The 72089-nt window shown below is 35.0% G+C and overlaps 1 protein-coding gene and 1 pseudogene across 1 annotated transcript; both read right to left on the bottom strand.

The window, feature by feature from the left end:
- Positions 1-17955: 17955 nt before the first annotated feature.
- On the bottom strand, positions 17956-44329 carry LOC126976614 (G-protein coupled receptor dmsr-1-like). Its single transcript, XM_050825086.1, has 3 exons — positions 43515-44329; positions 40081-40264; positions 17956-18363 (listed from the first exon to the last, which is right to left on the bottom strand). The coding sequence occupies exons 1-3, from the start codon at positions 44298-44300 to the stop codon at positions 18191-18193; spliced, it is 1143 nt and encodes a 380-aa protein (XP_050681043.1). The 5' UTR covers positions 44301-44329; the 3' UTR covers positions 17956-18190.
- An 8042-nt stretch (positions 44330-52371) lies between these two features.
- Positions 52372-53776, bottom strand: LOC126976560 (cytochrome c oxidase subunit 1-like; annotated as a pseudogene).
- Between the last annotated feature and the right edge of the window lie 18313 nt (positions 53777-72089).

Raw genomic sequence — 72089 nt, 5'->3', positions numbered from 1 at the left:
TTTGAACGTTTTGGGGACCCTCTCTGCTAAAATACACTTCGACAGTATTGTACAGTACGAATTAATTATGAACTTTGTCCACAATTCTATGTGATAAATACAAATTTTTTATGTATAGAAGCTAAATATAAAAATATAATATACATATCGTATAATAAAGCTAAAATATTCCGATCCAACGTGAAGACCAACGTGTATGTGTGCTGTATATCCACTTCAGGTTATCGTTAACCTTGCCTGATGCCTTCGAAATGTCCTCGGTAATCACTGGCCCCACAAAATTTCGACATATTTGGCAACATCGTTGCCATTATGAAGTCCCAATCGACCAACAGAGAAAACGCCGCAAATGGAGCTGGATAGGGCGCCACACACATCGGAGGGATCCCAACCATATACCGAGGCAAGCCCTGGACTGAAACCCTTAAGGAAAACGCAAACGTGGTCGTCCAAATCAAATGGACCTGGAGTGAAATTAAGAGAGATACTCAGTACCGATCGTGATGGAGATGCACTGTGGATGCCCTCTGCCCCAGCTGGGGGATACAGGAACTTAAATGATAAATGATATCGTATAAAAAATTTAAATCATTTCTTTTCAAGTTCAAGCATACGTGTTTAATGCAATAATATTATCACCTTTTAATTAAATAAAATACTTATCTTATTAAGAAACATACAACACGAACTGTCGAAACATTTAAAAATCGCGTCAAATTATTATACCACATATTTCTGTTTGTGTTTATTAAATAATGATTTATTCACTATAATGATAATGAAAATAATTTTATTAGGGAACAGCCACTGTGGATGTTTTAGATCATTTATACGTCTAGATTGACTGTGACAGCGGGCAGTTAACGTCAATTTTGAGCAATGCATGCACACTAACATAAAGTGTCATACAAATCGCGAGTGTAAGGCTAGGGTTACTATTGATGCGAGTTCTGGCGAAAATTTGTTCTGAAGAGTTCTGACGGATTCGTCAGAAGAAACAAACGCCTGGTATCCAATGACAGTGCTTACACTGGCAACGACGAACGCGTCAGAACATGCACGACGTCGTCAGAACCACTCGAGCGTTCAAACGAGTTTGATGTTTTCGCACGACCTGCGTCTGCGAATTTCGAGTGATTTGGTTTCCACCATGGATAACGATTAATTGATCAGTCTCGTGTACGAGAACAGGTCTTTGTGGGATATGAGAGAAAAAAATTATCACAACAGAGATATTTCTCGGCAAAAGTGGGAGAATGTTGGTACAGTACCTTTGTCATCTCTTCTAGAAAATAACTCGTTGACATGCTCTGTCTTTCCACCATTTAACAAAAATAATTTAAATAATGGACTTTCAAGAAAATCAAATTCATCAAATTCGTAAATCTTTGCTGGACGGCAGAAACGAACTGACTATCAGAATAACAGAAAACGCGCACAGTGTAAACGGACGTACTCGTCAGAACAAATTTTTGTCAGAACTCGGATCCATAGTAACCCTAGCCTAAGACGTAGCTTGTCACGCACACAAACACAAAGTGTCATACAAATCGCGAATGTAAGACATAGCTTGTCACCCACACTAAAACTAAGTGTCATACAAATTGCGAGTGTAAGACGTAGCTTGTTACGCACACAAAAGTAATAAACCTGACCTGTTTTCATCGGTTGTCTAGACAAAACAGGCCAACCGGCCTTGCTGCTAGCAGCAAGAGGCTCTATCTAGAAGTAAAAATTATCTTATAATAATACTTTTTTGTATTATTTCTTTTAATAACCTTTATAATAATTATATATATACAATAACAACCTCTGCTTTGTGAATATAAACATAAGTACTACATTTTATTAAATTATATTGCTACGCTTCGTCATGGCGATTTTAAAATAAGCAATTCGAAAATGGAACAAATGGAAAACAGAACATTAAGATCTCAAGATTAGATTCACAGGTGTGTAATGAACTTGTTGAGGACTTGTTGCTCCGCGATGCTTAAGAGAGCTCGTAAAATTTTATTACCGTACGCAGTGGTCGCTTCCCTTTTTTGCCGAGAATGTTGATTTTTTGAATATTGACCTGATCAAAAAATATTTTTATTGAACTATTTAATTATTTGTAGCTGAACTACAGTGAAAACTTTTTAAATAGTTTAATGGCATTGGCTTTAAAAATTCAGTGTACGACCAATGATATTTAAAAGTATAGATAGGTTACCTAGACAACATTCGGTGTTTATAAATGATACACTAACGCACACATGAATAATTTTACATTGCAATAGCACACTACATTACGATTACACGTCAAAGAAGGATAGTAAATGCAATTATCGCAAGCGAAAAAGAGATAACTCTAAATTGCTAATTGCTGCGTATTTGTATAGAGAAAATACAGTTAATTCATCAGATATGATTTATGCCTAAAATACGATTTATTCATGAGTTCATGTAGTAAAAGTTTTAAGTAGTAAAACTGCATTGAAATTAGGTAAATAAAGTGTCATTGATTTTATAAAAAAATAATTTAATGTAAATTGTAGTACTTATATAGCCACACTGATGATATCAATTATTTGTACATAAATTAATGAGAAACATACAAACATAACAAAACAAAACCGAAATTTATTTTCAGTAAGGACCCTTTTTACAATTTTACTAACGACGGCTCCCAAAAAGTTTTAAGTTTACAATTATTATTTTTTGTACCTTATATTATTGATGAATGTCTTTTTGTTGAGGATTTATTACAATAAGATAATAGAAGAAGAATAAAATGATCCATTGAATCTTCTGCAGCTAGCAAGGGATATACCGAAAGGGACAGTGTTAACTGAAAAAAACTCCTACGTCAGTAAATAGCACTCACTACGTCCGCTACCTACCCTAAACTATGTTTTTGTAGTTTGATAGTTCAGCTACCTATATACGCACTTGTTTGTTATTTCATTTCGTATTACATTCACTGGAACTATGCTTTTTTTACATCACTTCCTAAAATATACCACCTCGATCATCCCGAAACAGGCAGCATCAATATTTCGCCATTTCTGTACGTTAATCTATGACCGCACTCGAGACTCGAGTCACGTTGCAGCATTCGGCTTGACTCGGCTTGGCGGCGATCGGTGATGTCATGTCTTCATATTTATTTTGTTAGAGAATTAATGAAATCAAATAAAATGTCATAATTCATGATTTCTTAACTGTGGTATGTAAATCTATGATTTCTTTTTACTTTTGTAATTACTGCATCTTCCTATAACACAAGACGGCATTTTAATGGTCTACCTATATCAAATTGTAAGTAATTCTGTCAACAACAAACGCGTGCGTACCGTTTTTGTATCGAGAGAGCGACTACGACCAAAGGAACCAATTGACTCAATTTGGGTGATTGATTTTCGGCGCGCTAGTGACATATCTACCTCTTTTAATACTATAATATCATTGTGTACGACTAGATTTTATTCTATTTTGTGGAAGATGCTAAGTTTCATTAATATATAAAAAAATATGAGATGGTTACAACGCTGCCGAACGAACTTGCCTTATTAACCATTAGCACTTTTACTGAGAAGATACTATTTAATAATAATTTCTGCATAGAAAATAGAAATAAATATAAGTATCGTTTTTCAGTCCATGATGCATGTTGAGTTAGTTTATAGTGAGGTATACAATTTCTATCATAAATGATTAAAAATGTGCTTCAGAATAAGGATTTATATTGACTTCCTATAAAATAGAAAAATAGAACGTTGACTTCCTATAAAATAATAAAACATAAAATATAATTTTGTAATATTATCTCTTCTTTGTTCTCTATAATCTTTTGACATTAATGAAAAAGACACTTATTGACATGAAATTAAAAGGAGCATGTAAACGAAAAAAATATAACTAATGTGAATATATATAATCACGGAGTGATTTGTCATTCACATTTTAATAAAAATGTTTAATCTTTTATGAGGATGTCGCGGTACGTATGGGGAATTGCTCAACTTGTTTGCGAGCCATCTTCAGATTTGATAAGTGTTCTCAAAGCTCATATTTTCAATAAGTCCACCTCCACTGAATCAACTTTAACAAATTCTTGTGATCAGAACATAAACCGTCAGAACAAAAGCGTCCAGAACATTCTTTTAACTGACCCCATATATAATAAAGATATCAATCGCACTCCTAAAATTATTCAAACTAAATCGAGAGGAATACAAGTAAGCGAATCGCGCCAGTATCACAAAGTCTCAATTAAATGTGGCTCTGGTGTTATTAATCCTGAAGTAAGCAAAGCCACCAGTGCCTTAGAAATACCTCATCTAGATCACGCCATCAGTTCTATATCACCAGTTATCAAAGAGGATGCCAAAACAGAAACAAAACAATACAAGATATGCGACCAACACCGCCACGTATTCGTTGTGTTAGAGAATTGGTCCAATTTGAAATATTGTGATAAAAAAGAGGAAAAGTCGGCTTGTTCTATATGGACTCTTTTTACAAAAGTGAAAAATAAAATGAGTTGGTTGGGAATGGAGAAAATACAGAATATACCGGATTACAATTACACTGATGAACAGTTGTCAGTATTGTACAAACGTGTTAGATTATGATGATAAACTTCCCCAAGGTATTTAAAGATATTGTCAATGCTGAAAATATATTGCAAGGCCCAGGTAATACAAATAAAGCATCATTCCATAAATGGCCATTACCAAAACTATGGAAAAGATTTCCAAATCTTAAAACAACAATAAGCGTTGGATTGCTATTTGTGTATATAAATATCTTTAAAAGGGAAATATCGGTGATAAAATGACATATTATATACACATACCCCAATAACATCGGCATTTAAATGCGGATTCTAATTCGTCACGATGTTTTATATACATCTATAGAGTCGATTTTATAAGTTTTATTTTATTTTTGTTAGTCTGTATATATGTTTATGAATATAATTGTTTTGTATGTATTCGTAAATACAAAATAGCTTATTGTAATATTGTTTTTTTTTTAGTAAATATAATATGTTTAGTAGCTCGCATTTATATATAATAATAGGTAATTTTTTTAATCTTTTAAGAATATTTAAAACTTGTGAGTCATTACTGTACACCCATATGAAAATTTCACTTATTGTCTTTGTACCTACGATCCTGATTCTGAACATCAATTTGGGTCTTACAAGACAATCCAAATCTTCTCTTTAACCTCTCTAGCTTGATCCTGCTCACTCTCGAAGCACTACCAAAAAGATGGTGGACAGTAATGTTGCAAAACTGCACTTGAAGATAGTAGAACGGCTTAGGCAGTCTGGTATATTTTCTACAAGTCATCATTCATCATCGCTGACTTTGAAAATCACAACACAGCGCTCTTCAAACTATTACGTATTTGAAACCACAGAACAGGTTTTACCAATGGGAGGCTCCTTTGCACAGGATGCCGGCTAGCTTTTGGGTAAAACAACGGCGCCTATTTCTGCCGTGAAGCAGTAATGTGTAAACATTTCTGTGTTTCGGTCTGAAGAGCGCCGTAGCTAGTGAAATTACCCGGAAAATGAAACTTAACATCTTATGTCTCATGGTAACGGGTGCAATTGTAGTGCTACTCAGAATTTTTCAGGAATCCGGAGTGACACTGCATTGTAATGGGCATGGCGTATCGATTACCATCAGCTGAACGTCCTGCTCGTCTCATCCCTTATTTTCATAAAAAAAAGATAATTTAAGATTGTTTCTTAAGTCTTTCTATAACTTTTAAATTATCCTGTATTGAGAGTAACGTAGCAAAATATTATTAAAAACAGATTTGGGGAGACTCAAGACGTTAATTAATATTAATGTTTCTGTAAGCAACATTCTATAGCTTCGTAAAAGGTCCTCGGCCGTCTCTAATATTGCCTAATTCAATAAAAGAGAAATAAAGCAAATCATTTGGCAAGCTTGGCAATTTTGTACAGCTTATTTATATCTAATGAATAAAATAAAAAGTATTTCAGGAGTTGTTTAATGTTAGGTAAATGAATAAAATGAAGTCGTTCAGCGCTGTTATTATGGAGTTGAGATAGAATAAAGGATTTCTGCAGAAGAGGACAATTCGCGCTATTTATAACCTAGGTCTTAAAGAATCATTGATCGAACAAATTTAGCAAAGAGAGATTGAGCAAAATTTAAAGAAATAAACATCTTCACTATTGCTTCTCAATATTTTCTTGATAATGTTAATTTGCTAGAAACTGTCATAACCATCATGTTGACTCAAGGAACAGATATAAAGTTAAAATGCCTACTACTCGGCTAAGTCGAGTTAGTAAGTCTTTTATGGGGCGATGTATATGCTTTTACAACAAGATCCCAGAAAATGTTCAAAACAAATGTATTACGAAATTCAAAACAACTGTTTATTAAACGGTGTGTGGTAAAGGTAGGTTACTATAACATAAAGGATACCACTACATTTATGTGAGGAATGGAGCGACTGCTCACATATTTAAAAAAAAAGAAGCCTGCTTAGATTCTTATGCCTGTTCTTCTCAGGTCTGAGGCATACTTTTTCGAATGGGTGGTAGTTTTTGAAATTCAATAAGTAATATTATTTTCTTTATTGAACAAAAATATTTCAATTTGAATTTCTCTGCGCAACGTTACTCCTAAAATTTTATTGCTATGTCTTGACAAACAATGAGTTATTAACAAACTTTTATAATATTGCCCCAATACCAATAAGATTACTACTTACATTGGCCTACGTGGCTACTGAATCGAATATTGATTTCAAACCATTCTAGTAAGTTTAAGTATTGAAATAAACACTTAATGAGCAATAAAATATAATCGAATCAAACGCAATTGAACGATCCCGTAGGATTTTATGGAGATGACTTGTGACTTGTGTGCTAAGATTGATTGTGTATCCCACAGAGTATCCTATCTTTAATATAGTGACAGTTGATGAAACCTTTGTTTCTTAAAGTAAAAGACAAAGTTATAAGTAGGTATATTTGATTATATGTTCAGTTTAGTAATGCGTGCAGAATGTTATTGGGGCTGCCACGATACTGCAGCGCATTGAGGATGTTTGCTGAGGCACGCGTAGATTGTTTTTACGCGACTATGCGTAAGCGGTGTACGTCCCTGTTGCGTAGGGTCCGGGCTAGCCCCAATGGTATTCTGAGGGCAATTTCTTACAGGTTTGATTGTCAGTACCTGAACCACTGCTGTTTGATACATGTGCTGACAAGTCGGTCCTGTCCTAGATTAGGAAGGTTTAGATTTTAAGATATCTTGTACTAACACTAGGTTTTAAGGTATTTTGTTACTAACACATTATGATCCTTTGTTGGTCGAAATAAAGAATTTATTATATTATATTATATTATTAATGAGCCCTGAATCAGTGTAGAATGCGTTTTCTAATAAAACCATCGAATTCCTGAACTTCTAGCATAAAATATTGGTACTTTTCACTCAGAGCCTTGGTAAAGTTTTTAACATAAGGCGCAGATACTTTAAATAACGATAAAAAACCAAAGATATACTGAAAAAAATAAGTTAAATTTTCATCATTCGCTATTCGTAAGATGTAGTCTGTTTTCTTTTCTATTCTAGGAAATTAGTTACGATAAATGTTAAAATATTTTTACAAAGCGATGAGTATTTAATACGTCTCTACATGACGACTTCAATTCAAAGAACAATTCCCTATATATCAACACTGCGTATGTTCGGATGCTCCACCATGAATATATAATAGCGCACCCCACGGTCAGTCACAACCAAATTTTTTTTATTTTCAAAAGAATTATCGAACACAATGTTTCTTTTTTTATTTCTTTTAATTGCAGAACGGGGTGTCACAATGTTAATTAGAATTAAATGAAATAATAAATTTACAAACAACAAAGTATGTATCATTTATTCATTTTAGGTTACATTATTATGTACATATAACATATTTTTAGTTTTAGTATTCGTTATATTTTAAGAAATCATAAAGTAACACACTTACCCCCTTATTCATAATAATCCGCTAACTTTAAACAGCCGCTTGGGAGTGTTTTTTCTCATTCTGACTTAGGTCAATAGAAGAAGACAGAGTGAGAATTAGCAATGCTTTAAGTTAGCAGACTATTATGAATAAGGGGGTTAGTATTTATGTAATCTCGACCTTGACATGGATTTACTACTTAAATAAATTTCTAAATGTAAATTCTTATACAATGCGTACCTATAGCTATATGGCGTAATGCGTACACATCTTAATACATACATACATACTGTAAGACGAATGTCTTACAATAAATAACATTATAACACAAATATGTATACAATTAAATTACGAGTACGTACATAAAAAACATATAAATAGACGTATTTACACATATAAAGTAAGCTTACAACTAACTTTTAGGTATTTTTTCTATATAATTATAATATAACAATAGATATTCTATAATTCTAATTGACCCATAGTAAAATTGGTCGATTTTATCGTACACTTATTGAATTTTATCGACCTAACATGGATTGCGGAATATTTAAAGTGGGCACTTATCCAACTGCCTCCACGGACTCTTGACCTCGTTTTCAAAAATACAGAGGGCGGTCGCATTTAAGCGTGGGTGTACATTGTTCTCGCTTGTAACTACATCTAAGTAGGTAAAATCAATAAGTAGAACATCTTAGCGATAATTCAGCGACAAAAGTGGGAAGCGGCGGTGAGGCGGAGGCAGAAGACACTTGCCGGCGAACTCTGCTGGAGTGACGGCAAAACAGTTATAGGCGTTAGCGATTGTATAACATTTGAAAAAGTTAAGTAGTATATGTAATGTTCCACGTTTGGTCACGAGTGAAACAAGAAATCTTTACTATGTAGCACACCCGGGGACGTCCGCTCGTAACCGATAGCCTATTGGAACTGGCCTTCCGCTGTACTGTGGTTTTCTTATATAGAACTCAACGTCACACGGTTATAATTGTTAACACATACTCAGTTCAGACTAGATGTTAATACACAGCTTGGAGATGTATTTTCAGGGTTGAATTAATAATAATACAGATCCAGTTTTACTGGAAATTTTCTTCTCTTTTAGGATCTTCTCCAAAAATTTCCTAAATATTTATATATTTCATAATAAGTTAGGATATTATTCAAAACAAAATAATGCTTATTTATATTTATATATTATTTGTTGACACCAGAAACTTATAATGCCAACTACTCGGCTCAGTCGAGTCAGTAAGTCTTTTAGGTGAAGATAAGCTTTTACAAAAAGATCAAAGAAAATATTCAAAACAAATGTATTACGAAATTCAAAGGAATTTTTAAAATAAATATTTGTTGGGTAGAAGTTGAAGTAGAGGTTGAATATATAATATTTATATATTATTTATATAATATTTACAATATTTAATGTGATTACATGAAGTAAAAATTGTCACTGCGAGGAAGTGTACCAAGAATACTGCACTATTGCGTTGGATAGCTGATCCGTTGACCGAAATAGCTGCCAGCGCTTGAGTTTCCAGTAGCCTTATCGAGCCTCTTTTTTTTAATTCAAATAAATATTATTATTATTTATCTTAAGTTGTTAAAATACCTTATAATATTTTTTAGACGTTATTCCAAGTCCGATTATCAGGATCTTTAACATCTTTATGGTAGTGTGTGTGCGGTTACGGGGAATACCAGATACACAATTTTTCTCCCTTAAATAATCATATATCCACAAATATTTTTATAGTATTGATTTTAGACTAATTATTAACAACACACGACGGCTCTTTTAAAATATTTTATTTGACGCAAACTGATCTGTCACAGACGATGGCAAATCTCATAATGGCGGCCGATCGGCTTTTATTAGTGTAAGTGTGTGCGTGGGGCTATGTATTTACACGTTTACCGGCTTGTTTTGGTGCCTCACTGTTATGAAAGGTGACCCGGAGTCCCTCTTATTTTACTCGCCCGTGAGTACCTACATAATATTTTCTTTTATCCGTATACCTAGTGTTAATATTTTTAATTGAAAATTTCATAAACGTTTCCCTCTTGTATTTATCTAATCAGGACTCTAATATAACACGTATGGCGTTGCGTATCTCTGAGATTAACAAAAATTTGTTTTCGCTGTTATACCAATACATATTGTGACTTTTTATAAAAAAATGCTAATATTACTTATAGCAATTATCCTGGGTAAACACCTACACAGAGATATGAGAAGAGTATTTTTTTTGGTTAGAGGAAGTGACCCACTTGAGTTGTTATGGCAAAGGGAACTCTGCTGTCCTTATTCTCCTGCAAAACGAGAGCAATGAATTGAATGTTTCTCGCCCTTGTGGTGGGAGGATAAGCTTTTTTTCAGAGGCTGGAACCACTACACAAGATAGCTCATTCCTATGTATTTGTGCATAGAAGAAAGTTCTTTGGAAACCAGCATGTGGTGGTTTTGTTTATGAACAACGGAGTTGGGCAACAGGGATCAGTCTAAACAACTCAGTTTTTATGATGGATTGACATTATCTATCTATATATATAAAAATGAATTGCTGTTCGTTAGTCTCGCTAAAACTCGAGAACAGTTGGACCGATTTGGCTAATTTTGGTCTTGAATTATTTGTGGAAGTCCAGGGAAGGTTTAAAAGGTGAATAAATAGGAAAATGCTCAGAATTAAATAAAAACAACAAATTTGTTTTTCCTTTGATGTGTCCATACATAATTTCTATGAGAGAATTTATTGACGCATGATTTGACAGTTCTGCTGTGAAACAATTTCATTACGACAGCAGGGTGCATATTTTACGTAGTAATTCTTGATGTTATGATATATTATTGACAAATTCATGAAAAGCATTATTTTATTTATTATATACAGAACAACGTCTGTCGGGTCAGCTAGTATTTTATATAATTTACTGTGAAATATATGGAACCTTAATTATAAGAATTATACATTTCGTATAGCCATAATTGAGAAGCATTTGCTATATCACATAACTGGGCTTTCACTCCGAATATACTTTACTTAATATATACAAAAATACAAACCTTTCGTCTTTAAAATGTTCCTAAATTTTTCGACAGAATTTTGTGAATTCGATAGATAGCCAGCGTTAGGAAATATCGAGCTTATATTTCGAAAACTAAAAGTATTACCTGCTGTTATTTCAATAACTTTAACACACTTGTTATTGTTAATGAATTCCCACACTGTCCAACATCATTCGAAAATAATCCTTAGCTGAGTTACTGTTATGTGGGAGGCTCCTTTGCACAGAAAGCCGGCTAGATTATGCATAACGGCGCCTATGTTTGCCGTGAAGCAGTAATGTGTAAACATTACTGTGTATCAGTCTGAAGGGCGCCGTAGCTAGTGTAGTGTAATTACTGGGCAAATGAAACTTAACATCTTATGTCTCAAGGTGACGAGCGCAATTGTAGTGCCGCTCAGAATTTTTGGGTTTTTCAAGAATCCTGAACACTGCATTGTAATGGGTAAAGCGTATCAATTAACATCAGCTAAACGTCCTGCTCGTCTCGTCCCTTATTTTCATAAAAAAAACATCTTATTAGTTAAGTTACTCCAAGTTTAAAACATTTTTTCTTTGTCTGTACTTTATCACTACAGAACTACAGATAGCTTAAAATTACTTCTCCCTGTCATGTCGGTGAGAAGTAATTTTAAACTTGGAGTAACATAACAATTACTTATTAATAAGACAGCCAAGGATTATTCTTGAATGATGTCGGAAAATGTAGTTAGTAAGTAGTAATAAAATAAGAAGCGAGGTCTTTAATTCATTGACTGATCAATCTTGGAATAAGTTAATCGGGTGTTATATGTATGCCATTATCTTAATGAGGAACATTTGCGTCCTATTTTTTCATTCACTCAAATATTCATTAATTATAATCAGCCATAATGTCAGCTTAACGACACAATAATAGAAAGCATGTGCTTTTAAAACAACAATAATCACAATTTCATAAATATTTTACAATACAAATCATATCAACAACAGAGGTTATGATAATTAGCCAACTCTAAAAGTAATGATGAACCTACCTTTAAAAGGCTCAAATAAATTCGTTGTATAAGCGGAAATAAAAACCTAAACAAAAAAGGAATAACCTTCTTGTAATGACATGTTTCAATATCATTTCATGACGTTGCTGAAAACAGGAAATATTTCTAGAAACGAAACGAAAATACGATTACATATTAATTACTTCAGTTTTAGTTACTTCAGTGGTTATTTCCTCTTTTATACAATCTGTTAATACTACTACTCACGTTACCTATTGCTAAATTCAATTTCAAAAGATTGTTTCGATTTCACTAAAAACAGAAAGAAACCATCTAACATAAACAGTAATTATCTCCAATCATAGACTATGACTTTAATAATAATAATAATAAATCTTTATTTGTTGCAACAAGAAAATACAATTTTGCTTAAAATTACCCTCGACCCCTAGACTAGGACAGGCCGTGACAAGGGGGTCAGTCGCTTCCCGGGTGTGTGTTGTTTGTTTGTGCATATACACATGTGAACGAATAAGATTCTCAGTAGCTTCGTAATTTAGGTTTCTTAACATGTTCTTGAGTTTATATCTAAGTTCATATATATTACAATGCAAAATTTTAAGTTTAAAATGAATCTGTACTTCTATGGTACTTTAATAAATAAATAGCAACCTAACCTTTAAAACAGTGTCGCGCGTTTGACCAAGTAAGCAAGCTTCCCTTGTTTGTTTCCAGATCCCTTCCTTAATCCTTTCATTTTCTACTTCAGTTCTGTTAAGATGTTTCGTTCCCTGGTCCATCTTTTTAAATTGTTCATCAATTTGTTGTACCTATATAAGCCGTAGGTAATTTTGTAGTAATTATAGTCTGAATCAAGTTCTTGAATATTTTCAAAAAATAAAAAGTCGTAGGTAATGTTTTGTTTGAAACTGCTAGATTAATCTTTATAAGTTAGTTTCAAAGGATTATGTCATCACTATATATTATAAAAAAAAGTCCTCCGTCACGTCCGTCTTTAGTCTAAGTTATAATATGATTTAAAAGATGGGCTGGGAGTTGCTTATGAGTTTTTTTCCACATGTCAAAGCCCAAAGTGTTGTTGGAATATGTTATGTTATTGTCTCCCTTCCTCTCACTCCCTATGATAAATAAATATATATTTCTACTATTTAAGTGTGATGAATATCTTTTTTTTTAATGAAAATAAGGGACAAGACAAGCATAATGTTCAGCTAATGATAATTGATACGCCCTGCCCATTACAATGCAGTGCCGCTCAGGATTCTTGAAAAACCCCAAAAATTCTGAATGGCACTACAACTGCGCTCGTCACCTTGAGCCATTTGCTCAGTAATTTCACTAGATACGGCGCCCTTCAGACTGAAACACAGTAATGCTTACACATTGCTGCTTCACGGCAGAAATAGGCGCCGTTATGGTACCCATAATCTAGCCGGCACCCGGTGCAAAGGAGCCTCCCACTGGTATGTCTTTCTGTTTGCGATAACCTCAAAAACTACTACACCGATTTTCATGTTGTTTTCACCAATTAAAAAAATTGGAAAATATATAGAGATATTGTAAAACCTGTTTACACAAATACGATATTAATCCTTATCAATTTAATAATAAGGTATTAAGTCAATCAGATATAGGTTATTACACGTTAGCGATGGCTTTAGATTACAACAGGTCAGCTCGTATGGTATATTATTATGGGGTAATTAATGATGCCGATAATATTTATTCTCTTTGTGTGATGCAGAAGAGAGCTATTCGGAAAATTTATAGTACGGGACCAAGAGATAGATAAATTTAAACTGCCTTATTCATAATAAAACGCTTTTCGAAGGTATAAAGCTGATTAGTTACAACGTGTTTTAAGCCTATCGAACGTTCGATAAAATTCCATATTCATATTCGTTAGATAAATCTCCCATAACTAATTCGTCTCTATAGTACGCAATGTTGCCATTTCGTACAAAAAACATTATTGTAACTAATTTAATGAGGAAGTGTCAATGGAAACCAACATCTTTTCAATGTCAATGGTTTGTCAGTTGTCAAAATAATTTCAAACTTCAAGAATCAAATTTTTGAAGTCTGTCGGTTGTCAATCTACGACGGATATCCAACAATTTTGAGCGGGAAGCTATTTATCACATTATTTAACGAACAGCTGATCGATGTCGGACATGTTTTTTTTGCGTTCGAGTGCTTAAAATAGGTTTATAGAAGGGTCCTATAGTAGTATAGTAGCTACTATAAGTCACGCCAGCTTTATCGAAGAAATAATGAGCGTTTTAGCTCTAACATGCGATTATGAATACCATTTTTTAACAAGCGTATATAAGCTATGTTTTAAATCTCCGCTAAGTAATTATGAATAAAACAGAAAGTCTTTAAAGTATGACTGATATATTAATTAAATTATTATTAATACCAGAAACAAAAAAACTGTTAATGTCCACTTTTAGGCTAAGTACACTCGGCAAAGCTAAACGTCATCGGTTAATTGGGAATCATGACCGGCCGTTTTCAATAACCTATCTATCCTTATTTTAACTAACTAGATGTAGACAAATCTATCCTTTTACGCTTACTTACATTTCAATAACGCATTGACTATCTACAGATAGAGATAAATTACTATCTTCTACTGTCAATAATCTGAAGCTGTCCCAATATACCCGATAAGTCATTCTTATCGCCTTATATTGGGACGCGTGAATTGAAATTTCCATACAAACCTCTATCGCTGGTAAGCTATGCATCGCCCCATTGACAGCGTGTACGGATAAGGCGAGTTACCGTCGATAAGTTTATTGGGACAGAAAAGTCAACGATACTTACGATTTTTACCTCAAGTAAGAGATAGACTGAATATTGGGAACGGCTGTAACTGTAGTGGACATAACTATGGATAGATAAGATCTTGTCATTAGACGGTGACAACAATGTATCCGTAAGTTAAAATAAGGGTAGATAGGTTCTTGAAAACGACCGTAAATTGGCAATTGCACTTGTCTCTCAACAAGTTCAAAGTACAATAAATGATTACATATTTAAGTAATAAGAAAGCTTGGATATGAATTGCCAGGATTTATGCTTTTAAATACTTTTAATGAAAATATAATAGTAATTATGAATGATATTATGCAAATTCAAACAAAATGGTGAAATTGTAAGTAGAGATATGAAGTGAGAATTGGTTAATATCTATATGAACATTATTTTTTGTTATTTTGAAGAGTTCTCGTGACAGGTTTCGTCAAGCTCGCTTAATGCAACAACTTGCGGCGGAATCGTGGGGCGAGTCGTTCCATCCTCTAAAATATGATCAAGGAAGGCGATAGCTGGTCCATTCTTCATACTCGTAAATATATTTATATTAATTACTTATAAAATGCTCGCATTATATTTTTGTTTATTTGCAGTGTGTGTGGATTTTTGCATCTAGTACTTAGTTACTCAATAACTTTTATTTTTATACTTATTAATTTACAGTTCTTTTTTTGACTTACTCGTGTAATACATTGAGTATTTAACGCTTGAGTATTTTGTTACATCGCTTTACATATAACGTTAATTGAATTTTTGATTTTTTGACTAAAGTTCTTCTCATTACAGCTCAACTTTGTGGTAAATGTAAGACATGAAAACTTTTGACATTCATAAGTGTCATTTCTATTCTATTCTATTCTTCTTATAGTGCCTTCTGTGTAAGAGGCACCACAAATCAGCCAATGTCACGTTTAAAAGTGGACCACAGAATAGCATAAAAATATTTTGATTTTAATTTATCTGTCAAAGTCGCAGTTGTCGAGTTCAGCAGGGAACGCGCAGCGGAACGCCCCAACTAGATGCAGCAAGTGTAGTCGCAAAATGGGGCAACTAAGTGGGTGTACTCGAGCCAGTCTCGAACTATGTGTGACGTTGACGTGCCATGTGACGTGTTCTGTTAAATATTGCTAGTAATTGAAACTAAAACGGCGGGTTGCGTTGCAGTTGGTTACTACAAGATAAATAAGAAAGACAATGGGATCACAAATCATCAGAAAGTATTTCGTATTTTTATTAATTTCAATGTAAAATAACACGAAGCGAATGTTACGAATATTTTGAAAGATGCCATTGAGTGTCAAGATGCCACGCACACAAGCATCTAATAGTTGCCGCAATAAAAAAGTTATTTCTCTTAGGTAGTGCGGTATCTAGTTGGAGCGTAGCGGAGACCAATCCTTAATCTAAGGTATTGTGATATACAAACGGTATACTTATCACTAATATAAGCACTGTTTGTGAATTTCATTAAGTGCTTGTTATTATTATTTCAAACTTTAAATAAAGTTGCAAGTGATAATAAAAACAATCTTAGTTATGCAAATCTCCTGAATTTACTGAGGTTTTCAGCCAGAGATCTTAATTACTAAAATTTTCAATATATCATTAAGCAATATAACATACCAGAGGAAATATGTAATGAAATATTCCATGTAAAATGTTTTATACAAAGCCGTAACTAATAGTGGTATAAAAAATACTCACATAATCATATAAGTATAAACAAAAATGGCACGCCTGCAATCAAATTATGTCACAACAAAAATATAACTTTATTATAAGAATTACCTACTGACCTGATACGAGACACACCCAAAAATATTATTAAATCTCAGGACTAAGTGCTATTCCATAATGTATTAAGTATAGTGCGTATAATTTTATTGGTAAATTATAAGATGAGGATTAATTTTCATACAAATGGGTGAGCACACAAAATTAATGCCATCGAGGAAACTTGACCCAGACTGTCTTACACTTAGCTAGATGTTTATATGCAAATGAAATTCATCAGTAGACATGATACAGTTTGATGTGTTGTGATAATATTATAGATTGGGTATTTAGATTGAATATGTCTCTGAGATTCTGTATTTTAGCAGTCAAAAAGGTTAATCTGAATGACAAAATAAGATCCGAAGACGAAGTCTTGGTCTCATGGACTCTGAGTCTTAGTAAATTGACCCGAATATGGAGAACAGGAAAAATTTAATAAAACCAAGAAACGGCTCGTGCAGACTTTGGTATTATCCATCTTTCTCTACGACTCGGAAGCATAGGTATTTCACTCTCTGGATAGGAAGCTTGGATATATCTATCTGTATTTAGTACTTTGTATATTCTCAAGTTTCTCGACGCCAAACGGCTCAAATACGATTCACTCACTGAGACCGACGCAAGTTGCGTCCCAACGCCCTTCCCCGTACCCGAGACACTAGGGTCATGCCATCAGGACGCTTGCCATTTCGACCAGTATTACTATTTGGTTTAGAAATAGCTGGAATATTATGTACGGGTGTGTATGTATGTATTGTGTAGTAAACATAACCTTGCTGTACACGATGAGTTATATTCATAAAATACTTATTTCATGACAACTAACATATACATTTGACATGATTTGACAAAATAAATTTTGTTCGGGCACGTATTCCAAAAGTCATCCCAATTCGGAAGCCTTTATCAAGAGAGTTTGTCTATTTTATGCACAATTATTATGAATACAGCGACATGAATGTGAGGAAGTGTAACCTCACATTTATGTATTTAGAACTGATTGAGACTCTTTCTGAAATATGTACCAAAATCTTGAAAATCACTTTTCACTCATCGTCTTGAAAATAAATCACCTACATCCTACATAAACATACATTTTACATTCCTATAAATGTCTCCTGCTAATTCATCTTCGATTTTTGTCCATATAAATCATTATAAAGTTTCATTATCTTAATTATATACGTTGTCATGATTTTTATACTATTTCAACTAATAATTTTTAAGCCTTGTTTTCCTATTTCATAGAGTATTCTTTTTAAACATGAGGCATACATTTATTAAGATACTCTGGACCTCTATTCGCGTTGTAGTTCTGAATTATTAAATATTTCCTTAATACATTGAAGGTCGGCAACGCAACTCTTGATCCCTGGTCTTCTGGATGTCCATAGGCGGTTGCCTCATTGTGTTCCATCACGTGTGACTCTTGCCCGTTTTCTCCCTCTTATATAAAATAAATAAAAATGTTTTCCATCTTTTTTTTCGTTTTAAACGATTGCAGCTGACGTCACTGCTCCACGGTGTTGCTACGTTTTGACCGTTGATGTGGTAGTGAATGGTTCCCTCTCGTTACGAGTTGGCATCGGAAGCACCTTACGAGCCAGTCTTGTGAACGTCGATCGGAACTGCCGGCTCATGCTGCAGTACAGGACAAAGTTCACAGCGGAGCCCACCAAAGCCATTAAGTCCATCACTTCACCTACAAAAAAATACAATTTTATAACTCTACAATAATTCATGCTAAAGCTTTTCTGCAAAGGAAATTGTCCCGTGGAATCAGGATACATAAGAGACTTAGGAAGTATCGACATAAGCTGTTAAGTCTCATTATCCCAGTAATTTCACTTGCTACGGCGCCCTTCAAACATATAGTGCTTGCAAATTACTACTAGTTATCAGCAAAAAAAGGCACCGCTGTTGTCCTACCCGTAATTCTGTGTAAAGAACCACTACTGTGTTACAGTAAGGTAAAATCGGAAGCGGTTTCCTGGATCAGTCATGAAAATTGTGGTTCCACAGGGTACAATTTTAGGATATAAACCAATGATATCATTTAACTTACAAAAGATTACTATCGCATTGTGACGATGTGAACAATGCTCTTATTAGAGTTGTGCAGTAATTTCTTATTCTCTTTCATTAAAGCTGAAAATTTCCTAAGCGGATGTAAATGATATTCATTAGTGTAATTTTTGATCTACATGAATGAATAATTTTTGAGTTTGAGTTTTTTCTTCTACATAAGCCACCATAGACATTTTATGACAAAAATGGTGAAATACGCGGCTGAACCCGCCGTGCATAGCGAGCCGGTGAGTTGGAATACGAAAAAAAATACATTTTTTAAAGGATTAAATCGCGTGTTATTGTAACTGTGTTTTACCATTAGATAATATTTGCGTAAAGGTTACTATGGGTTTTTATTATTATTCTAGTTAACTTGACTTTTTTTTAATCCTCTAAACAGTGTTTTATTTAAATGTGTAATACTCGCGTTAGTCAAAGAAAAAGAAAATACTATGGAATACGAATGTTCGTAGCCACAAAGTCCATAATGAAACGTTTGTTATTAATAAGTGTAATTAACAAAGCTTAAGTGAAAAACTCTATTTGGTTTAATTGTACGCAAAATATTTTACCGTACCTGTTTTATAGTTGATTAAAATAGCTAATTATTACCCATATTCTGTTATGAAACTTTGTTTCGTTGAAATTAATGCTCTATCAATATCACGCGAAGTTGAATAACAGATTTGAATTCTAAATTATGATTTTATATGTTTTAAATAGATGGCTACAATCGAGCATACAATGTCATACAACTGATGGCATTTGATCAACGCGGTATACCCTATTATGATACCAGAGAGCGTTGAATTATAAGGTGTCAAAAAAACATCCGTGAATTCGAAAATCGAAAACACATTGGAACGTTACGGGCGGTGGGCTCCGTGGTAAGAGTCGATGCCTCTATACGGTTGTATGTGATGGAATCTTACAACGTACGTCAATTCCACTGTATTAAGACGGCCTTCTTGGCAATTTGCACACGTTCAAGCATCGATGCCAATCCAATATTTTGATAACTTTCAGTAGGTATCAAGTGTCGAAAAATGTCTTCATGATATTTTAACTTATACTAACCTAGAGGACATAATGTTGCTATAAAAATACTCGCCATATTTAGAAATTTATTTTTAGTTTTTGTTCTGTAAATTTTACTTGTAGCGGCATCAGGGGGCTTTTACTTCCGACCTATGTTAAAATATGGTCGAGAGAAGCAACGTCTTGTCCATGCGGCATAGTCGCAAACGGGCGTTAATCGTGGTACCTGAATGATCCTGGCAACGCTGCTTTTATTCACAAATAATATTTGAAAACAAAATTTTATGAACGATGCTGGACTCGAACCCACGACCTCTCGCGTTCCGTGCGAGTACTCTTGCAACTGAGCTAACCGTTCGAGTAACGTATCGTCATAAAATCTTGTATGTTTTGTTCAACTTTCAGGTTGTGGCTTCATCTACAGGATTTACTTTACATTTGCTAACCTGCTCAACCCCAGTATTTGCATTTTAGGAAATTGACCTGAAATGTCGCTCTTGCAAATCTAAACAATTTGTTATGTTTTTAATGTGATAACCCTCACTTCTAGGATTTATATATAAATAAAATTTGAAAAAGATATTTATGAACGATGCGGGACTCGAACTGAAGACATGCTGTTCTTGTATCCGAGTGACGTATAGTCATAAAATTGGAAGTTGTTCGAACACTTATAACTGGAGAACGGCTGGACTGATTTTTAATTTGTTGGATTTGTTTCCGTACCGAATAGCAAAATTATTTAAAATTATATTGACAAAAGAAAATATTTTCTAACATTGATAATCTCTGGATCTACTAAACCCAATTTAAAATTTCTGTTATCAATAGAAAGCCACATTTTTTGGGAGTTATATTATATTAACAAATGAAAAATGAAAAGCCTTTCTCAAAAAGGTGGTAAAAAATCGCAGAAGAAACGGTCGGACACTAAAAATAATTTAAATGGCAATACAACGTTTGCCGGGTCAGCTAGTTTTAAATTATTCAACAAATAAAACCACAAGAAATGTAATTATTTAGCAAAATGATTAAAATCCTTAAGTAAATACCATAATTTTGTTAATTTTAAGTGGCACGTATCTGGACGACACTCCATCCTTTTTAAATTTGGATATGCTGTTATTTGGATAGTTTTTCAATGAACTCTACTTTGTCATTGCGTGGCGTTGTATTCAAAGCACAGTAGAAACAGAACTGAACGAAAGCTCTACCCAATAGATGCGTAAACAGAGTTTTGCTTCAGACAATTTTTGAGCGTGATGGTGAGTCTAGTTGTATATTTGTAGTTATTTGAGATAAAAGAAATAAACATTCTTAATATTATCTGAACAGAAAAGATAAAAATGTCTCGAATATTTCAATTCCGATATTAGACAATAAGTAAAAATAATCTTCGTAAAGTAATGGATTCGTCAGTAAAAGTAAATAGAGAAACTTTGGTAAATATTCGTTTGCCTTGAGCGGAGTACTCTTTAAGATATATCAGATCCAATTTGATGGGAAAATGTCTTAAACAGTTATCCATCAAATATCCAATAGGTGTGCGACGAAAAAATTCCAGACATTATTAATGTTTCGTTTGGTGTATTTTCAATTTAATGAAATGTCAACATCACATTGATAACTTCCCTCGGGATATGCGGAAAGAGTCAGCTAGAATATTGGATATAAACAAGTAAACATTTTTATTAATTCTTTTAAGATTGTAAGATGATATTTTAGCTAATTTTGCTAATCGAAATCCAATTTTGATAAAATTTATTTCTCGGGTATTTTTGGAGTAAAATCCTGTTAGCGAAAATATTGTTTTCTATTGTGTAGTATATAGGTGTACATGTTACATGTATTATTCGCCCTGGAACAAAGTGCATCGGAAAATAATTATGTTGTATATTTGTCATCACATGATGTTATTTTTAAAGCGGAGTAGCTGCAGAAAAAAAATATTAAAAAAAAGTATTTTTTGAGGTTATAATCGAACCACAAATATTATGGTTTTACTTAACTCCGTGCCTGCGAGTGATTTTTAAGAAATTTAACAACAATTAATGCATTAAGCTATTTATAGTATCTACCAAAGTAATTAGGTATGTAGTTTCATCCCAGTAATTTCACTAGCTACCGTTCTTAAGTAATATTCTCGAATATTGTATAGTCGTTTAATTGGTACGGATCCCTGTCCCGAGTAGGCAATTGCTCGAAAAGGCATAACATGCACATGTGATCGACTTGACAGATATAGATTACATCAAATTTGGACAGCGATCTATTATACAAAAGCGAAAATTGTCTGTCATCTCGGATCTACACGACCCAAGGCATTGAATTCTGACAGTGTCGTGACAAATTACGCACATATTATCCTGATCCTTCTCAAGTTTATGCTAATATTATAAAGCAATAAGGCTGAAAAGTTTATTGTTTGTTTGAAAGTACTAACCTCTGAATCTTTCTATCGGATTTGAATATTTTTTTTCGTTTCTATTCTAGCATTGGAGTTTACCTGTCAACTAGCCTTAGGCTGTCGTAGTGGTAGTTTGTACGTATATTCAGCGCTCTGAAACGATAAAGATCCATACTACATCTAAAAAATGTCAGCTACCACGCAATTCTTCTAGATCAATCGTTAAAATTGAAGTTCCACAGGGGTCCATTTTAGGACCATTTCTATTCCTTATTTTTATTAATGATCTCCCTTATCTAGCTGTATGTGTTGCTCGCTGATGAAACATTACTCCAGTTTAAAGTACACTGTTGTTGAACAAATATTGACAATGTTTATCATGTTCTTACTAGTGTTGTGCAGTGTTTTCTTATTCTCTTTCATCTCAAAGCTCAACTTTTCTTGAGTGATGATTAACCCAAGGCCTGCCATATGATATAACTATGTCATTAGTGCAATTTTTTGAATTGAGTTTGATCTTTTTTGAATCAAAGAACAGATTGGCCCATGAATCACCTGAAGCTAAAATATTTATATCATCATCAACTGTGATTGCTGGCTAGTTCTGTTTTGAAAGTACTTATGTCATATCAACACCGAGAATGAAAGTATGTATGTAAAATATTTATAAATATTTATTTATTATTTTAAAAAAAGTTTCTTGAGAACAAACGAATGATCGGTAACAAATTAAAATAACACCTGTCTAAAATATCTGGATATTCGTAATTGAATAACAAAATTTAAGCGCATAGGGTCAAATGGATCATAAAAATTTATCAAAAGTCTGCCCTTTAGATATACTCATAAAAAATATTAAGAACTCTGATTGATGAAACTGATGATTTCAGATCCTCCGACTTTTTTTTAAGTCTGTTATAATTTTGATAAGTTGCATACAAGGTTTAGCCCACGTCAATTCAAACAGTAATTATTGCCAAATATTGGAGCATAAAAAGCACAGAATCTTACGACAATCTGTATTGTCGTTTTACAAATTCTGTGTCACAGCTCATCTGTATGAGCTGTTATAAATGACGCTAATAATTTATCCGCTTTATAAATGTGAATAAATTTCTCAACGACATAAATATTCGAATCCCTTTACATTACAAAATGGAAACCTAGGCAGAGGACCGCCACAAAATGCTCGCAAATATGACACCCGCTTTATGGTTAGGTCAGAGTCATAAATATGCGCTTTTAATATTATATCGTCGAGTATAAATTTTCCGATTTGTAATATCAGTTAATTTGATGTTTTATGCATTGTATCAGATCATATATCGTTTATTACACGATAATATGAAAGTTGTTTAATTCTTAATAGCAGGTTATACTTAGTAACTACCACATGCACCGATATATTGGCCGATAAGTTTACTGTAGGTACTACAGATTTACTAAAGTCTGTCAATGCTAGAATGATATGAAATTCCTTTAATAATTTAGGTACAATTTGTACGCTTATGAGAGTCAAGTTCTAGGGACTATTGAGAAAATTGTATGAAAAATTATTAACTGTTTAATACTATTTAACATGACATAGTTTTGTTATTTTTGTAAAGATAATTGTATTATTTTTGTAATAAATGAAAATGCTTCTAATTCTGAATGAAAATCTAGTGCGAGAGATGTATTATTATTTTATCCTCTCATTCAAAACTCTCAAGTATTTAAAAGTCCTATCCAGCACAGGAATTTTAAATATAATTTCATTAAGTTTAGCAAAAATCCGTTTGTTTTTTCCTAAAGTTTTGTAAGTTTTTTTTTATTGTCCTCTTATTTGACTTCACACATAATATGTATATTAGTACATCTTTTATATATTTTTGTCAATGTTTTAAATATCTGTTTACCAAAAATAAATAAAGTCAAGAAGATTAAAAAAACCAACCAACTAATTTGTAATTAGGTATTTGTAAGACGTCACAACAATCGATATTCATTAACTCTGCAACAAAACCGCGCCCTAACTCGAACTAATTTGTTCAACTGTCGTGCATAGATCACAGAAGTTTATAAATCGGAGCACCATAATGTTGAATTACAATGGACGCAGCAACTTAGCAAATGTTTTGACACTTTTTATGTGTTAATTTGCAATTTAACGATTGAAAAGTATCTATTATTTTAAAGTACTGTGTGTAACATTTCGTTCAGCTGTTTCAAACCACTTATGGAGTTACGTATTGGCTTTTTACGAGAGAAAGTGACGAGAGATGCAAGACCCACCTGATGGTAAGTATCTCTGCCCATTGCAGCAGTGCTCAGGATTCTTGAATGAATTGAAAATTTCAGGCGGTTTCGCAATTGCGCTGGTCAGTTTGAGACATTGACTAACGGCCGTTCCCAATATTCAGTCTATCTCCCACTTGAGATAAAAAATGTGAGCCGTCACGGGACGCCTGGCAGATGTGAAACATCGACATTATTTTGTAAAAGTAATATGCAGAAAAGAACATATTGTGATAGGAACTAAATATGTCATAATGATAAAATAAAATATTACGATTTTTTTCCAGATAACGATGACTATTTATTGAATAAACATTTATTTTCAGAATTTGGACAAAATGTGCAAATAATGCATACAAATATAAATTATGGATATTGTAATATAATAATATAAAAATATATATTCGCGAGCTTCTTTCACCTCATATGTCGTATCTCCTGTGGAAGGCTAGAACGAGCTTAAAGGACACGGAAATTTTTAAGTTTGTATGGTTTACTAACGGCAAGATATTAGCAAGACGGTCAGAAAACGAAAAAGTTGAAAATATTCGATGCGAAAATGATATAAAAAATCTTGTACTTCAAACGGAAAACACGAAGAATGCGCCTTGATTTAATCTACCTACCTACGTAGCACCGTGATTAGTGTAACCATCCTCATAACAGATAAGTGGATACGTTAATTTTAGAGAACACATATGATGACTGGAATGCATTTTCTGATAAAATTCAACTAAAAAACTTTAACCATCTATGTATATTACATGTTAACATACGCTCAATGATAAAAAACTTTGCCAGCCTTGAGTGTACTATGTATAGTGTCTACCTGCCAGCACACAATACATGTTATCATACTTACGGAGGTTAACATTAAGGATGAATGTAAAAATCTTTTTCAACTAGATAACTACGATATGCATACAGAACTTCGAGCGCATAGGCGAGGTGGCGGCGTAATAGCGTACATTCATAACAGCCTGAGCTTCACGAGACACACCATACCTACATGCTACTTCGAGTGCATCATAGGTGAAATCGAGACATCCTATAAAACAAGACTGGGCCTTTGTGCAGTGTATAGGCCCTCTAACCTTAATAAAACGTTATTTATTCAAGAGATTAAGCGTATAGTCGAACTGTACCCAAGTGAGAAATCTTATTTACTTATAGGTGATATGAACATTAATTTATGCGACCATAACCCGATACGCAACCAGTACTTGGACTCCATGAGTGAGGTAGGATTAGACTGTGGTATTACGCAATACAATCGTGTTGAAAATAAAGGTGACTTATTAAGGAAATCGTGTATAGACCATATATTTTTGCGTGCGACTTCACATCAAGAGGTGCATACGGCTGTGATAAACAATGCGATCGCCGACCACTACATAACCGGTTCTATTATAGTGCGTAGCTCAAAGATAAAGAACTCAGCGAATAGGTTTGTAAATAAGTTAAATAATAATTTATTAGAATGTGAATTGCGAGAAATAGACTGGAGCCCTGCCTTAGATCTTGTTTACCCGCGCGATATTCTAAAATTTATAACAGATAAATATTGTGAAGTATATATAATAAGTGCATGAAGAAATGTAAAATAAAAGAAGGGAAACGACAAAAATGTAAATGGGTTAATAATCGTGTTATTAGCATGAGTAAAAAAAGGTTAGAGCTGTTAAAAATCTGCAAATTGGACGAAAAAAATAAAGAAAACAGGCTATTATATAATAAATATAGAAACCAAACTAAAAAGTACATGGAAAAAACTAGAAATAATTATTATTTTAAAAATAAAATCCTAAATAATTTCACTAACCAGAAGAGAGTGTGGGAAATAATAAACAACATCTGCGGCAGGGTTTGCAAGACAATAGATGACGTAATTTCTAAGCAATTTAACATTGCAACAGGAGCAATCTGTAATACTTTTGCCTACGGTTTTGAAGATAATTTAAAAAATATCTGTTCTACTTGTAACACTCAACTATTACACGGTGGGTCGTACTGCCAAGAACCGACTGTGTCCATGAGGCTAAAAAAGGCAACTAAGGATGTTATTTTTAAAATTTTACACCAATTGAATAAAAAAAAGCCCTGGTATTGACAACATACAGGTAAGAGATTTGTTATGTATGAGCTCAGAAATAGCGCCGGTAATTACACACCTTATTAATGCGTGTATTTCCACGTCCTCGTACCCAGATCAGTTAAAAATACCTATAATTAGGCCAATTCACAAAAAAGGCGCATACAATGGCATAAATAACTATAGACCGATTACTATATTGCCGTGTATTGATAAGATAGTTGAGAGGTATATCGGAAATGAAATAACGAGTTTCCTTGCTAATAATCACATAATAAATGATAAACAATATGGTTTCCAAAAAGGTCGAAATACCTCTCAGCTGTTATCAACCTTTGTCAATGAGGTTAACCAGCAACTGAACAACCGTTACCAGGTGCTGGTTGTTTTTGTTGACTTCATTAAAGCATTTGATACACTACGATATCACACGCTATTTTCAAAGCTCAGCCAGGCAGGTATACAGGGGCCCTTGCTGGAGTGGTTCTACTATCACAGCAACCGAAACACCGTCGTGCGCATTAATGGCCAAGACAGTGATCAAATACCTACGCTGAGAGGCACCGCACAGGGCTCAATATTGGGCCCTACCGAATATTTAACTTACGTCAACGAAATGTGTAACATATTCACGAGAGGCTCTGTATACCAATTTGCCGATGACACATGCTTAGTGACGCACGGTAGAAACATCCGGATGCCGGCTAGATTATGGATACCACAATGGCGCTCATTTCTGCCGTGAAGGAGTACTATGTAAACATACAGTAATGTTTCGGTCTGAAGAGTGTCGTAGTTAGTGAAATTACTGGGCAAATGAGACTTAACATTAACTTATGTCTCGAAGTGACAAGCGCAACTGTAGTGTCGCTCAGAATTTTTGGATTTTCAAAAATCCTGAGGGACACTGCATTGTAATGCGGGTATGGCGTATCAATTACCATCAGCTGAAGGTCCTGTTCGTCTCATCCTTTATTTTCGTAAATGAAAAATATGTATATATATATATATAATTTAAATTAAAACAACTCTTACACTCATCTCGAAGGCGACACACTTCTATGATTCAATGAATATAATAGAAAGAAAAATCATTTATACACTTAGGTCAAAATGACACTCAAAAATGTCAAATATTTTACCAACGCTTCAGAAAAGTTGAACTGTAAGAGAAGAATTGGAAAGAAACTCATTGCCACTCTTTTAAATATATATACGTGCAGTTTCAGCAATTTACATTATATTTTATACAATGTATGTAATAGCCATCCCATATAACTCACCAAAATAACTCAAACCTTTCGACCTGTATAAGTAAAAGAAACTGACGATGATATATTATCATTAAAACAAGCATACGAATTCCATTATAAATATTAAAGATTAGTGAAAATACTAGGCCAATAATATTTCAAGAATTCGATTCATGAGTCAGAGAGATATATAAAATTTATTATTTTGCCACCGGCCACGTAATACCCTTATAAGCCCATGAAAAATTCATAAAAACGTCCATTGACATTATCTTCCTGACTACACGAGTTCGTAGGTAACATAATTTCGATCACGTACATCTATATCGCTGTATTGTACAAGTTTATGTTGGTTTGGAGAATCGTGTCTACGACTTAGGTCGTAATGTTTATCGAATTCAATCAAAAGTTTGAGGATGTCACTTTTATGGAATATAGACTTTTGATTATTATCAATAAAGTGAAGTTTCTTAACGTTTTCATTACTATCAACGTTAACTGCGGCAACGAATACTACGCCCAAGTGGGCGTACTCGAGCCAGTCTCGAACAATGTGTGACGTTGTCATGTTACATGTTCTGTTAAACTTTGCTAATAATTGAAACTAAAATACCGGGTTGCGTAGTAAAACCTTGTAAAAATAATGCTACAAGAATGACACTGGGATCACATATCGTTAGTAAGTATTTTGGATTCTATTAATTTTAATGTAAAATAATATGAAGCGTATGTTTAAAAATTTTAAAGAAGCCACGCACACAAGCATCTAATAGTTGCCGTAATAAAAAAGCTACTGTTCCTAAGAACACTACCTAAGTAGTGCTGTGTCTAGTTGGAGAGCAGCGGAGACCAATCCTTAATCTAAGCTATCATATAGTGTTTACAATTAAACATAATCATAATAATTATATATACGTAGTTAGATTACGGAAGCGAACAATTGGTTTTTTAAGAATTGAAATAAAAATGAATATATTTTAGGAATCCAAAAAAGGTTTTGTTATTAACGATCCAAACTTACAGAATTTAATGCAAGACTGATTAATTTAACATTTAATACAAATGCAAAATGAAACTTAAAACTATGTTACCAATTACTATGGTTACATTAATATGTCGACCGGGAGGGTCGACTGATAAGAAAAGTGCTGCGTTAGGCTCTACCGCTACGTGAGAGATCAAGACCGTTACGCTATTGGGATTATAGTTAGGTTAGGATATAACCACGTTCCTAATAATTTACCAAATCATATCAACAAGTAGTTTAATTTGAAAATGCAAAAAAAAATAAAATACCTGCGAAAGAGATGAGATTTTGTAATTAAAACATTATTATAAGCACAGAACTGGTAATTACAATCCAGTGGAGTTTATATTTTAAAAGAATCTTTTACTTTTAAAGCGTATTTTTAGCTATCATTTTGTTTTCTATATCATTTTAATAAAGACCGCTAAGACTTGTTCTGTATCACGTTAACGTATTTATAACTTACATGTATTTATATTTCTCATTTCTCTACTCAAACCGAGTTCAGAGAACCTAAATAAACAAACTGGGATTCAATTTGATACCACTTTTAAATCTTTGAGTTCCTCGGAACTTTCATGGCGAGACGCTTTTAGAAACTTTTCAGTAGGCACTTTTTACTTTAATTAAGCATTTGAAACTTAATTTTATGTTACATTAATTAAAAAGTATATAATTACAAACAAGCTTAATAGATGACATTCTACGACCATTTTTTCTTTGCACAGCCAATAGTAGAATTTTGTAGAATCCATTACCGGCTGTAGTGTTCCCGAACCAATATGAATTAGACAACAACCAAGTAAATATTAATTAGATAAAATATCATAGTGGCCAGAAGGAGATGGTAGCAATATGACCAGATACAATTGTCCCCCCCCCTCCTAGATGACCTATATCAGTCATACGACAACATACCAAGGAACTACGTAATAAAAACTGGACTGAAGTTAGTCGGTGCAGAAAAGTCAAAAGAGGCTCAAACAGACTTCAAGCTCTCTTGCAAGCTGGTAAAACTCCCACGTTTACGTAAAATAACTCATGTAATAATGGGTCATTACCCCTTATAACAAGTATCGGTTTAGTATAGTTGTCGCCGACAATCCACTGTGCAGGGCATGGAGGTAGAAGAGACGATCGCAAACATCTTTCTGGAGTACAAGAGTGTGGCTTAATACCGGACCAAATACCTGGCGTTACCGAGGACTTTCTCCGAGGTCATAGGTGACATCAGAGGTCTGATAAACTACCTTGAGGAAATGGGATGGCAGGGTTAGCCGCCCACTCGACCACCCAAAATAGGCGCACTGTAGATGTCGAGTTGCTGATAGTGGCCCATGATTACCTTAAACCGTTTGTACCTTAGCATAATTTTAAATGTAATATTGTAATATTGTAAATAGCCACTGGTAAATCTAAATAAATAAATAAACCTATAACCTACGGACCTTCAAGCTTACAGCGATCTACGAGACCATGGACATCTGGTGCTTCTTCAAGAAGACAATGTGTGTCCGCTAAACTGGTGACTTGGTCGTGTGACGACGCTGTTCTCTGGCAAAGATGGAATACACCGTGTAGCACAAATCAAAACTGAACGAGGCACCGTTCGCCGTCTACTCGTCGGACTGTGTCCCTTGCCAACACCATCTAAACTACAGTCTGGAAAGTCCTAGTCTTTCAAGGACGGGAGGATTATGTTCGCGCCTATTAATTATTAATAACATTCAATTCTTTTTCCTGATTGTATAAAGTAGCAATGTTTCATCGCCTTTTTATTTTGTATGTAATAGAGGTTGTTTATGCATATTGTTTTTCTTTTGCTAAATACATCAAGCTGCATTTTAATTGCAATAAAATCCAAAATCTACGAAAATACATAAAACTACAAGTGTAACTGATGTTCATGGGCGATTCCATCATCACTTCCCATCATTTGAACCTTATATCCGTTTGGCCCTTCTCATAGAAAAAAAATCAATTATGTTATATTGAATCCAGAGACACGACCTGACATCGCAAAATACTCGTTCTTACAATCCAGACTTAGTATTCAAGTATTTCTTAAACGAAAACTTACTTCAAGAAAAATTTATACCCGATGAAATGCTATTTAGGAAATTGAGAAATAAACCCACGTTTATATTTCAACTTAATAGACAGAGATCATTTTAGTCATGGGAAATTGGATTTTTCGGAAATATTGAAATTGTGTAAAACAAATTGGACAATGCAGACAATCTATACATTGCAAATATTTTGAAATAATATGTCCGGCTTATAACTGAAAAAATAAGAATATACAAATGTGTTTTATGTTAATAAGAATAATTAATAACGTGTTAACTATACTTATAAAAATAAAAATAGTAAAATAATATAATAATAATAGTTATAAAATAAAAATAGTATAAAAAAACTAAAAAATACGCTTTGGTTGAAATTTAAAATGAATATCAATTCCTTATTGACGATAGTTGAAAAAATTTCCTAAATTTACAAAAATCTTATTTTGCAAATTGAAAAATGGAATAATTTTATCAAATTAATGTATAATTGACAATACATGACATCGATAAATCTTTTGTTAGTTTGAATGAAATCCGGCCCGTTCAAAGTGAGTCAAGTGGTGCCCAAATGAGTCGTTTTCAAACAACATATAATATACAGGTGAAGCTAATAAAAAGCGTGTAAAAATAATACATATATACATAACATAAATATATTTTTTTAATTCAATTTTTTTGCATTTGAAAGTAAATCCGAAACAATTTTGACATAAACAAAAATGGATAATCATGATTCGCGATGAATGTTGAGATGAGATAACAAATATATTTTTTACGTAAAGCTAGGTACCAACCCTAACACAGACATTACGCGTTTTCACGATATGAATCTATTGTTTGATGTTTGTAGATATGATAGGGATGCCAATCTCATCTTTAAAAGGTTAATCTATAATCTGGCACATGTTAACTACGGTGCCATTTTCAGAGGCCTTTCAGCTAGTGATTGAGATTGCGAACCATGGTCTACTGTAGTGCGTATGAGCCTGGGAAAGACTCGTAATAAAACAATTTTTAAATAACAGACAACTAGATCAAAAAACTATTGTTCTATTTTAGGTAGGTTCCGACGCAAATATGGTAAAGTTCCATTTGCCATACGAAAATAAAATTAGGTACCTATCGATTGCACCGCGTAAACCAAAGATTGTCCAATTGTGTAGTGTGATGGAAATTAAATTTAAATATCAGTTATCGGTAATGAATGAAAAGAAAAGTATTTAACCAAAGGGTTTTTCGCATAGTAAACATACATTGATAATTCGCATTGCATCATAATTCGTTCGGTTTTTTTGGACGCCTGTGTGCTATTCAATATGAGTCATAATCTATTGTAGCATCCTTTTGGTTACCACTTTGGAAAAGTTGACCTTTACCAAATTTATTTTTATTTATACTCCGTTCCTCCGGGAAACCTACGTTGGATTTAATATTTCATTTTTCATCATATTTCTCAACTGTTTCTCTTCGCTGTACATCATGGTTTTCCTTTACCAGTATTTACATGCACAGTATAGTAAATAATAATAATATAATATATTAGAGGGAATTAAATTATTAATTAATTTTTATAATAAGCAGCTTCCATCATATTTGCTCAGCGAGTTATTTGACATTTACATTATCTTTATAAACATTTGTAAATAAATAATATGTTGAAGACTTTCTTGCGCCGCTTCTTCTCTCTCAAAGTGCCATTTGTTTCCGAAGCGGTAGTAGTATCTAGTATATTAGAAATGACATCAAAAAGAATTCTAAAGGAATCAATTTTGAGAAAATAAATGCTAAATCTAAGTGTTAATTTAGAGAAAAAAAATTAAAGAGTTAATTTTTAAATTTTAATTGTGCAACTTAAGAACTAAGATAAACAGTGGGAGGCTCATTTGCACCGGATGCCGACTAGGTTATGGGTACATATTTGTGGATGTGTAAGCATTACCGTGTTTCGATCTGAAGGGCGCCGTAGCTAGTGAAATTACTGGGCAAATGAGACTTAACATCTTATGTCTCAAGGTGACGAGCGCAGTTGTAGTGCCGCTCAGAGTTTTTGGGTTTTTCAATAATTTTGAGCGGCACTGCATTGTAATCGGCAGGGCGTATCAATTACCATCAGCTGAACGTCCTACTTATCTCGTCCCTATTTTCATAAAAAAAAAAAATTACAGTATAATTAGTATCTATAAAGTAAAGTAGAAATTAATTAAAACGAACAATACATATTTTACTTACGCTGAACTATTTTGAAATAAGTATTATATAAATTTTTTCTAACGATGATATATAAAAAGAAAGAAAAAATAATTGACATCCCTAGAATGTAGTGACGTATTTGCCGAAAAACATGTGATGTCAAGAGCACAATAGATATCTTATTCTTCCGGAATCTCTCACATCCTAATCAGGTTGTTATTTGACGTACTTGTATGTGAACGCCAATCATTTCCAGGATGTTGTGATGGCTTTGGTAGAATAAAGCTTGTTTTCCACTTATGTAACATGTCAGTGACAACCTACTACATAGTATCGTTAGTATAGCATAGATCCTTCGTAACCAATATTCTTATTGAATAAGAAGTACTTGTACCTGATTTTTATTTATTTATTTACAATTAGGTACAGTTACAGATAACACTATCATCTAATAACAAGTACAGCATCATTTTTGTGATCCTGAGATCTAATTAAAATTGTACACATCATTCACCAAATACAGTAAAAATATAATAAGTGGACACAACAGAAATTATATTTTAATGAAATTTAAGTTAAACATTATATTATTTTACGTAAACTAGCAAGTTTTATAATGAGTATTTTTAAACAAGTGTATATTTGTAAGGAATATATCAAAATCAGCAATTAAAATCTCTACATATTCTCATAATCGGGTTGTTATGCGATACATTATTATTTGAGGAATTGATCGAAAATAGACATTGAATACGCACAGATCGCTTAACCATCTTCGCTTACTAAGACTATGCAAGTTAAATTTACGTAAGCGCTAAGAGTATTCGGGAATTTTACGTCTAACACCCAACCTGCTACATAGAACTCTTTCAAACCGCCGCTGAATTGACTCTATTCTATCACGGTGAACATTATAAGTTGGAGACCAAATCACTGAGCAATACTCCAGGATACTTCTCACTAAGTGAGAAGAATAATTAATAATGTTAAGTGATCACCGTCACTCATGAGCTTAAGGCGCGGACTGACTAGGATTGTAGACGCTACACCCAATCCTACAGTATTTATGTTGATCATATGGCTAAGCTGCAAATGGGAATTTATTTTACTGATTTTCTTTTGTTTATTTAAAATTTAAGTATTAAATTGAAGAATTGTTCGGTTTAAGTTTTAGAAAAGTACTAATTCTATTAAATTCTTTAAAAAAAAAGAATATTGTTATAGCTGAAAATTCGGAGATTTTTAACTCCAAAGTTTATTTTTGGGAAGCAACTTCCAAAGTTTTTATTGGATATTTCAAATTATATATAAATATTCTATTCGGTTCAAAATTCTTTGTACACATCGACTCTCTAAGAAACCATTTTTTGTGGATATTGAGGTATTTCCGCGCGTTAAACAACTTTACGAAGCCATGATACAGGTGCTAATAAATATATACTCTTTTAAGTATACAAGGAAATGTGCAAATACCACCAACAAACTAAAAATATAATATAATCTATAACGTAATGGATCAGATGGTTTGCCTCAATTTAAACCGACAAAATCTGCTATGAGCCATGTCGCATCAAAAAACGATAAAATTTGGCGTGACGTGAAACGAGATTAAAACATTTCACTCTCAATGGGGCATCCGTCAATGAACAAACCGTGTATCCGCAATAATTTCAATTTACTTTTATATAATTATCAATTAAATTGTTTGTATGTATATGTGTTCACCTGTAACTGCAGAAACACGATTTTTGGACTTTGTGTTATAACTTTATGAATTGATACGTGTATTATGTGTTTGTGGACCTTGAAAAAAAAATGGAATGCAAAAGCCTTCACACATCAGGCACACATGCTGTCATACCACTGAAGCCTGTGAGGAGCTTAAGATACTTAACATACATTTTTTGCCCCTGCTGTGACATTGTGGTCCAAATCGTATCTAACTGTGACACAATATTGAAACTTTTCGCTTTCAAATAGGGCATCCCCATATGATACATTCCCTTGATATATACAAACACGTTTGGCAACTCTCTATATTCCGAGGAAGCATGTGAGGAGTCCAAGGGGTTGAATAAACATCGCATCATAAAACTATTCGCCATAAAATAGGCCACCCCATAGTATTCTTACATACAAAAATTCTTGGCTACTCCATACCATAAGTTTGGATTTTTACTCTTAATAAGCAAACCTAATCATCATAGCGTAACAATTACTTAATAAATTCACTATAAAAGTGGAAAGAGCGCTCACTGAGTCAACTTTTAAGTTTACATTTGAAAACGTGAAAGAACTGTGGCATCATCCAGACGTTTCTTAAGAACCCGAGGGCTCAAAGCGTGTGCTGTGCCTATTATGTTCTTCAATTCTTTTATGTATTTGTTACTATTATTTCTCTAATAAATTTAGTAAACATCATTATTTCTTTGTCTATATATTTCACACATTCAATTAACATCAGTACATATAATATACCTATATATCTAAATTATAAGCAAACTAAAAAATGTTGAGAAATAAAAACTGACTTCAAATATATTTAGAAAAGGGTAAAACTACTTAAATCCGTTCACGATTTGCGGAGAAATCACGTATCATATATGCAAAAAAGAAAGTAAGTAATAGTTTTAATAAATTCGCTTTTATAAGGAGATAGTAATTTTTTGAAATATTGAGCGTTCGTATAATCAATATTGTATATTTTTATTGAAAAGAACGCAAAAAAAGAATGCTGGGAGAGTTTCTTGCGCCGCTTCTTCTTTCTCAGAGCGCCATTTGTTTCCAAAGTGGTAGTAGTATTTAGTAGTTATTAGAAATGGCATCAAAAATTATTCTAAAGGAATCAATTTTGAGAAAATAAATGCCTTATATGCCTTTTTATAGCGATGATAAAGTCTACTCAGAAACAGCGCCATAAGTAATGGTGTATGGCTCGATATTCTCTTATGTCGTGTGTCGATATGGTTTTTTTTTAAATGGAATAGGAGGACAAACGAGCGTACGGGTCACCTGTTTTAATTATCCCGGTGTGCAAACTTATTGCTTTAGCAATCAAATCATTGTATTATTATTGTTCCTTGATGCTTGTGCAAATTTTTAAGTACACAGAACGTACATAAATTAGATTTGTAAACAAAATTTATGAATGATGTGGGACTCGAATTCGTGACCTCTTGCGTTCCGTGCGAGTGAAGATGAATAATAGATAAAGCCACAACCTGTGAGTTGAAGAAAACATAAGAGATTTATCAACGATGCGTCACTCAAACAGTTGGCTATGTCGAAGACATACGGCTCGCGTACACGGAACGCAAGAGGTCGCGAGTTTGAGTCCTGCATCGTTCATAAATTCTCTTTTCACATTTTATTTGTGTAATCAATCCCAGAAGTGAGGGCATCTATCACTTTAAAATATAACAAATTGTCTATGTAAAAGATATAGAACGTCTTAAGATGGGTAAAGATCATATGTATTCATTACATAGCTACGGACAAAACTTTTATAAAATATTTTAAAATGCAAAAGAACTGAAAACCTGTGCCTTTTTAGTAGAAATAATAACAAAACATATTTATAAGAATAAATAGACTAGATGTATTGTCTAAAAACATTGAGAAACTATTCTATTTGGTTCATATTTTCTTGACGTTGATTCTATAGAATTTGAGTAGGAAACAGTTAAACTATCTTGAGAAACAGTTATGCAACTATTTACAAGTTTGTTGAAATTTATGGTTGCTCGGGGATCAAACTGTATTTAGCGTTAGCAACCCTTTTATGGTTATATAATCTTAAAGCTGAGTTACGAAAGAACTTGTTTTAATAACTAAGCCTTAAGATAACTTCAAAGAAAAGCTTAAACAGTTCGAAGTAGATTTATAATTTTGAAAACAAATCATGATTCATTTACGTATTTAACCATACCATTTATATTCATGTAACATGAAGTTTATTTGAATTATATTTAAAATTTCTTTCATGTTATCATGTAACATAACTTATGTACACTCTCCGACCGATGCTACTATTTTAGTAGTCAAAGAACAAGATGCGTCGCAAGCCGAGCGCTTAGGCCGATTGATAGATTTTGCCACTCTATCGCTTGTTCCGCGCTCTCGCTTGCACGCTTAGCTCAACGTGAACGTGACACTTTTTCGTGCGTGCAGCTGGCATTTATCGATATAAAAGACGTTATCACCTCAAAATAATAAAAACAATATATCGCAAGTTCTACAGACTGCATGGTCACGGGTAGGTGGTTGTTAGTCTTTCCAAAAATTCATATAATTACATTTGGTTAAATCTTTTAAAAATATATTTTATTAAAATCTTTACGCGTCTTAATGACGGTAAACACTAAGCTATATTTATTTTTAATCTCTTGACTTAAGAACGTTATTTAGGCACTTGTTCCACCGCCAGCGATGAACGGAAAGTAGGTTGAGCTATAAACTAGAAACTAGTAAGCGAGCAGCTAGAAGTGAGTATAGTTCCGATCGTTTTGTAGCTGGGCTTGCTTTTGCGGGCGTATTTCTAAACTTGCCCTCTTAGCGTACATCGCAAATATTATCTTGGTCGCACGACAAACTAGTAGACTTAATGGAAGTGTGAAGCTTAGACTTAGAAAATACTAGCGCTAAGACGACATGATAGACCGATGAAGAGACCAATTTTGATTTGATAATGTATGCTGTATTACCGTTTGACATGCTCTTCTCTTTCACACCCTTTGTTGGTATATACGCTAGTATATTGTAAGTCTATGGTGTGAAAACTCAGTGATCAACTATTAAATAATAATAATAAATATGTTGTACGTTTCTGGAGCGATAAAAGTCGCCGGCAGTGGGATAAATGCCTAAAGCGAAAAAGTTTCAGTATGTTCCAAATTTGAAAAGAATAAATTTGTTGAGCAATCACAATTACTACTCAGTTACATTGTCTCTGGACCTGACGTCGATGACGTCACATCGTCGCTTTACTACGGTGTCCAAAACAAGCCTCAGTAGGATATTATTATTTATAAACTAGCTGACTCAGCAAACGTTGTATTGCTATATAAAGTAATAAAAAAAATTTTGAGGTGTAAAAAGTAGATGCAACCGATTCTCAGACCTACCAAATTTATCATACTACAATAATTATTGTAAGTATTGATCCATTGTTATTTTAAAACTCTATAGCGGATTTGTGGATGGAACAACATAATATAAAAATCGCGATACAAAAATAGGGGTTGATCGTAGAGGGTTGAAAATTTAGGGTTGTATGTATTTTTTAATGTTGTATCATAAAAAAATAAAAACAATAAAATTACGTCCAATAAAATAAAAATAAAATTTAGGGGTTAACATTTTAACAACCACCCTTAACATTTAGGGGGATGATAAATAGATATTAGCCGACTCAGACCTACTGAATATGCATATAACATTTGGTAAAAATCAGTAAAGCTGTTTCGGAGGAGTAAGGTAACTAACATAACACGACATAACATAACACGAGAATTTTATATCTATACTAATATTATAAAGAGGAAAGATTTGATTGTTTGTTTGTTTGCATTGAATAGGCTCCGCAACTTCTGAATCGATTTGAATAATTCTTTCACTGTTGGGTTTGGTTGTATAACACTCAGGCTATATTCACCGCGCCAAATGTCAAAAATGTAGATGCGAATATTTTAATGGAGAGGTGGTAAAACCAGTGGAATCTGCTATATTTCTTGGCATTACTCTTGGAGGATTGGCGAATAGGCTTAGTTCTGCAGCATATGCGGTTAAGAAAATCAGAAGGTTAACTGACATAGATACGGCGAGATTAGTATACTTTAGTTATTTTCATAGTATTATGTCCTATGGTATATTGTTATGGGGCAGTGCGGCCGATATTAATACTGTCTTTGTGCTGCAGAAGAGGGCTATTCGCGCGATTTATAACCTAGGTCCTAAAGAATCATAAAGAGAAAAATTTAAAGAAATAAACATTTTGACTGTTGCTTCTCAATACATTTTTGATAATGTTTTGTATGTTCATAAGCACATTGAGGAATTTTCTAGAAACTGTGACATTCATAATGTTAACACGAGGAACAAACATAAACTTGTTATGCCTACTACTCGGTTGGGTCGAGTTAGTAAGTCTTTTGTTGGGGGATGTATATGCTTCTACAATATGATCCCAGAAAATGTACAAAACAAATGTGTTACGAAATTTAAAAGAATTGTTAAAAAACGTTTGTGTGGGAAAGGTTATTATAGCATAAAGCGAACACCCTCAGGCTCTTTAATTATTAATGTTTATTGTACGATATTACATTGTAATCCATATTATATATAAAAAAAAAAGCCCGCTGAGTTTCTTGCGCCCATTCTTCTCAGGTCTGAGGCAGTCTCTTTTGAATGGGTGGTAGATTTTGACGTTCAATAAGTGATTATAAATCCTATTTTGAATAAAAATATTTGAATTTGAATTTGAATTACATTTTCAAAAAATTAGGAACCCTACTAAAAGTCCAGTAATGTAATCCAAGATGTAAAAATACGTACGCGAACGACGTCGCGGGGTATCAGCTAGTATAAGATAAACAACGATTTATATATTCAGTTTTATAAACTGATATCAAGGTGTTGTGTTGTCACGCTGATTATTATTATTATAATGATGAAAAATCAATGAAAGAATTTGGGTTATGTAAGAAACGTATTTATCTTTCTGACAGTACTATTATAGCGACACAGAACAACAGAAACTATTAGAACTATTTACAATAAAAATCAAAACGTAACAATGAAAACTTCATAAACAAAGCAGTTGATAGCGCGGAAATATCACGACATGTTCCCAACGGTAATGAAACTGCAAACCGTACTAGCGCAACAAGAAGACAAGCGCGAAGGGGTGAAAGGGGAACGGGAGAGGGATAGGCCGTGTAGTACAACTCTAATGGAATTTGTAAATTATATTATGAACCGATGAATCTTAATACTTACCAAACGCATAATAACATATTTGGAATAAATGTGGAGCGATTGCCGTTAAAAGTCCAAATAGAGCTTGTGGTAGTTCTGTAGCGAGGAACAATCCGAGGAGAGCTAGCAACATCCTCGTAGTTCGGTCCGTACGCCCGCCTGCCGACACACGCTTGCCATCCTCGTTCAGACGAACCTTTTCACCCTGTTTAATTAAAACATTCATTAAAGTTGATACTCGTGCGGCTCGTGAATGTGACATGGATTTTAGAGATTGATTGAAGTGCTAATTAATGTGAATTTGATTTGTGATATTGTTCCGAATATAACAAGAGCGAACTGGATATTTGATTTTAACCTAATTTTATTCATTTACAACGAATTGAGATATTTCGAAACGAGTAAATTGTGTATTTTAAATGAAAATTAGTTCATTCTGATAATTTTTTTAAATTGTTCCAAAATAGCACTTTTAAGAATAGCCAAAATTACTTATTTAGTCACACCACAACATCAATCACGCTCGTGCAATTGATTTTAATTATGATTATTGCTATTTTAACTGATTTCAAAAAAGGAGAAGTCGGTGTCAGCCAAGGTAGGTTTGTAACTACATTCATAGTTATAGGTGAAATGTGCCTTTTTTTTAGTCATGCTGCCACAAATTATAAAACAAGCATCCAATGGCTCACAGCTCAATGCATCACTATTACTATGATTATTTAATTCTAGTAATTTTTTTTAAATAAGAGTGGCCAACGGGCAAAAGGCTCAAGTGATGGAAAGTGAAAACACTTTTAAAGGATTAAAACGCGTTAGATTTGCGTAAAATTTACATGTTTTTTAATTAACCCAAGTTAAGCCAATTTAACTATATTAAAAATGTAACTTTTACGCAAAAATCGAATGTAAAAACAGTTACAATTACACTAGTTTTAATCCTTTAAAAGTGTTTTATTTAAATGTGGAACACTCGCGTTAATCAAAGAAAATACTATCCATAATAGTTACCATTATTTTATAATTAACGATCATACTCCATTTTATCATTATTTAGGTTTTTTTATAATATCTGTGATGATTTAAAGGTCTCGTAATATCCCTATTGCGGGATACAATGTTTATGAGCTGGGCCAGTTTTACGACAGCTATAACAATAATTTGCTTTAGGGAACTATCAACATATAAATACATTATTGTCACCCGATATCACTCAATATACTTTTAAAAAATCTTTATAATATACGTAACAATATGCTGTAGGTATATATGCTGGAGGATAGGCATCAATTTAATTATTACAACATTTCTATCTGAATGAGATTCAAACTAATATTGTGAAAGTATTTTATGTTGTGTTACTAGCTTTTATTTGGACATAAAAACAGAATTGAATAGAATAGAATAATATTATTTAGCATCATCATCAGACGGAAAACGTCCACTGCTGGACAAAGGCCTCCCAACATGGACCGATGATCTGGTCAAGGTTACCGGAACAGGATGGATGAGGGCAGCTTAAGACCGATCGTCTTGAAAATCTTTGGGGACGCTTTTGTCTAGAAGCTTCTCACTGATATAGAAATGGTTCGAATATTTTCTAGCTGTACCGCATAGGCGATGTGATCAGAAAAGGGCACTTGCTTCGTGTTGCGTCCGGTAAAAGCTGACAATATTCTGCCAAACAGTTATAAAAATAGCCTTTTCAACAATTCGAATTCCTATTCGAAAGGCGTATAGAATAGTCGCATACTTTTCAAGTGTACAAATGGGCGCTAAGCGATAGAAATGGATGTTAAAAGCTCTGTTATATTGTGTGCGATATTTGTCAGCATTTTACGTGTGAATTGAGAGCGATTACGTGTTTAATGTACCGTTGTACACTCGCTACCTTTACAATATTATTTCAATGGAAGCTGTCTTTAAATGTTTTCCAATTTTGTTATCACGTAATATACTTTTTTATTCGGTGGGTTGTACGTTTTGACGTTGGAAAATGTTAGTTTGAACAATAATGTTTGAATTTGTGTTATCCAAAGTACATTCACACATTAATAACTATTATTATGTAATACATATTTTAATATTAATATAGTACAACTTACAATTATCGCTTTAATTACTTTATTATTAACGACATTCCAAAATTTTTTTTTTTGAGATTCAGACTTATATTTTATTTCCTGCGCCATTTGACATATTGTTAGGAAGACGGGTAAAGGCAACATTTTCTCGACTTTTCTAGAACTTAGAGGCGGATACATGACAAAACCGCCATGATGTCTGGAAAGAGATGGAAGATGAGAAACTTTCTAGAAGCTAAGTCGAGCGAACGTTCTAAAATTATGTGACAAAGACGGAATGATGTCTTTTGATTTTCTGGACTGTTTGTCTTTCGGGGTAGAACATTGACTGGGCTTGCCTAGAAACTTTACCAGTGCGAGGCTCCTTTGCAAAACGATGCCGGCTAGATTACGAGTACCACAACGGCACCTATTTCTGCCGTGAAGCAGTAATGCGTAAGCATTACTACTGTGTTTCGGTCTGAATGGCGCCGTAGCTAGTGTAATTGGGCAAATGAGACTTAACATCTTATGTCACAAGGTGACGAGCGCAGTTGTAGTGCCACTCAGAATTTTTGGGTCTTTCAAGAATCTTGAGCCGCACTGCAATTGGCAGGGCGTATCAATTACCATCAGCTGAAAGTCCTGCTCGTCTCGTCCCTTATTTTCATAAAAAATTTCACGGATCATGATCAATTATTTAAATCATCAGATATAATAATTATAGAAAGAAATTGCCTTACCCGCCGACTGCGATATTAATGATATTTACTTCTTGTAATTAATTAATTTAAGTAAATAGTTTTACAAGATAAATATTTTATGTAATTTATTATAGAGAGTACCATTTATGAAGTCTTAGATTAAGGATTGGTATCCGCTGCGCTAAAATTCGATACCGCAGCTGTAGTCGCAAGTGCGGCAAGTAATACTACGCCCAAGTGGGCGTACTCGAGCCAGTCTCGAACAATGTGTGACGTTGACGTGCCCTGCATGTCTGTTAAACTTTGCTAATAATTGAAACTAAAATACCGAGTTGCGTAGTAAAAATTTATAAAAAGAATAAGAACAAGAAATAAGAAAGACACGGGGCTCACATATCATCAGTAAGTATTTTGTATTTTATTAATTTCTATGTAAAATAACACGAAGCCTATATAAGTTACAAAATTTGAAATATGCTATTGAGTGTCAAGATGCCGCGCACACAAGCATCTAATCGTTGCTGTAATAAAAAAGCTAATGTTCTTACGTAGTGCGGTATCAAGCTGGAACGCAACGGAGACCAATCCTTAATCAACGTTTAAATAGTTTTAATTGATAGATATTTTATTTAAGTTTTCATAAAGAATTTATTAATATGTGTATATAGAAAATGAATGAAACATTTACCTCATTCGATACAATCGCAGACTTGTTTAACAACTTCTGTCGCCTTCTGTCACTGGACTTCATTTTCGATATCAAACATATACTCAATATGGAAAGCATCAAGCACGGTATCAGTTTTAAAAACACACTGTAGATCCAAAATATTGCAGTCAACAAGGCTTTATTATTTGTCATAGTCAAAGCGTACACCGGCTCTCTCGCTTCGGTAATATTCCAACTGCTATTATTCCCTGTATTGTTGAAATTTGTTCCAGCCCCAGTCACCTCTTGAATGTTCATCGCGAAATAAATTGGAAGACATGCTATCGGACACACTGCATATGCCAAAGCAATCGCAATTCTAGTGTTCTGTTTATTGCAGAGAGTTCGGTTTTTCTGTGGAAACTTTATTGCGATGTATCTCCAGACTGCCAGTGTGATGGTTAGCCAGATAGAAACAGTATGAAACGTTTGACTGAATATTGAGTGGAAATACACGAAGACAGCCCACGCGTAGGAGTTTCGATTAAGCTCAGTGCCTATTTTGATATATGTGTGTAATGAGAACGGTATGTAGTCAAGCATTACTAATAGGTCGGCTACGGCTAGGGCAGTAAGTATTGAGTTGGTTGTAGATGTCATTTCTTTTCGACTTAGCACAGCTATGTTCACGGAATTAGCAATAGAGCCAAGAACACAAATGATTAGCGCGATATAGCCGTGGATTCTCGCGTAAGCTCTCTGAAACTCCAGTCCAGCAGGCATGCAGTAAGCCTCGACTTGACCATCATTTTCTGAACCCGACATTATCTTCTTGTGGGCGGTTACGTTGGAAATCTCCGTTGCTCCGTCATACTCTGAAAATAATAACATTAATCAATACTTTAGTAATTTCAAGCACTACTAATATCATAATATATGTTTTTATGGAAGAGCAGGACAATCGAGCGTCCAGGTCACGTGATGTTAGGTGATCACCGCCGCTGAGATTCTCCTGACAACACTAGAGGAATCACAGGAATGTGGCCGGCCTTTAAGAAAGGTGTACGTACTTTTTGAAGGTACCCATATCGTATCGTCCTGGAAAAATTACACGAAGATGTTCATGTACACAGCTTCGATGTAAGTGGAAAAATGTTCCTTGAAAACCGCACCGTAGTTTTCCACGCCACACATCCAGATGCTGGGGATGATATCCTAATTTGTAGCGTGTTGTGCGAAGGTGGAATTTGGCAAAGAAAAGATTATATGCAACATTTTAACATACATAAATTACGTGTCACGTTGTTTGTCCGCGATGGACTCCTAAACCACCACGGCACCAGGTAAGGTACCACAACGGCGCCTATTTCTGCTGTGAAGCAGTAATGTGTAAACATTACTGTGTGTCTGTCTGAAGGGCGCCGTAGTTAGTGAAATTACTGGGCAAAATAGACTTATGTCTCATGGTCATGAGCACAATTGTAGTGCCACTCAGAATTTTTTGGTTTTTCAAGAATCCTGAGCGGCACTGCATTGTAATGGGTAGGGCATATCCATTGCCATCAGCTGAACGTCCTGCTCGTCTTGTTTCTTATTTTCATTAAAAAAACTGTAAGCCTGATAATTTTGTGCTACTTGTTTTAGTATCTGTGACAATGCAAATTGATAATTACTGTAATAAACGAATTGTTCTTATAAAAAGTACCTGCTCAAAAACTCTGCTATGTGTGTGTACTTTCCGGCCATCAATAAAACATGTTAAACTTATTCAAAGAATTTAAATTCAATAATACTTATTTATTAGAACGGATTGGTTGAATGCTAGCTCGACTATGAATTTATTTGTAATACTATGTGCGCGACGGATATCAAAAACATTAAATGGATAAAATCTTTTCGATTATATCATGATACTTATCAGATAATATAATAGTGATAAGTAACGGGAAAGTAAATACAATATTACAATCTCTATAATTTACTGCTATTATATTGTTTACTGTGTTTCTTCTTTCTTGTATTTAATACTAGCTGAACCGACAGACGTTGTTCTATTCATAATAAAAAAAAAACTTGGAATTTCGTTAAATTCTTCATTCTTAGCTGACCTCTACTTGGTGAAAAGAATATTCCTACCAAATTTCAGGTCTTTAGCTCAAATGGTTCCAGAGATATCGTGATGAGTGACGATATACGTGGAAATCTCTTTTATATATCTAATATTGAAGTAAGAAAAAACAAAATCATTCATATTCAAATTATTTTTTTTAATTTAAAATAAGATATTAAATCACTTATTGAATGTCCAAAACTACTGCCCATGCGGAAATTAATGCCTCAGACTTGAGAAAAACGGGCGCAAGAAACTCGGCGGGTCTCTTTTTCTTTATATTTCGATACAATTAAATTTACAATATAAAAAGCCTGATGGCGGTCGCTCCATTTTTCTTTAATGAAAATAAGAAGGATGAGACGAGCAGAACGTTCAGCTGATGGTAATTGATACGCCCTGCCCGTTACAATGCAGTGGCGCTCAGGATTATTGAAATAACCAAAAAATTTCAGCGGCCGTACAACGCTCGTCACCATAAGACATAAGTTGTTAAGTCTCATATACCCAGTAATTTCACTAGCTACGGCGCCCTTCAGACGGAAACACAGTAGTGCTTAAATATTACTGTAATGTACAATTTAAAATTTAAAAGTAATTTTCTTTATAGTAAGTAACCTTTACCACTCAAACCGCTTTTAACAATCATTTTGAATTTCGAAATACATTTGTTTTCAACATTTTCTGGGATCGTGTTGCAAAAGTATATACATCGCCCCACAAATATATTATTCTAATAATCAAACAAAGTATAAAACATGGATATATAATTATTACAAAGTTAGTTTCAATATCCAGTGAACTGTAAAATCAACAAATATAATAATATGTGTACAAAGTTTCACCGCTATTTCAGATTATTTTATGCTGATGAAAAGAAAACAGAGATTATTTATAATTTTATTATTTAACAAATACGTAGGTAACACTGAAAATGTTTACAACTGGCCAGTTAGAAACATTACTTATGAAAACTTTTTTGAATTTCAATTTTAGAACTCTCTGGAAACCTAATGTATATACCTAATATAAGTATATTGCATTTAATTGTCATTTGTTTTTGTGAATTGGCGACAAATCTAAAACTCTTGTTACACGTGAAAATGAACCTAACGCGGGAAAAATTTCGGTCAATTATTTATTATGACTTCGTTGTGGGCTTACTCAACAACAAAGCTATGATAGGCTGCGATTAGCATTTCTTAATGAAGCCCCATCTCGTGCCACTATTTACAATTGGTTTAACAAGTTTAAGAGTGGACATAGCCATCTCAATGATGATCCGCGTGAAGGACGTCCTTTAACAGCGACTACTGAAGATAGCATCATTGCTGTGCGACGCATGATAGAAGAAGATAAGAGAGTGACCTCATCAGATCAGCAGATACGGGCATTGGTATGAGTCAAACAAATTATTAACAAATTGTTTAGATTTACAAGAGCGACATCTCAAGTCAATTTCCTAATATGCAAATATTGGGATTGAGCAGGTTATCAACTGTAAAGTAGATGCTGTTGATAAGAAGGCACAACCTGAGAGTTGAACAAAGCATACAAGATTTTATGACGATTCGTCTCTCAAACGGTTAGCTCAGTTGGTTATAGCACTGGCACGGAACGCCAGAGGTCGTGGGTTCGAGTCCCGCATCGTTCATAAAATAATGTTTTTCAAATTTTATTTGTGAATAAAAGTTATGTCATCAAAATACCATGAAAACCCCTAAATCTCGGTTAGTTGTCGTTGTTTGTAATAATAAAAAAATATTTTATAGTATTTTAATATCTACATTATTCTACACAAAATATTGTACTAGTGTAAATATATTTTTTTTAGTAAGCTTGTATATTTTTCGTTCATTTTATATAAATTTTTTAGGTTTTCTAGCAATTCATTTCTTAAATTGGGTATTATATAACATAGCATTCTTGTACCAAGGATGTGCTGACAAAGATGTGCTGACGCTGACCCGGCAGCTTGTCCACCGACTACAAGTCTCCCAAAAGTCTATGGAAATAGCTATGTTGGGGATTTCTCTACGCGATCACGTTCGGAACACCCAAATCCGCAATGGAACGGGACTAACTGACATAGCAAAATCCATAGCCTCTAGGAAGTGGAAGTGGGCGGGCCATATTTGTCGTAGGTCCGATGGAAGATGGGGTAAAAAGTTAAGAAATGTTGGGAGACAGCCAGCAAGATGGAAGGACAATTTGATGCGAGCGGCTGGGAAGGACTGGATGTGGAAAACTCAGGACCGAGTAAATGGTCTAAAATGGAAGAGACCTTTACTCATCATTGGGTAGACCAAGGTTGAAGAAGAAGACCAAAGATGTTTTTGGTGTTTGAAATGCAAAATCTCTGGGAATTTATTAAATTTCTCAAATTACTGCACCTTTGATATTCTATTTCCTTCAATTCGTTCTATATCACTTTCAAGAATTGCTTATTCAAATTTCGAATGTCCAATCGAGCCAAGCTTCTTAGTAATCCCAAGAGTATAGAACACAACAACAGTCGAAGTGCCGAGTATCTACAACCTGTCTGGAGTATAGTAGACGTCTCTAGCCATTATCACTTTAATGTTGTTCGGAACTGTGCTCTACGTCAGACAGGAACATATGATCCGCATTTTTTAAAGAAATACGGTAGTCCTTATAAATTTTATAATATTCATTGGAAAAGTTTTCATTTTATTTTCTGAAAGTAATATCTCTCTATATATTTATTTCTCAAATGTGTTTCTGTTGGAACGTCATAACTTCAACAATTTTTTATGTTTTATATTTCCAACACCAATTAAAAGCTTGTTTTCTGATATTAACGTCAAAAGCTTTAATAGATGAAATAACTTTAGTTAATGGTTCTACTTGTGAGTACGCGGAACTCTACTATTAATAGGTTACAATGGTTACAATGGTTAAAATGGTTACTCAGACCGGCCATGTAATGGTTATAGAGAAATGGTGAATAGTAACTGGAACCGGTCTTATCAATGGGTAGAAGCATACAGCCTTACTGAAGGTAACACATCGTTATAAGTAATTAATTTGATCTACTTAAAAATTTTTGTAATATAATCCTGTTCGAGGGATTCACTTCGATATTATCACGTAAATGACGTTCAAGGCTCTCCTGCAAGTCTGCTTGAGACAGTAATATATACGAGCCACACATTTTAAGGACATGAAGACGAGGAGTATGTCGAAGCGGCTGAATTTATCACATTTGCTTACGCCAAGAAAAAATACATAACAAATTTTCTTTTCTCTAAATCACTAGTATTATGTTTTTCATCATACTCACTTATATTAAACTTATCATATAAACAGTTTGTTATTTTTAAGTGATATCTCTCACTTCTGAACCACAATCTAAAACTAATATATATAGAGCGTACTAAGACTTTGCTCAGACTTTACTTACGTAAAACTTTGCTGAATGTGTTAAAACGAAAACTAGGCTTTTTTTATGACTATGGTCATTGTAGGGACGAGACGAACAGGACGTTCAGCTGATGGTAATTGATACGTCCTGCCCATAACAATCTAGTGCCGCTCAGGATTCTTGAAAAATCTGAGCGGCACTACAAATGCGCTCGTCGCCTTGAGACATAAGATGTTGTCTCATTTGCCCAGTGTGATGCGGCGCCCTTCAGACCGATGCACATTACTGCAAGTTAAGGCATGAAAGTTAAAAAAGTAACGGGCAAACTGATATTCGTATTTATAATGCTATTTAGAATTAGCTTAAATAATATTATATGATAAATTTAATTTCTCTTCCAAAATTCATGTACGATGCGGGACAATTTCGGGGAAATTTCCACTTGTCCCTAAAAGAGTGGTGATATATGAAATTTAGGTCAAGACCACATATTATAACAAATGGACGCAAAAGAAAGCTATCGAAGGAAATAGAACCATTTCCGAGGTTCTCGGAATGGCAGAAAATAAATTATTGATCATTTGTAAGATTCAACATGACCGCCGCGTAAATTTATCAGTGCAGTGATATCGTTTTTAAGGTTGTCAGGGTTGCAGAGGGCAAATTGGGTTCACTCACGAAATTCGATATGGTCGCTGCACTAAACTATATTTCATCAATATAGGTATAGTTTTCAATGTTCGCAGGATAAGAGACATAAAAATTGGGATCATTTATAAAATACAAAATGGCCGCCGCGCATAATTATCAGATTATTGTTTATAATTTTTTAAGACGACGATGGACAAGGGTTGAGATGATTTTGATTCGTGTATGATTTGTGTATTGTCTCAACACCTTTGTGTATATACATTTTTAATTATTACTTTTGACATTCTTTAAAATTTATTGTTACAGTGCTTATTTTATTTTAATTTCTAAATAATATTATTTTCTGAGTTCATAATTGTAATTGCTTATAGGCCGTTCTTATTAACAATAAAAAAATAAAAATAAATTAATCATTACATGATAAATTAATATCGTTCCTAAAGTTTTATAATACTAATATCTTTTTAAGTGGAAGTGCGGTGCGATATATATTTAAGGTGGAAATAGCTAGTAATTTAATAAATAAAACACGAGTGCTTTTAAAATTGAAAAATATTTTCTTACCATAGGGCAAGAAGAGCATCATGGAGCTACATCAGTTCGTAACAGAGCGTTGACATGGAGAGAAGAACTGATTAAGAACTCCCAGCCTCATAAAATCAGATTCATTCTCATAACATCAAAATCACTTAATTCATGTAGGTCAAATAAATAATGAATGAACCTATGAATGTCCAAAGTTTTCTTTTCTAATTTACATTTAGCACCACTTCGAAAAATGTAGAGCTTTAATAAGAAAAAGTGACAACAAACTCTTTGGCACTATTTTAAATCAACATTTACAGCTTTATGCTTTTATAAATCATTTCGATTACAATATATTATGTATAGTGATGCAACAAAAATACTCAAGCGTCTAAAACTCAATGCTTTACATGAGTTAGTAAAAATAATATTAGAGCTATTGTGTACAGTACATGCATCAATCCACACACACCGTAAATAAATAGAGGTATTTAATATGCAATCATTTTAATAGCGATTATTACAAATATAATAATAACCTTAATTTTAGAAACATGGACATCCAGCCAACCTAATTCCCATAATCCGGCTCCATTATGTCGCTATGCCTTTTTTACGCCCCCACCTCACCAACAAACCTCATAGGGAACTGATTTTCTTGAACTTATGTTTGTTTTTGTATAAACTTTGAAACACTGTTTTTTTAAAGATACAAGTCTTCAGCGTCTTCACAATTTTCAATCATTTATTACCTCTTAAAAGTTTTTACTATTCATTGCAACACATGTTTCTTTACTTGTAAAAAAAGGTTTATTCATGACGCTTGCTTCAAAGTGGCTTTACTATACATAACGTAATTTTTTGTAGTAATTTTATCAACTTATTGCGAGGATCCCTTGGACGTGGAATCAGCAACAGAAAATACTTTGTTAATGTGTGCCTACGACATAAACTCCATGCTGTCCACATTCACTGCTATAATGGAACGTTGTAACAAATAAAATCCCATTCCAAGTAGTTATTTTACTGTGTAATGGTAGCGAAGTTTGTTCATATTTGCTCTTCTCATATAATATTCGTAGTCGTTTGTTTTGGTAGATTTTATTATAGATATAATGGTAGAAATTATTATACCTAAGAAAACTGATAACAAAATTTTATGAGCAATGCGGGACTCGTACCCGCGACCTCTCGCGTTCCATGCGATCGCTCTTTCCAATTGAGCCAACCGTTTGTTCGTAGTTGATAAAATCTTGTAGGCTTTGTTCAACTCTCAGGTTATGGCTTCATCTACAGACTACCTAGCGGGTTCGAGTCCTGCATCGTTCATAAAATTTTGTTTTACGTTTTATTTGTGTAATTAATCCCAGAAGTGAGGTTTATCACTTTAAAGTATAACAAATTATTATACCTACTCCAAATGTCATTTTACTTTAAGTTACATTCAAAAAAAGCATGACACACAGTTAAACCTCGAAGTTACGTGATAGATGCAGAGTAATAAATAGCCTATAGCATAAGTCGGAGTTTACAGTCGCATCGGTAAAAGGATAAAGTGCTTATCAAGTTATCTAAATTCATTATTCATTTTAAAAGTTCTTTATTCATAAAAATAATATATAGAAAGTACATTACTTGACACAGTCATAAAAATAACAATCTTAAATTTAATAAATTTCAACGGCGACATTGGCTTATAGAAACGATATGGTCAATGATTATGTTTTAACATCCGAGATTTATAGAACTCATTATAATAACAGATGGTTAATATTTTAATGTGTACCTTTGGAGAGGCAGGTAACACTTGTATAGTAAAATATTCAGAATGTTTAGCTTAGTATTAAGGAAACATTAATTTATTGCTGATTGCAAATGTGCTAATACTAATAATAATTATTGGAGGTAGGTTGTAAAATACTTGTAATTTGTTCAAAGCGATAATTAGCTTGTTAAAAACTTAACTCAACTAAAAATATAATTCCTGTGGGGATAGCAATAATTATTGTTGCTGAAGTAAAATAAGCTCGAGAGCCAATATCTATTCCTACAGTAAATATATGATGAGCTCAAATAATGAATCCTAATAAACCAATTGCTATTATTGCATAAATTATTCCTAATGATCCAAATGTTACTTTTTTTCCTCTTTCTTGAGTAATAATGTGTGAAATTATTCCAAATCCTGGAAGAATAAGTATATAAACTTCAGGGTGACCAAAAAATCAGAATAAATGTTGATAAAGAATTTGATCCCCGCCTCCGGCTGGATCAAAAAATGATGTATTTAAATTTCGTCGGTCAGTAAGTAATATAGTAATGGCTCCAGCTAAAACAGGGAGAGATAATAACAGTAATAAAGCTGTGATTCGTACTGCTCATACAAATAGAGGTATTTGATCAAATGATAAATTATTAATTCGTATATTAATAATGATTGTAATAAAATTAATTGCTCCAAGAATAGAAGAAATTCCAGCTAAATGAAGAGAAAAAATAGCTATATCAACTGATGATCCTCTATGAGCAATATTAGATGAAAGTGGGGGATAAACTGTTCATCCAGTACCTGCTCCATTTTCTACTACACATCTTGAAATTAAAAATGAAAAAAAAAGAGAGAAGGGGAAGTATTCAAAAACTTATATTATTTATACGTGGGAAAGCTCCAAGCTTATCTGGGGCTCCAAGTATTAGAGGAATCAGTCAATTTCCAAATCATCCAATTATAATTGGTAATAATAGGCAGGTCGTATCAGTCACCAACAGCTGAACTTCCTGCTCGTCTCATCCTTTATTTTCATTTAAAAAAAAGGATTGTGTGGTTTTATGAAACCACGGTAAAAGTGAAACCTTTTTTCACATTATAGACATTTAACTAAAATTATTGGAATAATATTCCATTCAGGGAAGGGAAGATTGCTTTAACAATCTTAATTTTATACTTGGAAAATTGGAATGATAATGGGAAAGAATAAAAGTAGACTAAGTTTCAACTAATATCTTTATTGAAGTCTGTATCTTAGCGCTAAAAATATTTATTGAAAAGGATTAAAAATGATGAAATTTGAATACTTTTAAGAATTTTCATTTCATTTTCATGTATATATAGATATAAGTACAGTTTACATGGGGTGACTGATTCCCAATACTTTTCAATCAATATTTTTAATCAGGGAGTGTACGACATATATAATACTTAACAATCATTATATGATTAAATACACCCGACCGTCACGCGACATGCAACACACAGACGAAAAAGTTTGATAGGATGTAATAAAAGTTTCACTTTAAAAATAGTTAAAAAGAAATAGTGCCATAAGAGGAAGAGTGTATCGGAGAAGGTTTTAGTATATGATAATCTATTGGTGATAACATATTCGTAACCTTATTTTTTTTGCTTTAGAAATATAGTCGCAACACAAATAACTCAGTCAATTATATTTCATTTCATATGACAATTCACACAATGAGCGGGCGCGGGGTACTTAATGTATATGGAAAAAAATTTGCTCAGTCAGCGCTTTTAAAATATAATTGCAGAATAGTCTGAATTCACATTGGAGTTCTCAATGACTTTTTCTTCCTATGCTTTTAAGAGCTCTTACCGCTAGTTGCAGAAAGCATCTTTAAAGTTAATGTTTCATTAACAGCTGTTTTCAATAACCTATCTATCCTTAGTTTAACTTACTAGAGGTAGACAAATCTATCCTTTTACGCTTGCTTACATTTCAATAATCTATCGACATAAAGCTTTGGACTATAACTATATTGGACATCTTGTCATTAAACGGTGACAGCAATGTATCCATAACTAGAAATACGATATTGAAAACGGCCGTATATCACGTGCTATCTTTGACTGTCAAAATAAAAAAGAAAGTGACGGTATTATATTTAATGAAACATTAACTTTAAGGATGCTTTCTGCAACTAGCCAGACCCAGCTAGGTTAGACCAATGTAGCAATTTTACGCGATAAAACACCTTGTTTGAAAATTTATAAGAAGTTCTAGCGGACCCGAAAGACATTGTCCTGTACACACGTCTTAAAATTGAACAATCGGTCCAGCCGTTAGGAGGAGTTCACTAACATACACATAGGCAAGAGAATTATAATTCGATGATAATGAATTGAGAACCTAAACCATTATCATTATCAAATTCACTGGAATACACAAAAAAAAAATCATCAAAATCAGTCCAGCCGCTTAGGAAGAGTTCAGTGAGAAACACACGCACAGAAGAAATATATAAAGATAATCAAACGTTGCCTAAAATTGCACAATAGTTTATTACGTTCAAATCCAAGATGGCCGCCATGCAGAATCATATGACAAATAATCCATCTGCAGGAAGTTGTTTAAAAAATGTACTATTTCTTATTTGTATTCCAAATTTGCCTCTTTTTTCTTCTAAGGCTTTTATAAAATTTAAAACTTTATAACAACAATAAATTACTGTTGATATTAGAAATATTAAATCAACAGATTAGAAAAACAAGAAAAATTAAAGAGATTTTCATATGACGCCGACGTAGCGGTGATAGCGTGACGTTGACGTGCCACATGTTCTGTTAAACTTTACTAATAAATATTGATACTAATAGTGTGCGGGTTGCGTAGTGAAATTTTGTATGAATAATACTACAAGAAATAAGAAAGACACTGGTCACGGATCACATATCATCAATAAGTATTTTGTATTTAACTAACTTCAATGTAAAATAATAAGATGCGTATGTTACAAAATTTTTAAGTTGTCATTGAGTATCTAATAGTTGCCGTAATAAATAAGCTCTTAGGTACCGCGTTATCTAGTTGGAGCACAGCGGAGATCAATACTTGATCGAAGCATCAATAAACTGCATAGTAAAACCTCGAAACATTGAATGAGTTTAAGTGACTGGATGGTTAATTTAAAGTGCTTCAACGATGAGGTTGTCAATTAAATGACTTCTCTAATCTTGGCTAAATAAAGTGTTGTTCAACGTAGCTTGAAAAAGATTGTTACAATGTATTCATCATAAAATTCATCAAAGCAGATAGTTGTGAAAACATTTAAACTCAATTATGCTTGTAGTTATCACAGAACTGACTTGTTTAGTCTATGCTGAACACCTACATTAGATTTTTGTAAACAAAAAATGAAATAGATCTATCGTTGGTCAATTTATTGTCTGACGTCTTTTCAATCAAAAAGGCGTGGCACGTTTGTTGATAAGCCGGTGTTAGAGTGCTTTCGCACTACGTCCGATCCGAATCCGATCCGTATCCGTGAAGATACGGTCCGTTGTGGTCGTAGAACTATTTCTAACGGTTGACGAAAAGAAATCGGATGACGGAAGCCGGATCTAGTTCGTAAACTACCATAGAAATAGTTCTACGACTACTTCGGACTGTGTTTTCATGAGTACGGAAAGGATTCGGATCGAACGTAGTGCGAGTTCTTAGACTATTTACTATATTTATATCGGATTTACTCACAATTAATATTTGTTGTTGCGCGCCATCTAATACTTCTACCGCTAACTCACAACACTCACTCCGATGAATGTCTTCCGATTGGTACGACATACTAGCCGGTACGAACAGCTATGATTATCTTCAGTAAAGGCCCAACACATAAACATATTCTAAATATTTATTAAAATAATATTCAGAATGCCCAATGTTTAAAGCACCTCGAAATTTTTAAATCAATAAGTAATCAATTTGTGCAATACTATGGAACATTTATTGTACTATGTAGGGAGCTGTAATAGTTATTTATGCAACTGTTGTGTAATAAGGGGCATAAAAACACGAATGTGGGTTTGTCATACGAGGCGAAGCCGAGTGTGATAACAATATCACATGAGTGTTTTAATACCTAATTATCAATAGTTACATACAAGACTTTATCTACACCCATAACATGAATCTTCTAAAAGATTCTGAAACAGTTAGCTTACTGCTAACAATAAAACACCAGTCCTAGTAGTAACCTAATATCATTAATTACTGATATACAAATAAACTAAGTATTAATGAAAGAATTATTTATTTTAGTAGTAATTTACATCTTGTATAGTGCAATTATTAAAATTCACTTGAGTATTCTCTACTCTCTACTCTTTTGCAGAGTTTAAAATATCTGGCGGTGTGCTGTCAAAACTTGAATCGCTATTTTTTTGTAAACAAAACAGTAAAAATATCGAAGAAAAATGGCGGGGATTCGAATAACCTCCTTTTTTTACGGCGCGCGACTTTCTGGTAGTGTGGAACGCGTGTAAACTAAAATATTTTTTTTTGAGCAATAAGAATGTGGCTGCCTGTTGAAACTCTTTGCACATGAAGGGATCGTAAAAAAACTAATGAGTGTTGTTATGAAATTCAGTACAACATTACAACACTCGTTTGGATGATGTAATAGTTATTAGTACATTGGGTGTTTTAATGTTGGCAATAAGCTAACTGTTTTAGAATCTTTAATAGATGATTTAAAGCATGGGTGTGGATAAATTAAATAATTGCATATTTTTAAAACAAAAATAAACTTAATTTGGTAAATTTGTCACGTAGGTACGTAATGTAGGTAAAACACTCAATGGTTGTATTAGTTATATAAGCAACGATTGTGTAATAAGGGGTATTAAAACACGAATGTGGATAATAATAGTATCATATGAGTGTTTTAATACCTAATTATCAACAGTTGCATACAAGACTTTATCTACACCCATAATATGAATATTCTAAAAACATTCTGAAACAGTTAGCTTACTGCTAACATCAAAAAAAGCTAGTCCTAGTAACCATAATATCATCCAAAGGAGTTTTATTACGAAAACGGATGATGTCATTTTGTACTGCATTTCATTACAACACTCGTTTGGATGATGTAATTAATTATTTTATTAAATTTTAATGTTGGCAATAAGCTAACTGTTTTAGAATCTTTAATAGAGGTTTTAAAGCATGGGTGTAGATAAAATTAGTTAAAATACCTACCTACCTTACCAGAAAAGGCTAACCAAACATTTGCTATTGTCGGTTTCAGTTACAAATGCTGGAATTGAAATTCGGCTTATACTATAGTCTATAATTAATTCCCGAGGTATTTAGACACCCGAGCGCAGCAAGCGCGGCTATAGTCCGAGCAGGAATTGATTCTTTTACCCGTGTTAAACACTCTACTTTTCATTTCAAATACGAGGAAAATAAAAGTAGTTGTTTATCTAAACTATTTATTGATAATATATAATGATATAAATAATACCTATTTAAAATTAATTGTCAAAGTAGGACAATTTATGTCGACTTTTTAAATTTTAAATATGGAACTCACCGCGTAATAATTGTTGCGGATTATTCCGCTCAAAGAAGTTTGCGCTTAGTTCACACTGGCTGTATAGAAAGTCACATGGCCGCAGCATTTTTTTTTTAATTAGTTTTATTTACATAAAACTCTTCACAGCTGACAGCAGTTCTATTTTTAAAGTTCATTCCGGCCCTTGGGTGGGATGTAATTTGTACGAGTTTTTCCCTCTCTATGGAGGGAAGCAGCATTTTCTACCCAATAATCAGATCAAAACAACATTACTTTCCGAGAATGAGAAATGAAAAATGAAAAAATGCATTTTCTGTATCTGTAATAATAATAACGACATATTATAACAATGACAGATAATAAATAAGACACACCAAAGTAAAAACTGTACATTGAATCGAATACTTGCTGTCTTTTACATACAATACGAAATCCCTAAAATGTACTTTATATAATTTTTTTCTGTTTGTCCGTTTGTCTGTATGTATTGTTCGGGCAAGACGCATTTGAATTGATTTAATTCTCATTTTGCATGAATGTTATCATGGTAGATGCCTATTATAGTCATAATAATAATAATAATATTGACACACTTTTTACTCAAATTATCCTGTCCCAAATTAGTCCTATATAGGCTGTGTTATGGGTTGCAAGACAACGATATATTTAAAATAATATACTTACTAAAACATACATAAATACATATAAACATCCATGACTCGGAAACAAACATCCATATTCATCATATTTATATGCTGCTTGCACCATCCAGGATTCGACCTCTAGCTTAGTAGATAGGATCGCTAACCACTCGGCTATACAGGTCGTCATAGAATATTTACTGCTTTATCGATACTTTAGAATTCCCGAATTGCTTTCATTTTTTATTTAATTTGTTGAAGTAAAACTCAAATATCTTTTACTATTGTTTATTTATCAAGTCAAAGGGCAGCATAATAATCCAAAGCTAATCTACTAAAACACACTTTGAATGCCTTGTTGTGGGAATTTCCCCTTTGTGTATCAAAATATTAATCGCTTTAAAGCGCGCCAATGGCACTGAATAATTAAAGTTGTTCTCACTTTAGGCAATTGACAAACTCAGCGGCGATAAACAATGAAAACACAGAGCTAACGACATTGGTAGAAATGACTGCACACATCGAGACACAATTATAAGTTACTCAGATTCTAACCCTTTACTATCTTACTATATCTATATCTACAGATAGAGATAAATTACTACCTTCTACTGTCAGTAATTAGCTGTCAATAATCTGAAGCTGTCCCAATATACCTGATAAGTCATTCTTATCGCCTTATATTGGGACGCTTGAATTCCAATTTCCATACAAACTTCTATCGCTGGTAAGCTATACGTCATCACATTGACAGACAGCGATTACGGATAAGGTGAGTTACCGTCGATAAGTTTATTGGGACAGAAAAGTCAACGATAGTTACGATTTTTATCTAAAGTAAGAGATAGACTGAATATTGGGGAACGGCCGTAAGTCGAATAAGTATGTCTTTTGTAGGGCGATTTATATGCTTTTACACACGTATGCAAATATGATTAAGGTAGCTATTTGTATATGTATTCGTGTCCATACTGTGTTCCCATCAATTATTATTTTATTTTATATACAGCAGCGGACTGTAACTTATTTAGTTCGGTTCACCTATAATAAAAGTGATTATAAAATATACATATTGGAGTTTTATTGAAGAATATACTCCCACCGTTAAATAGGACCCTACTCTACAAATGTATTACGAAATTCGAAAGAGTTGTTGAAAACGTTGGTGTGGTAAATTTACTATAACATAAATGATACCACACATTGGGAAAGGAGCGACCGCCCTCAGACTTTTATATGTTAAAATTTTATCATACGATATAACGTTGTAACAATATGTTTATGTAAAAAAGCGGCCAAGTGCGAGTCGGACTCGCCCATGAAGGATTCCGTAGCAGCAAGAAACATGATGAAAAAAATTTTTGAGTTTCAGTTCTAAGTATGGGGAACCCCCAAAATATATTGTTTTTTTTTTCTATTTGTGTATGAAAATGTTAATGCGGTTCACAGAATACATCTATTTACCAAGTTTCAACAGTATAGTTCTTATAGTTTTGGAAAACAGCGGCTGTGACATAGATGGACAGACAGATATGACGAATCTTTAACGGTTCCGTTTTGTGGCATTTGGCTACGGAACCCTAAAGAGAATTCCTTTAAATTTCTTGCACCCGTTCTTTGCAGGTCAGGATGATAGTTTTTCACTTTCAATTATTGTATCTTAAATAAAAATATTTAAATAAGATTACAATGTCCAACCATTTGTCCGTAAGTCCATCTATTTATAACCGCTATATAATTGCTGTCTTTTCATAATCTAGTTCCTAAAGAATCATCAAGAGAAAAATTTAAAGAAATAAACATTTTGACTCTAGCCTCTGAATATTTTCTTTATAATGTTATTTCTGTATGTATATTTGTAGACATAAGCCTATTAGCTAATTTTATAAAAAACTGTTATAATCATAATTTTAACACCAAGAACAAAAAATTTGTTATACAATATGATTCCAGAAAATGTACAAAACAAATGTGTTACGAAATTTAAAAGAATTGTTAAAAGACCTATAAGTGGTAAAGCTAAATTGACTTTCTAAAACATGTTCTTTCCTTTCTGAAACAACCGAATAGAGCGACCGCCCTCATGTCATTTAAATAATGAATTTTATTATTATGAATTATTAATAACAAAAAAATAAACCCGCTGAGGCATACATTTTCGAATGATTGGTTGTTGGGTGATTTATCACCGCAAATGAAAAAATCAGCTTAAAATTTGAAACGCAACTTTTATATTATTATTATTATTATTTGAAGAGGGTGGCTATTTCCTGGTCCTAAAAGGTTCCTAGTAACACCGCGTCCAGAATCGGACTATTGTGTTCGCCACTCATACTAAAGCTCATCGTCAAGCCCTACCGCCTTTACGAACCGCAGTAGTTCCTTGACGCGAGTGTTGCAAACACTATCTGGTGGTACGAAGTAGTTACCAAAGATTGTGTTACGCTTATGCATTAGTGGGCCGCAGTCGCAGAGTAGATGAATAGGTGTTTCATCATCCTCAAGGCAGAACCTGCAAGCTTTGTCGCTTCTGATGCCGACCACACTGAGGTGCTTGTTTAGGCGACAGTGCCCGGTTAGCATCCTAGTGAGTATGCATAGATTTTTCCTGTTCAATGATAGGGCTTCATTCGCATAGCTACTGTTGAATGCCCTTATCGGTGCTTTAGAGTGGTTTAAACCTGAAGAGTTGTTCCAGCGTTTAAGTGCTTCTTGTTTACATTGGTTACTCAGGGTGTGTCGGATGGCGCTCTTGGGCAGTCCACAAATGGGTTCCGGACCATATCGGACTGCTTTAGCCCCAGCTCTTGCGAGCTCATCGGCCATTTCATTGCCTATGATTCCGGCATGCCCTGGGACCCATCTGAGAATCACTCTGTTTTTCATGCCTAATGAATTCAGGCATTCAACGCAATTATTGACTAACTTAGACGACGTCAAGTCAGCGTCTAAAGCCAACAATGCTGCCTGAAACTTTTATATACTAATATCGAAAATAATCTAAGAATACTTTTAATGTTCCCTACCAAAATGGGGATAGATAATTGGGAGAGACAGCCGCTATATTGTAATCTATCCTTTGTTGTTCATAAGCCAGTTTCTAATCAAAACACGCCGTTCGGATCTTCGCACGTAATGAGACAGTGTTATGGCTGACATTGCGTACGAAACATACAAATTAATTTGTATGAGTAATTCTTAAAAATAACTAGTCTAAAAAAAATGTAACTTTTTTTTTATGGAATAGGAGGACAAACGAGCGTACGGGTCACCTGGTGTTAAGTGATCACCGCCGCCCACACTCTCTTGCAACACAAGAGGAATCACAGGAGCGTTGCCGGCCTTTAAGGAAGGTGTACGTGCTTTTTTTGAAGGTACCCATGTCGTATCGTCCCGGAAACACCGCACAAGGAAGCTCATTCCACAGCTTTGTAGTAGGTGGAAGAAAGCTACTTGAAAACCGCACTGTGGAGGACCGCCACACATCCTGATGGTGAGGATGATATCCTAACTTGTGTCGTGTCGTGCTAAGGTGGAATTCGGCGGCAGGAATCAGGTTAAACAGCTCTTCGGAACACTCCCCGTGATAAATGCGGTAAAAGCCACACAATGAAGCGACGTCTCTTCGCAACGCCAAGTGATCCAGCCGTTCACAGAGCACTGGGTCCCCGACAATTCGAGCTGCTCTGCGTTGCAAGCGGTCAAATGGATCGAGCTGATACTGGGTAGGCCAGACCAGAGATGACAGCAATACTCCATGTGTGGCCGGACCTGCGCTTTGTAGAGCGCTAGTATGAGGGCCGGCTTGAAGTTTTGCCGTGCTCTTTTAATGACGCCCAGTTTCTTTGAAGCCAATTTGGCTTTGCCTTCCAGATGACTACGAAATTGACAATCGCTCGGGATTTCGAGACCCAGTATTCCGATACTAGGCGAGGCTTTAAGGGAAGTGTTGTCGAAGAGCGGTGATACGGCAAATGGGGTTTTTTTAGTGGTAAACGCGCAAACTTGAGTCTTCTGGGGGTTAAATTGGACAAGGTTCAATTTTCCCATTCCGCGACCTTCTCAAGAGAGGACTCGATAGAAGACACAAGTTTCTCCCGGCACTGGTCGACGATTTCCAAAGAGAGACCTGCATGGCCCATGTATACGGTATCACCAGTGCTGTCGTCTGCATAGCAATGAATGTTGGAGGTGTCCAACATATCATTGATATTCAGAAGAAACAGCGTGGGAGACAGCACACAGCCTTGGGACACTCCAGCATTCACGGGCTTCGGGTTCGAGCAATATCCGTCGACAACGACCTGTATGCTGCGCCCAGTGAGGAAGCTCTCGGGAAGCCCAAATGATGGAAGTTTTGAGAGGAGAGCCTTGTGCCATACACGATCAAAGGCCTTCGCTATATCCAGGCTAACTGCCAGGCCTTCCCCTTGCTTTCAATAGCCGCAGCCCATCTATGTGTTAGGTATACCAGAAGATCACCTGCCGACCGACCATGGCGAAACCCGTATTGTCGGTCGTTGATCAACTGGTGACCCTCTAGGTATACCAAGAGCTGACGGCTAATTATGCTCTCCATGCTTTTGGAGAGCAGGGAGGTAATAGCAATAGGCCTGTAGTTTGCCAGATCCGAACTGTCTCCTTTTTTTGGATCGGATGGACAAGGGCTGACTTCCATGAGTCAGGGACTACTTTAGAATAAAAGTGCCGGAATAAACGCGTTAGCACCGGCGTCAACTCAGGGGCACACGTTCTAAGCACGATTGGAGAAATGCCATCCGGCCCGATCGACTTCCTGACGTCCAACGAAAACAGAGCTCGCCTAACAGTTTTCTGTCTGAACTGTACTTCAGGCATAGAGCTCTGACACCGCGGGATGGTCGGCGGTGTTTTTCCGTTGTCGTCAAGAGTCGCGTTGGAGGCGAAAGGAGTACGCAAGAGATCGGCTTTCTCTTTTGCCGTATGGGCCAGGGTGTCATTCCTGATGGCGGAAGTTACCAAGAGCAGCTTTCGACAACGACCAGAACTTGCGTGTTCCGGTCGGGTTACTGGAAAGCTGCTCACCGATTTTGACGACGTGTTTTGACTTTGCACGGGCGATTTGCCGCTTTAAAAATCTGGAGGTACGGTTGTATTTCCTCTTTGCAGTTCGGATCCTTAGGGCCCAGCGCCGCAACCCAAGTTCGATACGCCTGTATTTTGCAGTCAGATGCTGCATTAACTGACGCATCGAACCAGGGCTGTGATCTGCCACCGATCGGTACTACAGAGTTTGGTATAAAAATATCCACGCCCTGTATCACATCGGCTTTTGCAACGGCGCAGGCACTAGGATCATCCGAAGGGAAACAAACCCTGCCCCAAGGATGCAAAAAAGGAACGCATCCTATCCCAATCTGCTGACTTGTAGTGCCAAACGCGGCGGGTCGCTGGTGGTCTGCGACGTTGGCGTCGGATAGGCTCCTAGACTCCTGACCAGGCAATGGTCGGACCGAGAGGGGCGTCGACAAAGACCTGGTAACCATCAGGATGTGTAGTCAGCAGAAGATCCAATAAGGACGGCATGTGGCTATCCACATCCGGGAGCCGCGTTGGTGACTCAACCAATCGGGACAGACCATACGCCAATGCAAAATTATGCACAGATCGCCCTGCGTAGTCTGTGGTACGTGATCCAAACCATTCGGCATTGTGCGTATCGCTAGGTCGAGATATCTGCGTCTCCGAAAGAAAACACAAGGCCAGCTGTGCCATGTCAAGGTGGTGGTGGACGGCGTTTAAATTGGAGTGAATTCCCCTGATATTGCAAAAGTCCACGTTGAGTGTGGAGCGGGGTGCCGTGGTGTTACTGCCTCGTTTGTACTTGGTCATGCGCGCTTCTGTGCCCTCCCCAGAATACAAAGGCCAGCCCGTGCTAGAGTGCTCGGGGAGGGATTCTCCGACTCTGGTAGAGCCGGTACCCTCCTGGGGTAAAATCTTTTTAAGATCCGCTGTCACATTCGAGTGGAGGGGGGCGGGAATGGCTACCGGTCCTCGACACTAACCTATGAGAAACATAGCGGCACTAGGCCGCTACTTCACGCCGGTATTCTGTGCGAGTGTGGTAATTAACCCGGACGAGTCTGGTCCGGTTGTGCTGACGTCAAAAGACGGCAGCGTGACTCTCCCACTTCTAAAAAGCCCTTAGTCGCCTCTTACGACACCCATGGGTCTAGGACTCCCCTATTCTTTTTACGCCCCGGGGAAAGTACAGGGCAAAGGCAGTTACGTTATGAAAAAGGGGGCTATAGTAAAAATAGTTGAATTGATTCTCTGGCTCCTTGTGTTTTCCAGACTAATTCAGTTGGTGCTGAGACAGCTACATCGACTGCCGAAGACAGTAATGACACAAATATGTCGATTTCAGTGAATCTTGTATCTTTGCGCAGTTCGGTGTCGAGACACTTCAACCATATTACCAAAAAAGGGGTTGTCAAACAAAGATTCAACCACTGGTCCAATGACCGCATGATCATTAAGTTCAAATAACCGAACTATTGTTAGTTACAAATATAAATCTTTCATCCATATTTTCAACGACTGTCGTATTCTCGATCGGGCCACGTGTCTTGACGCGAGTTAAACATTTTATACCCATCCAAAGAAAAGTGCTCAACGCCGCTACAGAAGATTTCCCTTCAAAAACACTCACACACAACACCATAGGGAGTTGGGGATGGCTGAAAACTAGTGATGCATGAAATGTTCTTTCAAACAGCACAAGCTGAGCTCACTCGCCTTTGTCTAATTATTATTACGTTGATTTTGTATAATTTGTAATGTTATCTTAAGGAAATAAATATTACTCGTGTGATTGATCTGGTCTTACAAGAGAATGTGGGCGGCGTTGATCACTTCATATCACAGGTGATCTTTTGTTTGTTGTCCTATTCCTACTCCAACTTTATAATACAATAATATAACGCAGAAAATAAAGAATTTGCCGCTACAATTCGTTATTGGATCTTCGCTGCAAATACTAGTAATGATACATAAAGTAGGCTATATCATATTTTGATAGCTTAAGCGAAACTAGAGCGAGCAAATTATAACTTAATAGCAATTCACCGCGGTTTCACTCGCGTAGATTTCGATCACTTAGTAGTGGAAAGTCTACTAAGTCAGACTATAAAGCCCCGTATTCACTAGGGAACAAATTGTCTGAGATAATGTTCCCTGGAAATTTGTTTCTACGTGTCGCCGCGACGTCGAATGCGACATTTCAACGACATCTACGTGTCGCGGAACATGTTCCGTGTTTTGGCTCACGAGCCAGAACTTTCCGAGACATCAGTCCCGCGACAGATGTTGGCAAGTGTAGACGCGTGCGCAACTTGTTGTATAAACATGCCAGTAGAGCAAGGCAATCAGTTAGTGCTAAAACTTGCCGAGCTTTACGAAAGTTACGGATGTTTGAGCGACACAAATAACCATATAAAAATAAAATAAAGAAAAATTACGCATGGGAGGGGTTAGCCAATGCGCTCAACATAGCTGCGAGAGTACAAGATGCACATCTTTGTCTCTGCATCTTTTCGAACCTCCGCTCACAATTCAATCACGAGACGAAGAAAATTGTTTCTTCAAAAGGCGCGGGTAATCTCAATAGAATAAGTTCTTGAACATGTCGCACAAATTGTCCCCTAGTGAATACGGGGCTTTTTTTTATGGAATAGGAGGACAAACGAGCGTACGGGTCACCTGGTGTTAAGTGATCACCGCCACCCACACTCTCCTGCAATACCAGAGGAATCACAAGAGCGTTGCCGGCCTTTAAGGAAAGTGTACGCGCTTTTCTTGAAGGTACCCATGTCGTATCGTCCAGGAAACACCGCACAAGGAAGCTCATTCCACAGCTTCGTGGTACGAGGAAGAAAGCTCCTTGAAAACCGCACTGTGGAGGACCGCCACACATCCAGATGGTGGGGATGATATCGTAACTTGTGGCGTGTCGTGCGAAGGTGAAATTCGGCGGCAGCAATCAGGTTGAACAGCTCTTCGGAACACTCCCCGTGATAAATGCGGTAGAAGACACACAATGAAGCGACGTCTCTACGCAACGCCAAGTGATCCAGCCGTTCACAGAGTACTGGGTCCCCGACAATTCGAGCTGCTCTGCGTTGCACGTGGTCAAATGGATAGAGCTGATACTGGGGTGCGCCAGACCAGAGATGACAGCAATACTCCATGTGAGGCCGGACCTGCGCTTTGTAGAGCGCTAGAATGTGGGCCGGCTTGAAGTATTGCCGTGCTCTATTTATGATGCCCAGTTTCTTTGAAGCCAGTTTGGCTTTGCCCTCCAGATGGCCACGGAATCGGCAATTGCTCGAGATTTCGAGACCCAGTATTCCGATACTAGGCGAGGCTTTAAGGGAAGTGTTCTCGAAGAGCGGTGAAACGGCAAATGGGGTTTTTTTAGTGGTAAATGCGCAAACTTGAGTCTTCTGGGGGTTAAATTGGACAAGGTTCAACTTACCCCATTCCGCGACCTTCTCGAGAGAGGACTCGATAGAAGACACAAGTTTCTCCCGGCACTGGTCGACGTTTTCCCGAGAGAGACCTGCATGGCCCGTGTATACGGCATCACCAGTGCTGTCGTCTGCATAGCAATGCATGTTGGCGGTGTCCAACATATCATTGATATGCAGAAGAAACAACGTGGGAGATAGCACACAGCCTTGGGGCACTCCAGCGTTCACGGGCTTAAGATTCGAGCAATAACCGTCGATAACGACCTGTATGCTGCGCCCAGTGAGGAAGCTGGAGGTCCACTTGCATAAGCTCTCGGAAAGCCCAAATGATGGAAGTTTTGCGAGGAGCGCCTTATGCCATACACGATCAAAGGCCTTCGCTATATCCAGACCAACTGCCAGGCCTTCCCCCTTGCTTTCAATAGCCGCCGCCCATCTATGTGTTAGGTATACCAGAAGATCGCCAGTCGACCGACCATGGCGAAAGCCGTACTGCCGGTCGTTGATCAAGTGGTGACCCTCAAGGTATACCAAGAGCTGGCGGTTAATTATGCTCTCCATGATTTTGGAGAGTAGGGAGGTAATAGCAATAGGCCTGTAGTTTGCCGGATCCGAACTGTCTCCTTTTTTTGGGATCGGATGGACAAGGGCTGACTTCCATGAATCAGGGACTACGCCTTTTGAATAAGACTGCCGGAATAAACGCGTTAGCACCGGCGTCAACTCAGGGGCACACATTCTAAGCACGATTGGAGAAATGCCATCCGGCCCGCTCGACTTCCTGACGTCCAACGAAAACAGTGCTCGCCTAACAGTTTTCTGTCGGAACTGTACTTCAGGCATGGAGCTCTGACACCGCGGGATGGTCGGCGGTGTTTTTCCGTTGTCGTCAAGAGTCGAGTTGGAGACAAAAAAAGTGCACAGGAGATCGGCTTTCTCTTTTGCCGTATGGGCCAGGGTGTCATTCCTCATGTGCAACGGCGGCATGGACGGCTGGTTGAAGTTACCAAGAGCAGCTTTCGACAATGACCAGAACTTGCGAATTCCGGTCGGGTAACTGGAAAGCTGCACGCCAATTTTGACGACGTGCTTCGATTTCGCACGGGCGATTTGCCGCTTAAAAATCTGGAGGCACGGTTATATTTCCTCTTCAGAACTTTGCAGTTCGGATCCTTTGAGCCCAGCGCCGCAACCCAAGTTCGATACGCCTGTTTTTTGCAGTCAGATGCTGCTTTAACTGACGCATCGAACCAGGGCTGTGATCTGCCACCGATCGGTACTACAGAGCTTGGTATAAAATATCCATGCCCTGCAGTATCACATCGGCTACTACAACGGCGCAGGCACTAGGATCATCCGAAGGGAAACAAACCCTGCCCCAAGGGTAGGATGCAAAAAAGGAACGCATCCTATCCCAATCTGCTGACTTGTAGTGCCAAACGCGGCGGGTCGCTGGTGGTCTGCGACGTTGGCGTCGAATAGGCACTACACTCCTGACCAGGCAATGGTCGGACGTTCCGAGAGGGGCGTCGACAGAGACCTGGTAACCATCGGGATGTGTAGTCAGCAGAAGATCTAATAAGGACGGCATGTGGCTATCCACATCCGGGAGCCGCGTCGGCGACTCAACCAATTGGGACAGACCATACGCCAATGCAAAATTATGCACAGATCGCCCTGCGTAGTCTGTGGTACGTGATCCAAGCCATTCGGCAATGTGCCCTTTGAAATCACCCAAGACTACGATTTCAGCGGAGGGGATCTGAGCAAGCACGTCATCAAATGCCGCTTGAACACAGCCCATGAGGTGATCCGTTTTTTTAGGCTTTAATTAGTTATTGTTAATATTGAACTTTTAGTTCACTTAGTTATTATATTATTATTGCATTATTTTCTATGGATTGACATTTTTAAAATCGTTATACGAGTATCTCTTGAATGGAATGTCCCATATTAAGAATGTAAAAAGTATTTTACAGGCATTGAAACGGTCTTTCATAAAATATTTAATAGGATTAATACAGAGGTATGAATAATATGGTTTGATTATTGTAGGTACTTTTATCAACTTATAAAATTTAAAAAAGTAGTTATATATCGAGATAACTACATTAGTTGGGCATATGGTATCAAAGACTTTTTGTAGATATTGATACGTTCTTTGTGTTTAATACTGTAGAAGATTTTTTTTGTTCTATCATCAATAGTTCCTGCAGCACACGCGATGACAATTTTTTTCAAAACTTGAGGTATATTTTTATTAAGGATCCCTATTTTCTTTGAACATTTAATATTGCCTTTGTCACTCAGTGAATAAGCAGCATTCAAATGGTGAAATAATTTTTGAAATCGGTGCAGCAGTTTTTGTGTGAAACATAACAAACATACCTACATACAAAAGTTTCCTCTTTATAATATTAGTTTACATTGGTCGTGTGTTCAAATTCGCAAAGCACAGCCAAAATTACCAACTTCACCGATTGTTTTGAAATTTTACACAACATAGTACCTAATTATAAACGAACATGTTTTAGGCTGGGTTCAATTAGTTAATTGTAAACGTAAGCCAAACTTTGATTAATGAATTCGATTTAACCATGGATAATAACGATAAGGACATGTCATTAATAACCTTCTAATTAGGTTGTTGATCAAATGTAAAGTTGCACGTCTAAAATTGATGCCATCAAAGTCGTGGGTCAAGTCTTTTACAAACAGACTCGCTACAAGCACCTAATTAAAACTTCCATTACGTTACTATTCTCTACATGTATAATGTTATTACGTTATGACGTTAGTGAGATTTTACAATACTTGAAACGCATAAATACATTTATTTTCTCAAAATAGATTCCTTTAGAATTCTTTTTGATGTCATTTCTAATAAACTAGATACGACAGAACAGAAAAAACTAGTTGAAGTGGCATCATGCCATTTTACTATGGAAACTGATGTCGCCAAACTCACACATTTTATTTTATTTAATATGTAATAAACATTTAATTCCTGCTTTATAATAGGCCTTAATTCACAATCACGAAAAGAAATTTATTTACATTAATTTATAACTTAATACCATTACGCTAATCTCGTATTCTTAAAGTGATAATGACAACCTAGGAACTTTTTCTTAAATTCCAAGAAATAACATATAAAAACTTGGAATAATAGGAACTCTGTAGCCATAGATTTGACTTCCGTCAAAATATCTAGTGTTGTAAGAAAATTAGTAAACATATCGATAAGTAAGTTAAAACTAGAAATGATGTAATCAGGGTTGATAAAGTATATTACTAAATCATGGCTTTCGATCTATTTTTACAATTCTATGACGTATTTCCTCTACTCCATGATTTGATGAGGTTTTTTCTTCTAATCCACCTCGACTCAGCCTTATCGGTGAAACCTCAATATATGCCAAATATTAAAATTTAAGAAAAAAAATTGTTTGTCTATATTGAAAATTAAGGCTTAACTAGTTTAACTGGAATCTTACACATATTTGTTAAGAAATAAATTAAATAATAATAAGCTGTACCTAAGAGACAATTAAAATTATTAATTTTATTTTATCGAGTCTCTCTTGTACACAATTACCACAACCATATTATAACTTTTTGCTTACTTACACTCTTATCGCATGGTGCATGGAAAAGAGCAATACTCGAATACAATATTTATAAAGAAAAAAATTGTTTCGATAAAATTATATCGATATGTACATGCATGCGCTTGTTGAGTGGCAAGATAATTTTATTGTTTACATTAATTATTCTATCAAAAGTCACATCGATTAAACGTAAAGGTAAATGAATCATACTTCGTAATATTATGGTTCATTTTTAATTGTATATTTTGCACTTCACATAAAAAATATTAATTGCATTTAAATCGGAAAATAATTATTACCGATGATAGGAAATCCCTTCATTGGACATATTTTTATTGCGGCTATGATTTTTACTGTCCAATATAGCACAATAAGGCATATTTGTATTTTGTTAAGAGATAATAATGCTTCACTTGACATCAAATGACTGGTTTCAGTTAAGTCTCGAGTAGGTACATTTGTACACAATAGTGGCGACAGGGGAACGCCCACATGCCACTTCCACTAGTTTTTTCTGTTCCGTGCTACCGCTACTACTACTACCGCTTCGGAAATAAATACATTGACATACAAATTAACTTGAATTATATCTTATAAGATATTATTATTAGAAAGTATGACAACATCAATATATAATATGTATTAATTTTCTTAGACACAAAAATTAATTACAATTTTAGAACGACCTCTTGGTCGTTCTAATTTTCGTGAGTGTAGGTAAAACTGCGTTATTGTTTTTCGGAAACTTCGTTAACCTAAAATGTTTTCCACACGCGTATACTGACTTTGTTTACAAATAAACAAACAGCGGGACTATCCTTATACACTATCGAAATTGGTAAAACCTAATCAGGTTAGGTTAGGTAAACCTCCACAATTTAGTAACAGGTTGTCAAGAATTTGTTCAAATTTAGTTGAAGTACAAAGTCTTACAATTTAAATTTAAATTCAAAATATGACATAATATTTATTTATTCGCTACAACAAAGAAGATGAAAATACAACGTAATAAGAGGCGGGAGATTATAGCCGTCATGTGTCAATCTATCAATGACTGCACGTTTCATACAATCGAGTGAATCGCTTTTTTATTAGTGAAGTGATTAGTACATCCTCAAGGTATCATTTAAAAAGTTATGTACGTTACTTTATTTGTAAAACATATTTTTGATGGAAAAAAAAAAGCCCGCTGAGTTTGTTGCGCCCATTCTTGTCAGGCCTGAGGCATTCATTTTGGAATGGGTGGTAGATTTTTTGACTTTCAATAAGTGATTTCACATCCTATTTTTAATAAAAATATTTGAATTTGAATTTTGAATATAGTCAAATATAACTCACAAACTTTTTTTTTAATTCTTTTTATGCGAACATGTATTTTATTGATATTTTTCTGGGATCCTGTTTTAAAATATTGTATTAGGGTCACACTGAAAGTTCTTGGAAATAAAAAACCTATTAAACTAGCAAGTAATTAGTTTTATTGATTATAGCTTCAAGACTTCAATAAATAAATAATATAAGATTACATTACGTCAAAAATAAAATAAATACAATAATTTGTAACTGGACTTTTGGCTAGACTACGTACATCGCCTAGCAACAGACTTACCGACTCAATTGAACCAACATTGTATGTCACAGTTTCTAGAAAATTCGAATATCGCCGTAAACAGTCAGACACGCTTGGCATTATCTCCTCGTTATTTTGAATATTAAGCCACTATGTACCAGTGGGAAGCTGCTTTGCATAGGATGCCCTCTAGATTATGGGTACCACAACGGCGCCTATTTCTGCCGTGAAACAGTAATGTGTAAGCATTACTGTGCTTCGGTCTGAAGCGTCGTAGCTAGTGAAATTACTGGGTAA

This window comes from Leptidea sinapis, chromosome 41 (genome assembly GCF_905404315.1).
Source record: "Leptidea sinapis chromosome 41, ilLepSina1.1, whole genome shotgun sequence".
In the NCBI taxonomy this organism is placed as follows: domain Eukaryota; kingdom Metazoa; phylum Arthropoda; class Insecta; order Lepidoptera; family Pieridae; genus Leptidea; species Leptidea sinapis.
The sequence above is the reverse complement of the archived record's forward strand: the minus strand, read 5'-3'. Positions and strand labels throughout refer to the sequence as shown.

Bases quoted from the DNA above. Each gene is read 5' to 3' on its own strand.
- LOC126976614 (XM_050825086.1), bottom strand. From the start codon at position 44,300: ATGTCGGGTTCAGAAAATGATGGTCAAGTCGAGGCTTACTGCATGCCT. The intron at 40,265-43,514 runs GTAAATGTTTCA...TTAATTAAACAG, and splicing joins CTGCGATTGTATCGAATGAG to GGTGAAAAGGTTCGTCTGAA. The intron at 18,364-40,080 runs GTAAGTATTAAG...ATTTTTTTGTAG, and splicing joins AATATGTTATTATGCGTTTG to GTGAAGTGATGGACTTAATG.